This window comes from Telopea speciosissima, chromosome 10, assembly GCF_018873765.1.
Source record: "Telopea speciosissima isolate NSW1024214 ecotype Mountain lineage chromosome 10, Tspe_v1, whole genome shotgun sequence".
In the NCBI taxonomy this organism is placed as follows: Eukaryota; Viridiplantae; Streptophyta; class Magnoliopsida; order Proteales; family Proteaceae; genus Telopea; species Telopea speciosissima.
The window spans coordinates 23,848,468-23,920,556 of NC_057925.1; the positions used below are offsets into that span (position 1 = coordinate 23,848,468).

The following is a 72,089-nucleotide window of genomic DNA, read 5'->3' on the forward strand; positions in this document are numbered from 1 at the left end:
TCTCTTCTAATTAGTCTTTCCTCCCTTTGGCGCATGTTAAAGTTCTAATGGATGTTTATTTAGCTCTAGTATGATATAGTATAGGGAAAAAGTTCTCTGTTCGGGAGTGTGGCCTATGCCAGCACTCCAATGAGACTATCTCTCTCCTTCCCATGTGAAAAGACACCTCTGCCCCCTTGTTTTAAGGAGGAGAGAGATAGACACATGGGAGTGCTGGCGTAAGCCACACTCTCATACAGAAAAACTGCTTTCCTATAGTATATTATATGTTAACAAATCTCATTTCTTTAACTAATGTATCAACTTAATATTTTTTATTCTTTGACAAATAATCAACTTCTAATAAGTCTCATGAGTTAACGAAATGCACAAAAACACAACTAGGGAGAATTGTATCTAGTGACATTTACATATTGTTCTACCAAAAAAAATGCATATATGGTAAAATATGGAGATTGATACAAAATAAAATTTGGAAAAAGATACCCACGATATCACATGCCCTCTGACATTCCATATCATAGACCCCACATTATCTTTCCACATTAAATGCCCCTTGTATAATAATCATTTCCTGTGATGCCTATTTGTGGAAAATCACTCTGGCGTTATAAGAACCTCTTCCAAATAAAAAAATTCAGCATACCCAATTTGGATTATATATTAGGGAAAGAGAATGCTACCTGGGTGTGTGTATATGCTGTCTGTGCCTAGACATAGGGGCATGTGAAATGACTACTACACTTCTAAAAAACTATGCCTTTTTATAGGGGCATGATGGTCATTTTCACCCATTCTGGTGTCTGGGCATAGGGACAACACATTACACGTGCCTAGGTAGCATTCTTTCTCTCTATATATTATTAATAACTAGGTGTAAATTTTTAATTAATTTTGGAGAAGCATTCTCAATGGGGGAGTGTACGGGCCAAGCGAGTGGGGCAGCCAACGACAACGCGTTGGGCATCTAGGGGTAGGATTTCTGCCTTTCATGGGAGTGGGACAGTCATTTCACACCCCCATTGTGTCTGGGTGTGGCTTGCACCCCATAGAGAATATTTTTGCCATTAATTTATTGGAGGTTGTTGCCTTGTTTTGAATTTTTTTTTTTGGAAAAAAAACTCTATCCGGACACCCTCCTCCCCATGTGAAAGGACACATCTATCCCCATGTTTTGAGGATGAGAGATAAACACATCACACATGGGAGTGCTGGCGTAGGCCACAACCCCGGATAGAAAACTGTTTCCCATATCTTTTTAAGGAGAGATAAAACTCTATTTCTACTCTCTCACCAAAAAATAAAAAAATTTTCTACTCCACGTAAATTTCTGCAACCTGAGGGGCACATTATTCAAAAGATTCATCTGATGCATGTAAAAAGCCCCCCTTTTCTTTCAAAAGTTCGTAAATGATAACAGAAGATTATCGGAAAACAGCAAAGCCTGAAAAACCAAAGAGCAAACAACAGAAAACCTCGAAACCCCGAAGCCCGTGAATACGTTCTTCCAGAAACGAAAGAGAAATAAGATGATCCATGGAAGAAAAATAATATAATCGAACGATCCTCAATCCACGAAACAAAACTCCTTCTATCGTTCCATCATTCGATTTCACCTGAAAATCGTTTCTTCGATCGATTTCATGACTCTTCGACGGATATGTCGCCGGCTTTGGTAGATCCTCAAATTCCGACGACCACACCACGAATGCAATCAACAAACCCTAACGCTTCCAAAGGTCAGATCTCTTCCCCCTTCCTCTTCGGTTTCAGCGGTTTTTCTTCGAACAATTTGCAACGGAAGTCATCGGTCACCGATTCTGAGACAATGAACGCATCGAAACTTGGTCATGGAGCGGCTTCCAGAAGTGGGAATGCAAATGAGGCCAATATTGATATCAGTTTTGCTTCCCCTGCTGTGTCTCGTGTCGCTTCGGGGAAGCCATCGGTGACACCGTCATCGGGTCTTTCGAAGCCTCGGTTTGTGAAGGTGAGGAAACACTTGGCTGCGCAGCAGGTGAGGGCGCCACCTGTTTCGGAGGCTCGGGCTGATTCGAGTTTCAATCCATTCCGTCCAGTTTCGGCTGGTTTGGATCAAACTGAAATGCGGGACCTGCGTGATAAGTGGCAGAGCTGGAATTCCATCTCCCCAGGTTCTGCTCAGAAAAGTGAAGGCTCGAATGCTTTTGCCGCTGCAAGTTCTACTGATATCAAGTTTGGCAAATCCGGCGATGCGGCTTTTGTGTTTGGAGCAAATCGTACTTCGGTCCCGAATTCAAATGTGGAAAAGAGCGGGCTTGGTGGCAGTGTCGGCAAATCATCTCCGGACGAGAGGAGGAAGTTGAACATTGTAAGTGAATCGGAGAAAAAGGATTCTAGAGATTCCACTTTTAGTCTTAGCGCAGGTGGGAGAGGAAGTTCAAGTTCAGGTGTGTTAATATTCGGAAGCAATAGTGGCAAAAGTTCTGATTTCGATAGTGACAATATAGAAGGCTCTCGGAATGTCATGGATGCAGAGAAGCCTAAAGAGGCCAATGTTAGCTCTAAGGGTTCAGGGGAGAGCAATTTTGTATTTGGAGGAAGTGACGATGGGGAAAGCATGACATCCAAAATTCCAGAGCAAATGAAGAAATTGCACATGGAGGACTCTGGGAAGGTCGATGGTGCGGAGAATCCTACAAATGCTGATTCTAACCCTAAACTTAAAGATGAGAACACTTTTTTTGGCCGTGGCAAGGTCACTGCAGGTTTTCCTGATAGAAGCACGTCAGCAACTATACCTCCTGATGAGATGAAGAAGTTGAACATGCAAGGCATTGGGAATGATAAGAACTCTGTCCTCTATGGTAGTGGCACGGGCACTACAGGTTTTCCTGATGGAAGCACCTCAGCAACTATGCTTCCTGATGAGCTGAAGAAGCTGAACATACAAGGCTCTGGGAATGATGATAGTGTTGTGAAGCCAAAAGGGACTAATCTCAGAAACAGTAACATTTTTGTTTTTAGGAGTAGTGAAAAGTATGCTGGTAGTAGTGGAGAAAGTGTGCTGGCTGAGGAGATGAGGAAGTCTAACATTGGAGATGGGATGGGAGATTCCACCGGTCAAATGAATACAAGCTCATCTTCTCGAATATTTGTAAAGGAGACACAGCATGTTCCTGCTGTTGAGAACCCAATTCCCACGCCGTTCCCATTTCATACTGGATTGCGGGGAAAAAATTTAGGAGCTGGACAAGTTCCTTCATACCAACCAAACGATGAGAATGTTACCCGACTGGGTGGAGCTGGTGTGTCATCATCTTCATTTTCATCAACTAGCTCTGGCGACCAATCAGTAGGGAATGGTTTTGAAATGCCTTCCACAAATAAAGCTGAGAATAAAGCTGAGAATAAGAGTGGATTCAGTTTTACAAGCACAAGAGATGGGTCAGGAACACCATATACGCATTTGAGAACACCAAAACAGCATTCTTTTGCTTCTTCAAGCGACAATCTATTTGCTGATGTAAATCAGAAGTTGGAATTCAATGCAAAAAGAGGTGCAGTTAATGATCAACGGTTAAAGCAAAGAAAGGGAAAGTTGAGGCAATCTGCCCCACTTAACCATTTGGCTGGGCAAAAACATGTTTCTAGGGAGAATAGTTTCCAAGAAAATTCAGAATCTCCTAGATCTTATTCACCCATGGATTTTTCTCCTTATCAAGAACCTTTAGCAGGTGATGAAGGTTCGAGAGAAAATTCCATGGCGTCAGATGAGTCCTTCCACATTGACAATAGCCCTATGTCAACTGATGCACATCAAACAGTCTCTACCGATGCAACAGCTGAGGTGTTGACTGCTGAAACACAACACTTACATATTAATGTTGGATTGAATGACGAAGATTTCAACAGCAGTATTGAGCAAAATGTTGGTGTTGATCATTCTTTAGATGAGTGCCTATCTGGTGCAGAAACTGAGGGTTTTAGGCCCAAAACGGAGAATGTAGACGTGGATAGCGATGCTAGTGCTGCTACAACAACAACGGAAACTAGCTTTGGCTCAAACATGGAGAAACAAGAGAGTAATGTAAGGATACATTTTACTATTGCTTCAAATTCAGAAGATGCTGGTGAAACTAGTTTCACCTTTTCTGCACCATCATCTACACAAGGTCATTTATCAGCGGCAAAACGTCATTACAGAAAAAATCGATCGAGGATTGGTCTGGATTCATTTAACTTTACACAAAATTCAAAACTTCAGACGGCATCTACGCCATTGTCGTTTTTTCCGTTTGGTAGTAGTCCTTTATTTTCAGGTGCTAGCCGGAGTCAGAAAGGAGATTCATCCACTTCTGAAAGCAAAGTGGAGATTAGATCTGAAACATATAAAGAACCAGATATCAAGCAAGGATCAATTTCCATAGCAGCACTCCCTACTCAAGAGTTTTGTGAAAAGTGGCGGCTGAGGTGTTTCTTTTGTTTAATAAACTTTTAACTAGATTTGTGCCTAAAATCTAAAGGGAATGTTACTCTTATATATGACTTCTTTTATTTTAGATTTTGACTGGTTACTGTGTAAGAAATTTAGTACGTGGCTGTGATATTCCTGTGAAGATAAATGTTTCATTAGCCATGTTTTTGAAAGCACTATATTTGATTTGCATCAGGGGCAACCAGGCTTATGCGAATGGTCAATTATCTAAAGCTGAGGATTATTACACACGTGGTGTAAATTGTAATTCTTCAAATGAGACATCTAGAAGCTGCCTCAAGGATTTGGTTCTGTGCTATAGCAATCGTGCAGCAACAAGAATGGCTCTTGGGAGGATGAGAGAGGCACTAGAGGACTGTAAGACAGCTGCCGCAATAGATCCCAAATTTCTCAAGGTTCAAGTTAGAGCTGCAAAGTAAGGTTTTCCTTGGGTTATAGGTTATTATGCTTTTTGGACATCAATACTTTTTTCAATTTAGAAGGATTGACCATGCATGTTTTAGAGATTCATACATTTTATTGGGTTCCTTTTTTTTGATGAGGACAAACATGTATTGTTCATTCTTCCAATGTCTACAGCTCTCTAGACACACAGTTCTTGTTAGGATGACATAATGCTAAATAACCTTCTGTTTGTAATCTGTAATTAAATTATTTTTTGCATAACTCTTCCTTAATTTTTGTTCGCTTCCGTTTCACCTAAAAGCTCTAGCTGTTAGGGATGGGCAGCGTCGATGTATGCATCAACACTCCCCGCACGTGCAGGCCAAGATCCCATGGTCTTTGCACGTGGAGCTCACACAACATCGAGGGAGAAGAAATGTCGGGAAAACTCTTCCGATGCTCTTCCCAGGAGTTGAACACTTGACCTCCCTTCTTTGATACCATGTTCGATTGGGGGAAAAGATTGACTGCCTATTGACAGCCCTACTACTTTATTTAGAATAAGTAAATGATAGGTGCAAGTACAAGGATGTTCCTATGGACAGATTTACCCTTATACCCATATTACAATACTCCCCCTCAAGTTGGTGCATAGATATCACGCATGCCCAACTTGTACACAATTGGATGAAACAACTTACTGCTTAACCTTTTAGTAAAAATATCAGCTAACTGATCACCAGACTTAACAAAAGGAATATAGATTACCCTTGTTCCAACTTCTCCTAAATCTCCACATGCTTGGTTTGATTGTGTTGAACTAGGCTGTGAGCAATGCTGATGGCGGACTTACTATCACAGTAGAGCATTATCAGTAAGGGAATAGGGAGATCCAGACCTTTCCAAAGACTTTGGAGCCACATCAACTCGCAAGTGCCATGGGACATGGCACGAAATTCAGTGATGCAAATTCATCACCGAAATAGGCTTGTTTTATTAGGAATAAGTCTAGGGTTGGGTTCAATACATTTTGGGCCTTTAATCCCATGGGTTTTCTATATAATAAACCACTTTTATGGGCCTAAAATATGGCTAATTAGGTTGCATGCAGGATTCCTTATTTTATTTTTATGTAATTAGTGGCCATGTGACCACTTAAGTGATCATGTGACTTGGTTAAGTGGTCATGTGACTATTTAAGTTGGGCTGGATTAGGACTCTATAAGTCCAGCCATGTTTGGAGTCTAGTCCTTTGTTATTTCACTTTCCTTGTCAGTTTAGGTTACCTAATAGGTTATGGATTGAGTTAGGCCTTTCCTTTTAAGTATAGGAGTCTATTTTTGAGTCTTTTATATAAGGTTGTAAGGGGGGGGGGCAAGTATTGTACACAAATTTTGATATTAATGAAAAGCTTTTGCTGCTCTTCTAATGGCGATTCTTGCGCTTAGCGACACCATTCTGAGTTGGGGTATCCACACAACTAGTTTGGTGGAGAATTCCCTAGGTGGCAAGGTAAGACTGAAATGAACCATCCATATATTCCTTAGCATTGTCTTTGCTGAGGATGTGAATATTAGAGTTGAACTAGGTGCGAACCATGCTATGAAAGAGCTGAAAACAACAGAAGACTTCACTCTTGTGATGTATCATATAAACCCAAGTGACCTGTGTATGACAATCAATAAAAATAACAAACCAATGATATCCTGACATAGAAGTACAACGGGTAGGGCCCATACATCAGAATGAATTATTAAGAAAGGAGAAGTACTTCTATTATTTAAACTATGATAAATAGAACGAGTTTGCTTGGCCAAAACACAAACATCACAAAAGAAATCCTTCGGGTTACATTTCTGAAACAAATGAGGAAAAGCTTTAAGTAAAGTTCTAATAGGGATGGCCTAAACGCCTATGCCAAAGTAATAAATCAGATGATGGAGTTGTAGTAGAACCGGTCTGATGAGCTTGACAAGTAGAAGAGATGTCATTGTCAAGCATATAGAGACCACCATGTAATATACCACAGCCAATTGTTTTCTCTGCCTCCAGATCCTGAAAAATGTAGTGAGAAGGGAAAAAAGTCACTTTACTATTCAGATCAGTAGTGAGACGACTAATGGAAAGAAGGTTAGCAAAGAAATCAGGAACTTGCCAGAAATAAGCTAAGGATAAAGTGAGAGAACAAGTGATAGAATCCTTCCCAGAAAAGAGGTGAGGGAACCATTAGCAACCCGAACCTTGTCTTTACTTGTATAAGGACAATACTGAAAAAAGAAACTAGAAGTAGCCAGTCATGTGATCAGTGGTACCGGAGTCAAATGATCCAAGGATGAGAGACAACCAATGCACAATGACCACCAAAATAAATACCTGAATTGGAAAGATTATGTGTTAGAGGTTATCAGATTAGATGTAGAGGCTGAAGTGGAAGCGGAAGTAGGTGCAAAGGATGATGGAGGCTCCAATATAGTCATCAAGCGCCGGAGCATAGCAAGGTCATCCTGAGATAGAGAAGAACCGATACTGGCAGGGGCAGACTCAGATGCCTTTGTGTGATAAGCATGGGACTGGGAGGATTTACCACGACTGCGGCCTTGTGAGTTGGAGGAATTAGGCCGGCCCTGAAGCTTCCAATAGAATTTCTTGGTGTGTCTTTCCTCACCATAGTAGTCACACTTGACAGGCTCCCGTTCAGAGGGAGGACGATCACTGGGACGAATAGAACCACCTCTAGGCTGTGTAGTACTATAGTAGACCTAGAAAGTAGAGCAGATCGTTCCTGAGAGATGGGCTGGAACTTAGCAGTACGACGATTGTCCTCCAACTGAATCAAAGAATAGGACTGCTCTAAGGTAGGGAAAGGATTTCTACTAAGCACTTGGACATGAATCTGATCATACTCAACATTCATGCCTGCCAAAAAATCGTACACCTGGAACTTATCTTCCTGCTTCTTGAAATTAGTGGCATCAACAGTGCAAGTGGCCTGAAAGGTATCATAGAAATCTAACTTCTGCCACGGACTTTGCAAATCAGAATAATATTGTGATAGAGTTAGATCCTTTTGCTTGATCTCATGGAGTTTCTTTCGGTGTTCATACTTCATAGACCTGTGCATCCTTCCCGACCTGGGAATATGTGTCTTGAGCAGCTTTCCAAATCTTGGTAGCATTATCCAAGAGAAGAAAACCCTTAGCAATTTGGGGTTGCATAGAGTTGATGAGAAAGGACATCACCAAGGAGTTATCAGAACTCCACTTCTTCTGTGTTGCACCAGCAATAGTGGGTTTCTCAATTTTGCCTGTAATATAGCTAACATACCCGTATGCATCGATAGATATGTAACAAGAACACAACCACATCAAATAATTGCACCCATCTAGTCGAACAGAGCTCATAGGGAAAGAGGGAAAATCATTGAGTTCCCCGACTCGTTCCCTCAGTTCCAATTGATGCAGTGGTAAAATCTAACCTTGTCACCAATCAAATGGTTCACACGGGTTGAAGAAGGAAGACCAACGGTCTAAAACATACCACAATCTAGAGAAGCAGCATCCACGTTCATAGGAATCATCACCATCACAAACCAACAACAGGGAACAAAACCCTGAGAAGTCGATCAGGGAAAGAAAACCCTGAAAAGTCGACCAGGGAAAAACCCTGAATAGATAAAAAATGAAGGTTGAAGGGGGTCTCTCTGATCATATTAGGGTGAATTTGAGAGACCGAAAGAAGAGAGGAGAGAGGAGAGGTTCTTGGTTGTGGAGGAGACTACCACCGAGAGTGGGTGGTAGGTGAAAATGAGAGAAAGAAGAGGTCGTAGGCAGGTGGAGGCGGCAGTAGGGAGAAAATGAGGGAGAGAGGGCTTCAGCTAGGGCTAGGATCCCAAGGTGGATCTCAACTCTGATACCATGTTCGCTACTGTTTTATTGGGAAAACCTTCCCTACCTCCATGATTGTTTTGATGATAACAAACGTGTTGGCACAAGTCATTGTGTATAAATATGTTAGCAGGTTTGATAATGGAACCAAGAAGATCAAGCCAAGAAATTGAATGACATAAAGCACAAGGATGTTCAAGACAAAGCTTGAAAGATTAAGGTTTTGACGACACCTTACTATTCTCACTAAAGAATAATTGAAGAATGAAGATTGAAGATTGAAGAACATCACTTAAAGAATTCAAAATGAAGACCTTCATAAAGATGCTCGTGTGCACACTTACAAATACACAGTTACACACACACTTGCATACTTGTATTTGCATTTGCATAATATTAATGAAATTGCATTTGCATCATATAGAGACCTTAGGAGGTTGTAATTGAACTCACATGACCTTAAGAAATGTTGGAGCAAAACCCCGCGAATCCCCACAGTCAAAACTGTCAGAATCAAGCAATACAGGGGAACGGGACTGTAATCCGGTCGACTGGTTCTCAGGACCCATTTCATCCGGATGCTGGCAGCAACATCATGGGAACGTACCCGTAACTTGGTCCGGTCGACTGGACTGTGACCGGATGACTTTTTGCCCTCTAACGGCTAGTTTCCAACGGATCTATTTCTCCAATGGCTATGATCCGATCGACCGGATCATTCTTCAGGTCGACCGGATGGGCAAAAAGTAGATCCGTTAGAGCTCATTTTGCACATGTTTTTAGTGCATTAAATGACCCTATAAATAGAGGACTTGTGAGAGCTTTTCATCAATCCAATACAGTCCAAAATAGTACTTCTGTGAGTGGTGAAAAGTTATTCTAAAGTCCTATTGATTGAAGTCGAGTTATCTCCAATAAAATCATTGTAGTTTGACTTAAACACTCAAGATCTTACAAGCTTTCATTCTAAAGAGAAGTTCTAAGGAAGGTCAAAGCATTGAACATTATTGCATATCATTCATCACTTGCAAGGAGTACATGTTACACTCCTTGCCTAGGTAATTCTTACCTTTTCTTTATTGTATTATTTATGCTTTTAAGTTAAGAAAGCAGTAGTGTATTAATCTAGACTGTATTTAGATTAATACATGAGATTCTCTTATTCTGTGAAAAATAGTTAGGAGCCTCTTATCCTGTGAAAAAGATTGTAAATGTGTTTTTCCGACCTATTGTACTGAAAGGAAGAAGCTAGTGAAATTCTCTCAAGGTTGAGAGGAGTGGATGTAGGCTTGATTAGCCGAACCACTATAAATCTTGTGTGTTATTCTTTTTGAGTATTTATTTTTATATATTTAGTCTTAATCAAAGAAAATTTAAAAAGGCTAATATTTCACTAGTGATAACCTATTCATCCCCCTCTAGGTTATTTCAAATGTTTCACCTAAAAGCTTGGCAGCGTCAATTTATTCATAAATTTTTTTGTTTATTTAGTTATCACATTTAACATTTAGGCTTGTTGTATCCGCAAACACTACTTACTATAAATTATGGATGCTGTTTTAACTATCGAAATGCCACTTTATCTCTTCTAACAGAATAACCATTCATTTTTCCCCCTCCAGTTGTCATCTTGCTTTGGGGGAGATTGAAGAGGCAGCAAAATATTTCAAGGTTTGCTTGCAATCAGGAACTGGTGTTTGCTTGGACCGGAAACTTGTAATTGAAGCTTCTGATGGTCTGCAAAAAGCTCAGGTATTTTGTTTCTTTTTTGGTATGCATGGCTTTAATTTAGTCAATATTATTTTAATATAGTCTTACAATTCCTTCTTTAATTTCTTTGCATTTTAGTAACTATTCTTTCCCTGATTAGCAATTTAGTGATGAAGAAGAATAAGATCAGGAAAAAGTTATGTATTATATATATATATGTGTGTGTGGAAAAAGTTATGTATTATATATATATATATATATATGTGTGTGTGTGTGTGTGGGGGGGGGGTCGGCTACATGCATCCAAACAAAACAAAGTAGGGAAAACAGAGTTCTAACCAAACAAAGGGAAAGAAAAGAAGGGAAAAGAAGGATGGGGAAAGAGATGAGAAATGAAAAATAGGAAATAAGTAGAAAAATGAAGGATGAAAAACAAATGAAAAATAGGAAATAAATAGAAAAATGAAAGATGAAAGGTGAAAGATGGTAGGACATTAGACCTTTGGTGGCATGTTTATCCTTTCCCTTAAACCTGAATCTGAGCAGGATCCAATGCCTTACTTGCTATACAAAATTAACTTGTCTCCACTTGTTTGTTGGTGTGCTTTAAATGTTCTTCATATTACGTGTTTCTAGTTGTGCTTTTTATTTGTTCATATTTTATTTCTCAAATGATGCGGAAACTTAGTATATGAGTTCCTTTTCTGAATGGCAGCAAGTGGCTCAGCATATTGATCGCTCTATTAAACTCTTGTGTCAAAGAACATCAAGTGATGCGGAAAAGGTGTTGCAAATTGTTGCAGAGGGTCTCTTGATAAGTCCATACTCTGAAAAATTAGTTGAAATAAAGGCGGAGGCTCACTTCATGGTCTGTGCTTTAATTTATTACTATTAGTCTGTCCCTATGACTTAATCTCTGTTTCCTATACAAATTATTCGTTACTTTGAAATTTGATAACCTGCCATTTATTCACTTTTCCCTTTTAATTTACTGACCTGAAAATTGGTCTTAACATTGATATACTCACTTGTGGAATTAACAGCTACGGAAGTTTGAAGCGGTGATTCAGCTTTATGAGCAAACTCTTGATTCTGCAGAAAGGAATTCTTTGACAGTTAGTTCCGATTGCCAGTTAGAAAACATGAGTGGCAGTTCTAAAGGCAATAAAAGTTCTGCTGAGAGACTATGGCAATTGCACCTCACCTCGAAATCATACTTTTATCTAGGAAAGCTTGAGGAGGCTCTCGATTTACTTGAGAAACAAGAGATTTTGGGAACAACTGTGGAAAAGTAATACTCAAGTCTTACTTCATATTGTTAACCGATAGTTTCTTATTGTCAACATTAATTAGGATGGTTTTCATGATATGGGGCTTCTAATGATAAAGAACTACCCAGGGACAGAAGCAAGACTGTGCAATCATTAATGACCTTTGCTGCTACTTTGCGTGAGCTATTACGACACAAGGTAGGCCCATCCATTCCATAGAAAGTTTACTTTTTACCTTTATTTGTATCATTCTTCTGCAAGTCAGAGTGTCAGGCTACAATGGTCAAAGAATATCACAGCAATTATTTTAATTTTATTAGTCTTTCTGTTGTTCAGTAATTTATCCCATGCTTTTTGTAACTGCAGGCTGCTGGGAATGAAGCATTCCAGTCAGGAAGGCATTCAGAAGCAGTTGAACATTATTCTGCTGCTTTATTATGCAATGTTGAGTCACGTCCTTTTGCTGCAATCTGTATTTGTAATCGTGCTGCTGCATACCAAGCTTTGGGCCAATTAACTGATGCAATTGCAGACTGCAGCCTAGCAATTGCTCTTGATGGAAATTACCCTAAGGTTTGGCATTTAGATGAGATATTCTTTTTGTTATTTTGTGGATATCAGAAGATGAGATATTCCATAAAGATTTGGATACCTTTTCTTTTTATGGAGTTGGGTGGCGGTGGGGGTTAAGTATTCAAATAATGTTAATTTTCTGGGTGACAAAAGCCAAAATGAATTTAGTGCAAGTGATTCAAGGAAGCACATCAGCAATCCTATTAAAAAACATATTTATAAATAAGACATAAGCCTGAAGATAATGTAATCTTATCCTTAAAAGTGTGGAAAAATAATCTTCTTACGATCCTAGCAGCCACTTGGCTTTGTATGTGTAAGAATGTAAGGTATTTGTTGAAGAAGCAAGGACAAAATGATAGACTTTACCTTGTCGTCCATAGCCAAAGTTGAAAAAGTAAAATGGGCTAAACCAAGATCAGTCATGAATTTCTATGACGTGGGGACAGCATCACTGGCTCTTGGCCTAAAACTTCTAAATTGAGGTTTAATGTGATATGTGCATGATCAATCTTATATTTAAAGGGCTTTCACTATTTCTTCACCTTAAGAAAAGACGAATTTGAGTGTTTTAGCCAAATTGTCACATCATACTCATGGATCAAATCATGTTAGAGGGAGTTAAAGCAGCAGCTTTTTGGGGGCAAAAGCAGGTTCAATTTTGAGAAATTTCTAGAGGAGCTGAATTGTGCTACTCATTGGATTATTTGGAGCAGTTTTGTGGGTGATAGTTTTTTTAAGTTTCATTCATCCAGGGGATACTGTGTGGTGTTTCATATTGCTTGTCTAATATCTTGATAATAGAAACAAATTAGTTTTTGTTGTCTAATATACTCTCAGCTTTCCCCTAAGTCGAACTTGCCATCATGTTATGTTTGGTGTACAGCTTTGATTCCCTTGATATTGAAGTACTTATTAGTTATTACCCTTATTTGATAGTTTTTCCTTGTAAACGTGAGATATTTTGATTTAGGTTTTGCATTTTTGGTTGAAGGACAAGATATTTCATTCTTACAGCTTTAGCAATTTCGGCAGCATGGCAGTGATTCTTCTGTAACTTGGAGGATTATGGATATCTTTGGTACATGAACACAATCAGTAGATAAGCTGCAGTTAGTGTAAAGCAGTGTCTTTTCACTTTCAATAAGATTTTGTGGTTAGCAATTAGCATATTATAATATATTTGTCGTACCATGCTTCTGGTGTTTAGGACATATCCTATGATTTATCTTTTGCACCATTTCATCCCCCCCTTTGGGTCCACTTATCGGTTGCTCGGAGGTTAATTTGTTTCTGGTGCAAAAGGTAAGCAGGCTAATTAGCTTTAGGGACTCCAGAGGCATTGTTCATAGTGATGCCTGTATCTGTTGTAGAAGTTACAAAGATTGGCTTCTTGGGATAGATATATTGCTGACTGAAATGGAGACTTCTGCCTAATTTTGCTTTTCATTCCTTTCCTAGCCTACGTAGGGAATGCTGGTTTAGAAGGTATTAGTAGCACTGATAAGAGTGGCAATCTTAAGGTACTTCATAGAATTGGGGTCACTGCAGTCAAAGAAGCTCTGAGAAAGAGGAACCCACTAGTATCTCGATTGAGGTTTGGAAATACATGGAAGAAAGATTTCTTATCCTGGTTATCCTAGTTCAACAAGACTGACAGATAAATTGCTGGATGGACAGAAGGAAACCATCTTTGGAGTGCCATATATTGGAGTGTCTTATATATCCGAAGATCTTGACGACCAAACTGTAGCAAATGATCAAATGGTATTACTTAAGTCAAATATGTATAGTCACTTCAGATTTTAAGCTTAGTATGGTATTTTGTCTCTCTTTCATAAAGTAAGGATAACTAAAATTCTTAATTGTTTATCATTCCTAAAGAAGTTCTCAAAATTGTACCCTGTCATACAGGGGCCTATTTTTCTTTAGGGAGTATTTCCTGTCCCGCAGCATAGACTACACCAGCAGGAAACACCCAATCACTGCCCCCGGAAAGGAATCACTCCAAGAGGCAGAGAAGTCATTTCAGGGAAGGGGAGGAAAGAGATAGACACAGGGGTCCGGGAGTGTAGGGTACGCTCCTGGACAGAAAACATTGTCCCTTTTCTTTAATTTAGAAATCCAGCAGAGTTGTAAAGTATTTAAATAGAACGGGGATTCTTTGCTGTATAAGCTGTCAAGAAACAAAAATCAGTTGAAAGTAGAGAGAGGGTGGGGAAGGAGGGAGCCAGGGAGTAAGTCATAGTACGTTAGAAGAATGTGCAGACATTTCATAGACTTATCAGTCTGTAGTAGAAATGCAGGATTATGGTCTACTTGGTTCTGCAACACAAGCTATGAAGCTCAGTTTTGACTTTGAATGCCCTCATAAACAGTTCCCAGAACTAGTCTATGATCAATGAATCTAACACTATGTAAATTGGAAGGAAAATTTTGTAAGACAAACAAGAATTCTTTATGGAGCAGAATGGTGGAAATCAGTAGACATCATCATGTGAGACCCAACTAAGATGAGGGTGTTGAAATGGATGAGTGGACGAACTAAATTTACATAATCAGAAATGCTGCAAATGCAATCAAGATTGTGTCAAAATAGGTGATAGGATGAAAGAAAGTAGCCCCTATGTTTCAGCCATTTGATGAAGACTAATGATTGCAGCATTTGGGAGGGAAAAGGTATGAGTAGGAGACTAACAGAGCTAGGGAAAGCCCAAAATTGGCCCACTAGTATGACACTGTTTGATTCCTGTCTAGGATCTCCTCACTCTTTCTATATTATCTATTTATCCTACTCTCTCATTTTCCCTAACTTTAGTTCAGCTCTTATAACCTTCCAGTGCACTCCTTGTTTCTGTTTTACTAAGAACCATGTAACTCTGCTATGAAGCCCTTGTTTATCCTCTTCATTTTCAAATAGATAATTGAGGAAACAGCTGATGAACAAGACTAGGGCATCCCAGTGCTCGAGGCTCCCGCTACTGCAGGGTCTGGGAGGGGCAAATGCAAACTATCACAATAATATTGCTCTTGGACCAGATGTAGAGCGTATCGTCCCAGATCTGGAGTTACAAACCATGCCTAGTATGTAACATGTGACTTTAACAAACCCCTGCCTTAAGTATGTGAAAGGACTAAGCCAGTCTGTAACATTAAAGACCAAATCCATCCAGCAAAACTGGTTTCAGAAGTCATACCATTTGAAGCTGGCACTTGTGGGGTTTTCAGAAGTCATACCATTTGAATGCTGACACTTGTGGGGGAATGCAATAATACTACTTGGGGGTTACACAATCAGCAGGAAGATGAAAACGAACGCCCTTGGAGACCAAATAATGTAATTCTAGATGGCTAGAATACCAACTAGAACCAATAACCAGGATCTGCTAAGGGTTGGAGGAATCGGCTAGGTCAAAATAGGTGAGATTCTGAAATTAAGGTTAGGTAGATGGAATCTAGGGTTTGATAATAGGGTTAGGTTAAGTTGGTGAAGGGAAGTCTTCTAGTGAAGGTCCTGAGCAAGGTTCTTGTTGAAATCCTTGAATAATGGCTTGAATCAGAGCGACTACAGCCGATCTTTATTTATAATAAGAGAAAGAATGTTCTAGAATGGGTACAAGGACAATATTACCGCTATGACATTTTTACCGTTGAAACCTATATTACAACACTCCCCCTCAAGTTGGTACATACATGTCAAACATGCCCAACTTGCTAACAATAGAACAAAACAATTTACTGCTAATACCCTTAGTAAGAATATCAGCCAGTTGATCACTAGACTGAACAAGCGGAATACAAATGACTCCTTGCTCCAGCTTCTCCTTGATAAAATGCCGAGCAATCTCAACATGCTTGGTGCGATTATGTTGGACTGGGTTATGAGCAATGCTAATTGCAGATTTACTGTCGCAGTAGAGTCGCATAGGAAGCATAGTTGTCAAGGTGTCTAGGCGAACCAAGGCGAGTGAGGGGGTCAAAAACCAAGGCGACACCAACAAGGCGACAAGGCGTCGCCTAGGTGACCATGGCGACACCAGAATTTAAGGCGTGACAGGCGACGCCTGGACGCCTAGGCGATGCCTTGACAACTATGATAGGAAGATCAACTGACATCCCAAGATCTTGAAGAAGTCCCTTGAGCCAGAGTAGTTCACAGATACCTTGTGCCATGGCTCTAAACTCAGCTTCAACACTTGACCAAGCAACCACTACCTGCTTCTTGCATCTCCAAGTAGTTAAGTTCCCTCCAACATAGGTGCAATAGCCAGATGTTGATCTTTTCTCATCAGGGCTGCCTGCCCAATCGGCATCAGTATATGCTTCTACCTGGAGGTGGTTGTGTGATGAGTATAGGATTCCTTTACCAGAGAAAGACTTCAGGTACCTTAGGATACGATATGCAGCCTCCAAGTGTGAAGAGTGAGGATCATGCATAAACTGGCTGACTACACTTACTGCAAATGCAATATCTGGTCGGGTATGGGATAAATATATCAATCTCCCAACCAGTCTCTGATAACTTCCCTTATCCACAGGGTCACCCTCTTACTCTTTAGGTGTGTGTTAGGCTCCAATGGTGTAGCGGCAGGTTTACTCCTAAGCATCCTAGTATCACTCAACAAATCAAGAGTGTATTTTCTCTGGGAAAGAGATATACCCTTAGCTGAATAGGCAACTTCTATTCCCAAGAAATACAGTAATCTGCCTAAGTCTTCAACCTCAATTCTGTGCCCAAGTAGGTCTTCAACTTCTGAATCTCTTGTGCATCACTTCCAGTAATCATTATATCATCTACATAGACGATCGGAATAGTGATATGCTGTCTCACTTTTTTGACAAACAGTGTATGGTCAGCATTGCTTTTTTTATAGCCATTGGTAACCATGGCTTTATGAAAACGTCCAAACCAGGCTCGGGGTGATTGCTTTAAGCCATATAAAGCCGCCTTCAATTTGCACACCTTTCCCTGAGTTTTTGGTGAAGCAAATCTTGGAGGTATCTCCATATAGACATCCTCTTCCAATTCTCCATGTAAGAACACATTCTTGACATCAAGTTGTTGAAGACTCCAGCCCTGGTTTACAGCACAAGAAATAATCACCCGAACAATGTTCATCTTTGCTATAGGAGCAAAGGTTTCTTGCTAGTCTATCCCATGGGTTTGGATTAACCCTTTGGCAACCAATCTCGCTTTGTATCTATCCACTGTCCCATCCGGCTTGTGCTTTACTACAAAGGCCCATTTACAACCAATGGGTTTCTTTCCTTGTGGAAGAGCTTCCAGATCCTAGGTTCTATTTTTCTCCCGGGCATGCATTTCTTCATCCATTGCCGCCTTCCATTTCTGTTCAGCTATCGCTTCCTGCCAGTTGTTAGGAATAGAGATGGAAGATAAAGAGGAAACAAAGGCATGGAATAAAGGAGTTAAAGAATTATAAGAGACAAAATTCGAAATTGGATGTCGCTTGGGTTTTCTGATTGCAATAGGAAGATCAAGACTTGGGTCAGAGATAGGCTTACCAGATGGATGACTAGAACTTGGAGCAGGTATTGATTGTGTAGGTGCAGTGGTGGTGGTCTCTTTGTGTCCAGCTTCATGAGGAGGGAAGAAGACTCCTTGAGGAAAAAATGTTCCACCACGAACAAAGGTCTGCACCTGATTCGATTCTTTCCTTTGATCTCCAGACTCCCCCTGAATTATAGGCTGTCCATTCTGTCCTAGTGCTTGCTCTTGACTGGTAATCCCATCTTCCAACTCAATAGTTTCATCTTCAATGGTGGGTACATGTACATCTGATGGAGCTACCAGAGGTACATCTTCATTAATTGAATCCTCCCCCTGAAGAGGTATCGATGGTGCGAAGTACGATTCAGACTCCTGACATACCACATCCATTGTGACAAAAAACTTCCATGTGGGAGGATGATAACATTTATACCCTTTTTGTGTGGCTGAATATCCAAGAAATATGCATCGAAGCCCCTTTGGATCAAACTTCCCATAAGGATGATTTCGAGCAAACACCACACAGCCAAATATCTTGGGTGGAACAATAAATGTGGAAGATCCCAACAGAACATCCAGTGGACAGCGGTCTTGGAGCACCCGTGAAGGTAGTCGATTAATCAGGTAGGTGGCTACAAGAATGGCATCTCCCCAAAAACGAGGAGGGACATTCATGGCAAACATAAGGGAGCGGGCCACCTCCAACAAATGTTTGTTCTTGCGTTCAGCCACTCCATTTTGAGCTGGAGTATCAACCTAAGAAGTCTGGTGAAAAATACCATGAGTGTCTAAATATGCCCGAAAAGCTCCATCAATGTACTCCTTGCCATTGTCAAACCATAAATTTTTTACTTTTGCATCAAATTGAGTTTGTACCATTTTGTGAAACAATAAAAAACAAGCAAACACATCATTCTTGTTATGCATCAAATACACCCAAGTAGTACAACTATAGCAATCAATAAATGTGACAAACCATCTAAACCAGATATAGACACACAACAAGCAGGGCCCCATACATCAGAATGAATTAATCCAAAAGGTGTCACACTACGATGATCAGAAATAGGATAAACATTCCGAGTTTGCTTAGCAAGAGTGCAAGCGTCACATGAAAAATTATTCGGGTTACACTGTTTAAATAAACTGGGAAATAAAGTAGATCAGATACTCAAAGGTCGATACCCCAAACGACAATGCCACTTATTTAATTCAAGCAATCCAGAAGTAGAATCAGAAGATAAGACCTGTGATGTCAATGCTGCCGGCGAACTACAAGCACGTACAAACCACCAACCACCTTACCACATGCAATCGTACGACCCGTTTCCAAGTCCTGGAACAAACAGTGAGTGGGAAAAAATATTACTTTACAGTTCAAGTCCCTAGTGATACTTTTAATGCACAACAAATTAGTAGAAAACTTAGGAACATGGAGAATAGGAGAAAGACAAAGAGAAGAAGTGCACTTGACGGATCCCTTGCCCGAGATTGGGGAAAGAGATCCATTATCAACACGGACTTTATGATGACCAGTAACAGAAAATAATTCAGAAAAAGGGAAGAACCTGTCATATGGTCAGTGGCACTTGAGTCAATGACCCAAGATTCGGGTATGACAGAGGTATTATTCCCACCAAAAATACCTATAGAGGAAGTGGTAGGAGGATCGGATGGCAAAGAAATACCTGATGCAGCTAAAGAAGGAGACCCGAGGAAGATGTATCCAGCCGCGACATCATATTCCGAAGATTCTGAAGTTCTTCCACAACCTGAGACAAAGACGGATCAGAGGGCTGGTCATCAGTGGTTGCCTGATTTGCCCGGGCAGGAGTGGATTGATTGGAACCACCTTTTCCACGTCTGCGAGTGTCTGCAGGGCGACCATGTAGCTTCCAGCATCAATCCTTAGTGTGCCATTCCTTTCCACAGTGATCACACTTAATAGGAGGACAGTCACCAGATGGACGATCCCCACTGGAAGAGTGAAGAATTCCCACGGGCAGGAGTACCAAGGCCAAAAATAAGAGCAGAATGTTCCTGAGTAACAGGAGTAATCATGGCAGTCCGGCAGCTATCTTCGGCTGCAAGAATAGCATATGCTTGCTCAAGAGTGGGAAGAGGATCCCGATTCAGAATATTGGAGCGAATCTGATCAAACTCGAGATAAAGGCCAGCCTAAAAATCAAACACCCGTAATCCGTCTTCCCATTTCCAGAAGGCAATGGCATCAACAGTATAGGTAGCGGTGAAGGTGCCCAAGAAATCAAGTTGCTACCACATCGTGCACATCTTGTTATAGTACTAAGAAAGAGATAATTCCAAATGCTTTGTCGAGTGGATTTTCTGGTGAAGTTCATAACATTGGGCTGCATTCCCAACCTGTGAATGTGTCTTGGGCTGTCTTCCAGATCTTGGCTGCCGAATCCAGAAGAAGATAACGACCAGCAATCTCTTGCTCCATGGAATTCACCAAATATGACATAACCAAGAAGTTTAAATTCATCCACCGATTTTGTTCAGGACAAGCATCAATAGGCTTGATAGAGGTTCCATTGATGTAGCCAGAGAGACCATGAGAACCGATAGCAAACAAGTAGGAATGAGACCACAGCGGATAATTGGCCCCATTTAATATTATGGGACTGGCGGGAAAAGGAACAAAATCACGCTGCGATATGCCGTCATGGCTAGAGGAGGCAGACGTGATCTCAGAGTGGTCAGGCATGGTGGCTGGTCACAGAGAAACTCTCGATAACAGAGAGAAAAAAAATCAGACAAGATTTATGGCATTGGGAAAAAAATATGGCAGAGAAAAAGGCTTATGGTAGGAGTCAACTCACCACCAAGGGAAGGGAAAAAAATAGCACAAGGGTTCGGGAAGGCCTCCCACGAGAGAAAAAGGGAAAAGAAAGGCCGCGGGGGGTGGCGGTGGTGTGGGGAGGTGACAGAAGGGTGGTGGAGGGCTGGCGGAGTGGTGGCGGTGGTGCTGGTTGCTGGCGGAAGAGGTGGTTGCTGGAGGAGGTGGTGGCTACTGGCAGTAGGTTAGTGGCGGAGGCAGTGGTGCTGCTAGGTCACAAACACCGAGAGAAGAAGAAAGAGAAAAAAGGAAAAAGAATATTAGGTCCCATATTTTTGGATTTTTGGCTCTGATGCCATGTTGAAATCCTTGAATAATGGCTTGTATCAGAGTGACTACAGCCGATCTTTATTTATAATAAGAGAAAGAATGTTCTGGAAGGGGTACAAGAATAATATTACCCGTATGACATTTTTACCCTTGAAACCCATATTACAACAGTTCTAAAACTATGGTTTCTACCAGCCAGAAACTGAGATATGGCCGAAATTGGTTGAAACCTGTGAATTTTTCCCAGCCAACTCGAGCTGGGGGTTTCGTGGCCCAGAAATGCTTTTTTTGATCTGATTTTATACAGCCTATTTTTGACATTCTAAACACAATGCATGAACTATTTTCACAAAAAATGGTACTTGTGGTTTTTGACCCAAGTTTACTAGTGTAAGCATAGTGTACTAAGAATCATAGTTGTCAAGATAGACACTTATTGTTGTAATATGGGTACAAGGGTATAATAGTCCAATAGGGTTAAGTCAGTGTTGCCCTAAGGGTATTATTGTATCTTGTACTGCATCATAATATTATAAATTGAGAGGGCCTGTGTCTCATTGACACAAGTTCAATTCCCCAAATATTTCACCATGGTATCAGAGCAAGGAGAAGAATCATCCTTGGGAATTTCGCCCTCCCTATGAATCTCTAAAAATTCCGCCGCCACCTCCTCTTTCCCTCTCTTGTTTATTTCTCGCCTAACACCACCACCACCACCGTCGTTGCTGTCCCTCCACCTTCTCTCTCTTGCGGTAGCCCCACACCAACCCCACCTCTCTTCCGCCGTCTCTAATGTCAGCGTGACCGTTACTATCCTTCGTTCCATTCCAATTCTGTCAAACTTGATGGCAGTGACTATCTAATGTGGTCAAGGTCCCGCTCTTTAGCTGTTGCGCTCCATCCAAATATGTGAAATGGTAGCCCCAAAAGCCAACAAGATTCTGCCGTCTCTCTTCCCCATCTCCTAATGTTGCGTTCCATCCAAATATGTGAAATGGTAGCCCCGAAAGCCAACAAGCCAATTCTATCACATTGCGAGTTACCCCAAAAAGATTTGATGATCCACTTCCACTCTCTCTGAAAAGGCAGAATCCTTCTTCTAGGCCAGCATTTGATGAGGATTCCATACCAAATAGTAGCCAAAAAAGAGCATTCAAAGAACAAATGATCAATAGTTTCTAAGCCGTTCCAACAGAGGCAGCGAGCTGGAGAGACACTTAGATGCCGGTGAATGAGGAAAGCCTGAGTTGGGAGACAGTTTGTAAGAGTACGCCAAACACAAAAGCTATGTCTTGGGATTTGTCTTTTGAACTAGGATGTAAATAGATCGGATTCGGCTCAGATACAGATCGGATGTGATCATAGTTGTCATGGCGTCTCTGCGACCCAAGGCGTTGGACGGGGTCCAATTCTAAGGTCACCAATTAAACGGGCAAGGCGTCCAAGGCGCCCGCTTAGGCGACCAAGGTGCCTGGACGCCTAGGCGTCATCTTGACAACTATGGATGTGATCAGATCCGGATATTTCCCTGGCCGAATATTGTTAACAGATTTAGAATTAGAGTAAGGCTTGGATGATTAATGATTACCCCAAGCTCTTTATTTATATCTTTGACAATGAGGACAAAAGTACAAATAAGCAATGTGGGACTAAAGCCCACATAATAGAAACATAAAAACACAAGAAAAGGGTCCAAAATACCCCTACGGTTCTAACACTCCCCCTCAAGTTAGAGCAAATATGTCAATCATGCCCAACTTGACTAGATTAGGATGGAACAATTTCCAGACAATCCCTTGGTGAAAATATCAGCAACCTGATTAGTAGATTTCACAAAGAGAACACAATCAATCTGTCTTCCAACTTTTCCTTGATAAAATGTCTGTCCACTTCAACATGCTTGGTGCGATCATTTGTACTGGATTGTGAGCAATGCTGATTGTAGTTTTGTTGTCATAGTACAACATCATAGGAAGATGAATAGGAACACCAAGGTCTTGTAGTAAGCCTTTCAGCCAAAGTACCTCATAAATGCCCTGTGCCATTGCACGAAACTCTGCTTCAGCACTAGAACGAGCCACCACATTCTGCTTCTTGCTACTCCAAGTGACAAGATTGCCCCCTACGAAAGAACAATACCTAGAGATAGATTTTCGATCAGCAGAACCAGCCCAGTCAGCATCGGTATATGCCTCTATCCGTAGGTGATCATGAGGAGACAGAATCCGAAGAACAACGTCCATATGAGAAGAATAGGGGTTATGCATAAACTAATTCACAGTACTCACAGCAACAACAATGTCTGGACGTGTGTGTGAGAGATAAATCAGCTTCCCAACTAGTCTTTGGTACTGGCTTTTATCAACAGGTTCACCCTCCTTTTCTTTGAGACGAACAGTAGCCTCCATAGGAGTATCTGAAGGGTGACATTCTAACAAACCAGTTCAGACAACAAGTCTAGGACATACTTCCTTTGGGAGAGAAAGATGCCTTTAGAAGACCTGGCAACCTCAATCCCTAGAAAGTACCGTAGTTTCCCTAAATCTTTAATCTCAAACTCCTGCCCAAGAAACTTCTTCAACCTGTTGATCTCATCACCATCATTGCCAGTAACCACAATGTCATCCATATAGACTATAAGAACAGTGATGGTTTTTCCAGCCCTCTTTATAAAGAGAGTGTGATCAACATTACTCTGTTTATAGCCCACAAAAATCATGGCCTTGTGAAACCGATCAAACCAAGCTCTAGGTGATTGCTTCAGCCTGTAAAGTGCTCGCTTCAACTTGCACACTTTACCATTGATTACTGTCACAAGAAAACCCTGGTGGAATATCCATTTACACCTCCTCACCAAGTTTTCCATTTAGAAAGGTATTCTTCACATCCAGCTGTTGTAGATCCCATCCAAGGTTGACTGCACAAGATAGCAAAACCCGAACTGTATTCAACTTTGCAACAGGAGCAAACGTCTCCTGGTAGTCAATCCCATATGTCTAAGTGAAGCCTCTTACAACCAGACGTGCCTTATACCGATCCACAGTACCATCAACCTTCTATTTGACCACAAACACCCATTTACGTCCCACTGGTTTTTTCCCTGGAGGAAGATCAACAAGATCCCAAGTATTATTTTTTTCCAAGGCTTTCATTTCTTCCAACATAGCTGCCTTCCACTTTCCATCTGCATAAGCCTCCTGCCAATTTTTAGGAATAGAAACAGAAGAAAGAGAAGACACAAATGCATGAAAAGACGGAGAAAGAGAACTATAAGAAATAAAGCGAGAAATGGGATGCAAGGTGTTAGTCCTAGTACCTTTGCGAAGAGCAATAGGTAGTTCGGAAGGAGAAGTCTCATCAAGAGGAGAAGGGCGAGGATCTGGATCCTGAGCCGGCAATTGGATAGGTATGGGTGCCACAGTGGATTGATGCTACCCTCTTTTGGAGCATCTCTTTTGGTAGGTGATAACATTCGAGTTGTCAATTCTCTTTTGAAATTCAATGATGGTCTTTTGGATTGGAGTCAACTCCCCCTGACTAGGAACTCCCCCCGACTAGGAACATGACCATCATTATTTTCTACAAGCTCCTCTTGTAAAGGAATCCCTATGGAAGAAGGGGCAGCAGCTAAAGCAGGCTCTGAAGTTGGCTGGACAGCAGCCAAAGGAGAAGGGCAGCAGCCAAAGTAAGCTCCAAAGTAGGCTGCATAGCAGCCATAGGCTCCAAAGTAGGAGGAGCCTCAAGGGGAGGAAGCACAAACACATCTTCACTAGAATCAGAATTCTCCCCCTGAAGATGTGGAGATGGATACTAGGAAAGACATTCGTGAAAAACAACATCCATACTGACCAGAGTACGACGAGAAAGGGGATGGTAACACTTATAACCTTTCTGGGTTGGAGAGTAACCCAAGAAAATACACCGCAACCCACGAGGGTAAAGTTAACCATGAGATTTAGTGTCTCTGGCATAGCACACACATCGAAATCACCTTGGGAGGAACCATAAAGGTGGAATTCCCATGTAAAAGTTTAGTCGGACTACGGGAGTCAAGAACACGAGAAGGTAACCTATTAATAGATAGGTTCCAGTGAGGATAGCATCCCCCCAATATTGGGAGGGGACATGGCGCGAAAACATCAACGCCCTGATTACTTCCAACAAATGTCGGTTCTTCCTTTCAGCCACACCATTTTAGGATGGGGTATCAACACAACTAGTCTGGTGAATAATCCCATTATTAGCTAAATACTTCTGAAATTGGTGTTCCTTATACTCGGTGCCATTATCACTTCTCAAAACCTTGAGATTAGCCTGGAATTGAGTTTGGACCATTCTATGGAAATACTGAAAACAGGAAAAAACTCGACTCTTAGTGTGCATAAGATAAACTCATGTATGCCTAGAATGACAATCAATAAAAGAAACAAACCAACAATGACCAGAAAGGGAAGTTTTACGACTAGGGCCCCAAACATCCAAATGCACCAATTGAAAAAGTGAAGAACTCCTTTTATTTGAAACCAAATAAGTAGAACGTGTTTGTTTGGCCAGAACACAAGCCTCACAAAAAAAATCGGTCTTATCACATGATTTGACCAAAGTAGGAAATAAAGATGCTAATATTCCTGATGGAGGGTGACCTAATCTAGAGTGCCACTTGTAAATTTCAGAAGAGACTAAGGAGTTCTGATGTGGAGATGGTAATTGGGGTGGAGTGAGACGACCATCATAAAGCAGGTACAAGCCACCATGCATTTTACCCAATTCAATCATCTTCCCAGAGGCTAGATCCTGAAACACATAATGGGAAGGAAAAAAAGTCACTTTATAGTTAAGATCACGAGTAAGACTACTAATAGAAAGAAGGTTAGTAGTAAAATTAGGAATATGCAAAACCGTAGACAAAGTAAGGGAGGAAGTGCAGTTGATGATTCCTTTTCCAGATATGGAGGAAAGGGAACCATCAACTACTTTGACCTTGTCTTTCCCAGAAGTGGGAGAATATCAATGGAACAGGCTAGAGGAACCGGTCATGTGATCCGTAGGCCCACAATCTATGATCCAAGGATGGGAAGCTACAGAAGCACAATGACCACCAAATGGAATACCTGACTGGGCAAAGTGTGAACCTGAAGGAGCAGAAGAGGTGGCAGGAGCTGATGTAGTAGAGGTAGCAGCAGTGGAAGGCCTTAGCAGTCGTAGGAAAGCCTGTAGATCATCCTGGGATAGGCTAGTGTCAGTAGCCGAGGCTGTAGGAACAGATTCAGAGTGGTTTGCCTTATTTTTTGTCTTTTTCTTGGCAGCCCGTTTAGCCTCAAAGTCAGCTGGCTTCATGTGAAGTTTCTAGCACTTCTCTTTGGTGTGGTAAGGCTTGTGACAATGCTCACAAGTAACAGTCCCTGTAGTAGAATCACCAAGAGAAACATGTCTGACAGGGGCAGGGGTAGCCTGGGCAGTAGACTGGAGGGCTGATCTGTCAATAACAGGAGGGTGGAGCATAGCAGCCCGACGGTTCTCTTCAGAGGAGACCAAAGCATAGGATTGTTCAAGTGTGGGAAAAGGGGAATGACCCAATACCTGAACACGAATTTGGTCATACTCCATATTCAAACCAGCCAAAAGATCATAGACCCTGGTTTTGTCCAAATGCTTCTTATATGCAGTGATATCAGCAGCTGTAGTGGGATGGTAATCAGAAACATGGTCCAGTTGCTGCCAGAGACTGTGCAAAGTAGCATAGTATTTGGAGACAGATAACTCTCTCTGAGTAGTATTATTGGCATTCGTCCGAAGTTCATACACCTGTGCATCATTACCAAGCTGTCCATATGTCTCCTTGCAAGCAGACCAAATTTGATGGGCTGTATCAAGGAGAAGAAAACCATCGGCACGGTCTGAGTGCATTGAGCCAATCAAATAGGACATAAGTTCACCATTGTTGGAGATCCACCTGGTCAGAGAAGGGCCAGCTCCAGTAAGCCCACGGCCAGCAATGGCAAAGTAGGCAGAGTGAGACCATATCAGTAATTTCTCCCATCTAGTTTGATAGGATTAGGGAGAAGATCACGGGTATCATTCCTATTGTACCAATTATCAGTAGAAGTACCAGTAGAAACTTCAGATTCAGCCATAAGTGCAGTAGGAAAAACCAAATCGCAGAGAAGGGCTGTAGTAACAAGAAACATAAGAAATCCTCCAAATTAAAGGCTGAAAATTGGAGGAGAATCTCCTTTCAATGTCACAAGATGTGTCTCCAAAAATAGCAGCAGCCGACAAGTGTAGCCCCTAGATCAATTTTTTCAGGGTTTTGAAAAATAATCCTATTAAGCTGAAGTCGATATAGGGAAGAATAGGCCCAAAAACTGAATTGTTGAGGCTCAAATTTGGGGTAGATATGTCTTTGTAAGTGGAGAACCAACCTTCAAAAAATCAACACCAACAGAGGCTCAAAAACCTGAGATCGATTTTTTCAGGGTTTTGAAAAAAACCCTTATTTTGTTGAGATCGATGTAGGGAGAGAAACCTGCAAAAAAACACTGGATTGAGCTGAAGTGTGGGTCTAGAAGAGACTAAGCACCCCTCCAAATATCAGCATCAACAGAGGACAGCAGCCCCTAGATCGATATTTGTCAAGGTTTTTTCCAAAACCCTATTTTTGGAGAAATCGAACTAAGGGGTCTTCAAGGCAGATCTGAGATAAAAAAAACTTCAACAAAGGAACCTGCTGCAGTTCTTGATCTTCAATAAGGGAGATTGGTTCCTTACAGTTGAGGTGGAATCAATCAAATATGGGAAGCTTCAAATATCGCAGCCAAGGTGGTGTTGATATCAAAAAACTTATTTAACCATAGAATGAGGTGAGAAAGGGCTGCAGATCTATGGATCACCTCATCAGTGCTGCCCTATTGAAGAATAGAAAACAAAAGAAGAAAAGAGAGAAGAGAGAGAGAGAGAGAGAGAGAGAGAGAGAGAGAGAAGGAACTGAAAATAGAAGGTAGAGGACCCTAATTCAAAACCTGCTCTAATGCCATGTTAACAGATTTAGAATTAGAGTAAGGCTTGGGTGATTAATGACCACCCCAAGCTCTTTATTTATATCTTTGAGAATAGAGGACAAAAGTACAAATAAGCAATGTGGGACTAAAGCCCACATAATAGAAACATAAGAAACACAAGAAAAGGGTCCAAAATACCCCTACGGTTCTAACAAATACAGATACCTCTGAATGGATTCGGATGCGGATTGAATTCGGATTTTTGACCATCCGTTTACATCTTTGCCTTGTGTAACCTGGACCTTCCTCCCCCTAGCGGATACAATTCACTCTCAATCCATATCGCTTAGATCGTGATTCTCTTTTCCTCGTATTCTAGAACCTGTTGAATCTTCAAAAAACCTCAAGATCACTATTTATTTAATTTTTTATTATTAAATATTCGGATTATTTTCCGGACGGATTTTTTATCGGAGTATTCAGATTTTTCCGAATATCTCTAAACGAATACAGATGTCCCTAAACGGATACGGATGCGGATCGAATTCGGATTTTCGGATATCCATTTACATACCTACTTTGAACCAAACAGCCTTGAACCAAGCAGTACTGCAGTAGAAGGACCTCTAGATGTTATGAGATTCCAAGCTGATTTTGAGCTGAAAATACGTGAAGCCAAAGGAGTCCAAGAAACCAAGTCTCCAGATCTCGTTGCCCTTTTGATCAAAGGAGGGAGCGAATTCCAAATAAATGCAAGCTGAGGTGGAAGAGGAGGGGCCTAAGATCCGGATGAGATGATCTGCAACTGAGGAAAGTCTATGAAGATCAGCCCTATAAATTATCTCTTGAGATCACTAAGGGAAGGAAGATGCCCAAGGGATGCCAATGATCAAGCCAAAGTCTGGTGCAGGATCCATCAACAACCTTGGTAGTAACAGCGTCAAGGACTAAGTTTCTACATTTGAGAATGTTTTTTTCCAGACCCAAGAAGCATTCGGAGAGCTGGAAACGAATCAAATGGAATCTCTTTGAAGGAGCCCTGAATAAATCCAATCGACCCAGATACTGTTGTGCTTGGCTGCAATTTTCCAGATGAGTTTAAGATTCCCAACCATGTTGACTTATTTGATTCTTGTTAACCCAAGATCCCCTTCTTTCTTGGGTAGGCATACTAAGGACCAACTGACAGGGCAAAGGAATCTAGATGATTCGATGCCTTTCCATGAAAGCTTTAATAGCCTTGATGATGGAATGGGGAAGAGTGAAGGTGCCGGACCAATAGATGTAGGAGGATGCATGACTGAACGGATCAATTCTAGGCGGCCAGCAAAGGAGAGAAGTTTTCTTTTCCAAAGCTGGAGCTTTTTGCAAAGGAGCTTGAGGATTGGGGTGCAGTGGTGAGCCGAGAGCCTGGCAGGGATAAGGGGGAGACCCAAGTATCTCACAGGAAGCTGCCCTAGAGGAAACCCAGTTTTCTCTTGTAAAAGGAGCTTATTTTGCTCAGCAATACCAGCCATAAACAGAAGGGATTTATACGAGTTAGTCTTGAGGCCCGACATACTTTCAAAAAGAGATGGGCAGCCCATAGTAGTCACAGTTGAGTCGGTTTTGGAGAATATCATGAGATCATCAGCAAAGGCAAGGTGGGTGAGAGATGCTTGCATTTGGACATAGGGGTACTAAGCCGCTGATCAGTTTTGCATTGGATCTCTCTTGAAAGCACTTCCAAAGCAAGGGTAAAAATGAAAGGGGACAAAGGACAGCCTTGCCTGATTCCAACAGTGGAAGAGAAGAACCCAGACGGGCTACCGTTGACCAGCAGCGAGAAATGAGTAGAGATACAGTGGTAAACCCAGTTAACAAACATTGGAGAGAACCCCATCATATTCATGACCTTGACAATATAATCCCATTGTAGAGAGTACGTTGATGGTATTATAATCTCTGGAAATGATAGTTCCAGAATTGATACTGTAGAGAGTTATTTGTATCAACACTTTCAGATGAAGGACTTGGGCAATCTCAGATATTTTCTTGGCATCGAAGTTCTTCGACATACGAACGGTATTAGCCTTTCACAACCATAGTTGTCATGGCGTCGCCATGGCGCCGCCATGGCGTCCTGGCGTTGGGAGAGGGGGCATATCGAGCTACGCCATGGTGGATGTCAATATATCGCTCGATATGGCTTCCATGGCGACGCCATGGCGTCGCCATGGACGCCATACCACGATATGTTGGCATATCGGTCGATATTTGTACATATAAAAGTTAGATTAAAATTTTTTTTTTAAACCATTTAATAGCTTAGATGCTTTGCTCCAAATCACATACACTAAAGAAAGACTATTGCTATCAAGCTTGATAAAAGAGTTAGCCTATCATTTGATTTTTACTATTGCTTTCAATTATTTGATAGGTTAATCTATATTTTCAATTTTTCATACTTTCATATACACTAATGGATATTAGTTACACTTTCATGAATTAAACCATAGTGGCATAGTATATTAGTAGTAGTGTAGTACACTTTCATGTTGATTTTTGATGTTATAGGACATATATTATAGCATACTAAATGACATTAAAAATACAGAAAATAAAAAATTAAACATGGTCGACATGCTCGCCATGGCACGCCATGGCGGGCGACATGTCGATATATCGACGTGACACCCTTCCACCGACTTGGATCGCCGTGACGCCGTGACAACTATGTTCACAAAGATATTTGTTAGACTTGTTATCAGAAACTGGTATGCTTGCCTCTCAACTAGTAGACACTCGTATGGATCCCCATCAGAAGTTTAATACTACAGATAAAGAGCTTGCTGATGTGCACAAATACAGAATACTAGTGGGCCAACTGATTTATTTAACTTTCACTCGCCCTCATCAGAATGTTGATCTGGTAGGATATTTTAATACGGATTAGCTGGTGCAGATGGTGACCAAAGATCTACCACTGGTTTTATATCTTTGTCAGAGTTTATCTGGCGTAGCAAGAAGCAGACCACAGTGGCTAGATCTAGTGCTGAAGCAGACTATAGAGCTATGGCCCATACTACTGCTGAATTGATGTGGTTACGATATCTTCTTCAAGAGATTAGGTTTCCTCCTACTCATCCCATGACTATGTATTGTGATAATCAAGCTGCTATCTACATTGCTAGTAATCCAGTGTTCCATGAACGAACCAACCACATTGAAGTTGATTGTCACTTTGTGCGAGATGCTGTCATGAATAAATTAATTGACCGTTTGTGACGTCTACTAATCAGCTTGGTGATATGTTTACAAAGCCCCTCTTTGGACCTATGTTTCGCAGAAATTGTGACAACCTGAGCATGGGAGATTTGTATGCTCCAGCTTGAGGGGGAGTGTTAAATAAAGTACACTCGATAGGGGGGAGTTTTCCCTCTATCGAGGGTTGATTAACACTACCGAGTCCTAGTCTTGACTCTTGAGTCCTAGTTGTGTTATGATTGTGTTGAGTTCTAGTTGTGTTATATTAGCTTTTGTCTAAGTCTATTAGGTGTCTGTTTAAGTCAATTAGATCTGGTGTTTGATTTCTTTAATATAAGGAGTCTATCCTTTGAAATTTCAACACTATATAAATGAAGTCATTAAGGGGGGGCGCAATTTGTATCGATTCTTCTCTGGATTGTCCCTGTTCTTCTCCTTTCTTCTCTTCTCATATTATCTGTTTTTGGTTTCTTTATTTGACTACTGTTAAAGTATTTATTTATTAGTGGATTGTTAGGAGTTAGGGGTTGAGAAGCTCACTCCAATGCAAATTTAAGACTGGGTTAGGTTCAGAGAAGCCAACCCCTCGTTGTTAAATTATTTTGAGTAATATTTTCCACCTACCTTGCATCCATCTCTAATTGTTTTTCTGATAATTTCTTATTCAATACTAGTCTAATGAACAAACTTTTTTGTTTCTATTGAAAGACTCCCATTGGTTTTGTAAATGACAGTGCCTCATCCTATTTTCGTGCAGCTATCTTTATGATGAAGCAATTTGTACAACTTTCTTGATGATTGTTTAAGTATCTTTCACTGCCTATCAGACGAAAATGAAAGATTCTACAGGTACCCATAAGTGGAAAAGAAAAGCTAAGATTTGATTGTATTGTGGCAGGCAATTTCTAGAAGAGCCACATTACATGAGATGATTAGAGACTATGGACAAGCAGTTAATGATCTTGAGAGATACATTTCTCTTCTTGAGAAGCAATCAGAGGATAAGACTGGAGCAGCAGGTAAATCAACTAGCAGTGCGAATGATTTAAGACAAACTTGTATGCGACTTTCCACAATGGAGGAAGAGGCCAGGAAAGGAATTCCCTTAGATATGTACCTCATCTTGTAAGTTTTCCTCTTACACTGGGACCTAATTTCTCTGATTTGCATTTACTACAACTATTTAACGTATTTTTTCCTTCAATAATTTAAAAAATGATCACAGAAACTGGTATTGTATTAAGGTTATTGATAGGATAAGTCGGATTTGAACATATTTTTTTGTTAGCATGCTTTTCCTGTGTAAGTCCTGTCTCCCTCTTAGGTCTTGACACTGTGCTCTTTACTTGCCAAATGAAAAAATGTGCAAGACATAGTCAGAAAAATATCTTGGTTACCTCAGCCAAACTATGGATGACTAGCAGGATTTTGTTATTGTGAATTATCTTTCCTGGTTGATTTGAGTTGGCTGATTATGCATTGAACAACCTGGTTTGTGTACTATGATTTGATTATAGGTTCTATTGATTTAACTGAGGATAAGAACAATCCTCTTCTGGAAGTTTGAGATGCGTAGAAAATTGTAATTTCAATTGAGGAACTAAGAAGTACGTAAAAAATATGCGGACTTGTGGTGATAGCTGGAAGGATTAAGGCTGACTGAAAGGTGATGTCCTCTCTGAATCGGCAGTAATATTGATCATGCATGTCTTTGCCACATTACATGGTATTAGAATGCACCTTGGATTGCGACATCCATGGTTTTGGAACCCATCTTTGAGTGACTGACAAATGCCATACAGGTCCTCTATGGACAGTGAAACATGCAACAAACTCTCCTTCTTTGTTTGAGAATGTATATAATGATCAACTACACCCATATCCCCCTGCAGGAAAAGTTGAACTTTTAACAGAATGTGGAAATTGGTAAATAGACTCCTTGAAGCCTGTATCTGTTCTAGGATCCTAACTTCTGATGTGGTTTGGAAGGGTAGAGGTTTTTGGGGATATTGAAAAGGTCTTGCATCATCCATCTCTCTGTTTAAGTTGGCTTGAAAACTTGGAGCTTCAGTTGAGTATTTTCATTTGCTGGCCGGAGTTTAGACATGATTACACTTTTATAGAAATCTTGGTGAGATAAAATTTCATCTTGGATAGGACAGTTGGTCGTGGGTAACAAGATGTCAGAAGGACATGACTGATCTGGTGCCAAGTACACTCTCAGTCCTTGGATAATGAGTCCAATAAATGACAGCAGTGATCAATCCGTCATCTTCGTTAAGGGGATCTAAGTACTTATTTGGCTGTCTTCTCCAAATTCATAATTTCTTAGTCACATCACACATGTTTTCTTTGGCTTGTAGTTAGGCAGAGAAATAATTCAAATACCCTCTTCCCTCTCATCAATCTTGATAACACGTGTTAGGGCAGTAACAACCTCCTCCATTGAGTCATGAAGGGCAGTAACAACCTCCTCCATTGAGTCATGAAATCATCTCTTTCTTCTTTTTGGTATCTGAGATCTTCGCCTCTTATTATTCTTCTATTTAAGGCATCCTAGGAGTGTGCTCTTTAGGCTCACATCATTCTCTGTACTCCACTTAAGTAGGCTGCCATAGACTTACTGCCTTTATGGGATTTGATAACTGGTAAGACTTAACTACTTGAAAGAGTAAGAGGAGATAATAGGCATATAGTGATTCTGCTGCTGCATCACCAGTAATCAAGGTAAGTAGACATGTTACAGCATGTATCTAAATGCACCTCATAATAGTCGCATATTGGTTGGTGCAACAATGCATTAATGCCATGTTCTTGTTTTCCTTCCCTTCCCGCCTTCTCTTTTTGGAGAACAAATGTAGATAGAAGCAATGGAATCACATATTCATATCATTAATAGTTCCTTTATCCCTAAAACTTTTCCACTTCATGCTTATTCTCTAGGGTGTTGGGATCAATCCACTAGTGAGTAGCACATTGTGATCTTTTTCTTTTCCTCCCCAGTTTGGTTGGAGTTGTTCTTTCAGGTTTCCTAAACTGTATGACTTGTAAATCTGGCACACCAAGTGTTTAATGTAGGATTTTGCTTGATTATGAATGGCTTGATCTTAAAAGGTTTATTATCTGGATAATAGTGTGGAGCATGTCATGATGCTTTCATACGAGCCATGGTTTCTGAGACCCATTGTGTAATTTTTACCATCCACTATTGTCTTCAGTGTAAAGGATAAATAAATTAATAAAGTAAAAGACAGAATTGAAGTCCTAAGTTCACTTGCTAATCAAACAAATCTCAATCAGAGGAGTTGAACCAACTGCCACAGCATCAGATATCAAGAAAGCCTACCGTAAAGCAGCACTTAGACATCATCCAGACAAGGTCTTTAGCCTCTCATATCTACTAGGTAAATTTATTATTGACATTGGAATTGTTATATACTTACCTAACAAATTGTGTCGGTGTAGGCTGGTCAATTCTTTGCAAGAACAGAGAATGGAGATGATGGTCGGTGGAAAGAAATTGCTGAAGAGGTTCATAAGGATGCTGACAGGCTTTTTAAAATGATTGGAGAGGCATATGCTATACTTTCAGACCCCACTAAGGTTTGTGAATACCTAACTCATATGTGCCTGTGGACTACCATGCCAGCGCAAGTTCTGAAGGACTTTGTGCATCTATTATCTTGCTCTTGTCAAATCCCCCTTGTCCCTTATTAATTGCCTCTGCTTTTGCTAGCCTTTTTAGTTTTTACTGCATCACGTGTATGACCGGGAATTAAAATTGAGTGAAGTGCTTCCGATCAAGAAGTGAGCTGATATGTCCTAATCGTCTACCTATGATCCCATCAGAATTTTCCCTACCCCCCTGGTTTCTTCATTTGGGGTGATTCAAGCCATTTTAAAAAAAAAATAATTAAACATATGTTTTGCAGCGTTCTCGTTATGATCTTGAAGAGGAACTTAGGAATTCCCAAAAGAAAGCCGGTGGAAATGGCACAAGAACTGCAGATGTTCACAACCATCCATCTGAAAGAAATGCCAGCAGGCGCCAGTGGTCGGAAGCCTGGAAATCATATGGGAACTCAAATCATCGTTGGTCAGAGGCATCTCGATCAAACAGGTACTCTTGACAATCACCGGTGAAGTATGTTGGTAATCACAAGGCCTTGGATCAGGTTGTCAACTCAATCCTAGATACTTGAAGATATGCCAAATTAGCTACGTCATATGCCAGCTTATTTCTCCAATGGAGTTTCAGAAAATGGAAAGTGAGTGACTACATCAGTCCATGGAAGAGTGAATTAGCTGTAGGTGGAGATTTTGCAAATGTTTAAAGAGCTCAAAGAGTTTTGAGCATTGGAGGCTTCAAAAAGTTGTTGATCCTCCAAACATCAGAGGAGGGATAAGGTTTCCTGTCTTCTGTGTTATACATATGTACCGGCAATCTGTACAGCATACAAGAGAAATTTTGCCATTAAAAGGAAAAGGATGAAACCCTCAGCCATTTCCAAGTTCTGGCTGGATGCTGACAAGATTGGTAGGGAGTGGAGTCCTGCTATACTTGGGGAAGGAAGGTCCACTAGTATAGTTATTTATAAATTACGTCATCTTATATTTTTATCACTTGTTTTTTGGGTTTTGAAACATTTATTTGGGTGTCAAATCCTGACTTGCTTTGGTAAGCAAGGAGGATATCTAAAGTATTGTGGTCATGAAGCAATTGTTGACCTATTTGGATTGTGGGATATTGTTATTTATTGAGTGGAAAACACATTAAAAATAAGAAAGCAAAGAGAAACCATTTTAAGCTTGAAAGCAGGGCTTTTTTTTATATATATTTTTTTATGGATTGGGGAATGATGGGGGTTTGGTTAGTGAAGCTGACATTGCATTACAGCCCAACTGGCTTTTTTAAGATAAGAAGTTACTGTATCGTTTGGATCTATGAAAATTGTTAAAAAAAAAAGGGAAGCAGTTTTCTGTATGGGAGTGTGGCCTATGCCAACACTCCCATGTGTCTATCTCTTTCCTCCTTAAAACAAGGGGGCAGAGGTGTCTTTTTCACATGGGGAGGAGAGAGATAGACTCATGGGAGTGCTGGCGTAGGCCACACTCTCGGACAGAGAATTTTTTCCCAAAAAAAAATTAGGGAGAGGGTTCTCTACACTGCGCTGCAGTTTTTGGCCAACAAGGGAACCCCTTTTGGAATCTCACAAAAGGGGAGGGGCATTTATGACATCATCCCCTCACCTGAACAGTGATCTCTGAGGGAATGTGCAATTTTACTTTTGAGCTAACATTGTACCAAATTTTTTTCCAAAAAATTATACTAAGTGTAGGGTGTCAAATATTCGTATCGGTCAGTCAGCATCTCAGAAGGGTGGTTTTAAAAGATCTTTCTGAGGGATGTAAGATACGTTATAAAGATACGCATGGATTAGCTTAGGATACATGTAAAATGCTATTTTAAAGCATTATACTTCATAAAGAAGCAATGGCCATGGAGCATATTTAATGATTTATGGGACATTAAAACTTTGCTGAATTTGTTTCCCTCTTTTTGTATTTGTAAGAAAGATAGGGCCCTACAGTGAGGGTAAGGTGGTGGCGGCCTGTGCGAGAGTTTACGAGGAGAGCACAATTTCCATGATTGAAATGCGAGCGTTTCGGGATGGATTGTGGCTATGTCGAGAGCTTGGGCTGTCGAGGGTGCATATTGAGTCAGATTCAGCCTCTACCATCCATAGCATTATGCAGAGGAAGTGTAGGATTTGGAAAGTGTGGTACTGGTTCCAGGAAATCCTAAAATGGGTCGAGGAAATGCGTCCAATGGTAGCACATAAGTATAGGGAGGAAAATAAGGCAGCGGATTGGCTTGCAAATTACGCCTGCGATTCTAGGTGTGACACGGACTTTGGTCGGGATAGGGGCATACCAGTTGAGCTTCAACGAATAGTTAGGGAAGAGCCCATAGGCTTACCAGTCTAACGATTGTAATTGTTTAAGGGGCAGGGCGAGAGGTATTGCAGAGTGGAGTGTTTCTTTGTTATGGGTTTGGGGTAAGGCGGGCATGTCCCCCCCAGTGTATTAAACTTTGTTTGGCATGATTTAATAAAATTTTAGGGGCCGGCCCGGGTCCAGAGAATGTTCGGAAAAAAAAACAAAAAAAAAAAAAGAAGAAAAAAAAAAGAAAAGAAGAAGAAGAAAGATAGGGCCCTTATCCAACTTGCTAATGATATGGCCATCAAAGCTAGAAGGGATAGAACCTCCTCTTTTGTAACTGACTTCTCTCATATATAATTTCGTACCTTTATAAAAAAAAATAAAAATTATTAGGTAGGCCATATTAGGGCTGCAATAGGGTCAGGTTGGGCCGGGCTTTATAGAACCCTAACCCAACCCTAAGTCCCTTTAGCTAGGCCCAGGCCCAACTAGACCTTGACTCAGGGCCAGAAAAATCCAACCTTGACCCGCCCTCAGGATTGGGCCGGGCTGACCCTGATTGGCCTTGATCATGGGGATGGGAAAGAAATGCATGGGCTGGAATGGGCCGGGGAGAAAATTATCAATTTTACGTAAAATAACACCATAGTAAAATGTATTATATCACATATTGCCTTCATATATAATATATTATATAACAAAATGTGGGTGACGTTTAAAGTTTATAATATATATATTATATCAATATATATATATTGATAGTATAACTAAAAACAGGGTCGGGCCGGGCCACGTTAAGTCCGAGGCCTCAACCCTAACCCGACCCGACCCTGACGCAGGGCTAGAAATTTCCAGCCCTGACCTGCCCTCAGGGCCAAATATCTCAGCCTAGGCCCTGTTTGGGTTCAGGGTGGGCCAGGGCGGGTTTGGGCCGACAGGGCCAAACTTGCACCCCTAGGCCATATTATGTCAAGTGGTTGGACCCAATACTTCTCACGTGGACTATTAGTTAGGGTTTCTACCAAAAAAAGAAAAATAGTTAGGGTTTATACCACAAAAAAAAAATAGTTTGGGTTCAAATTTCATGTAATTATGCCCCATGTTATCTTGATTATGAGCTGATTTTGAACTTATAAATGTTGACCATGTGTCACTATAAGACTTTGTAGGTTAATTACATTTTGAAAATACAAATGATGGCTAAAAACACAAGGGAATGATGTCAATACCTGGGTGGCAAATGATTGTGTTCTGCCGTGAAAATTGACATATAAATATATTGAAGTTTTCTTGGATGAACAAAAAGGGCATACCTAGTGCATGAGGCTCCCGCCACTGTGTGGACTAGGGAGGGTCATAATGTACATAGCCTTACCCCCACTTTGTAGAGAAGTTGTTTTTCAATTCGAACCCACATCCACTAGGTTACAATGGAGCAACTTTACAGTGGCTGGACAGACTATAGAAACCTTTACCTAACAATAAGATAATAATGGGGTGGGGGGAGTAACATCACGGTTGGTTACGGTTTCTCCAGTATGTTGTTGTTGCCATTAGGTAATCTCTCTCTCTGTGTCTCTGCTATACTGCATCCCAGCATCTGCGTTCCCTTCGTTTTTCTTTCTTCTTTTATAGCAAATCATGTCTCCACATCTCTAAAACAATCTTTCATATTTGGTTGTAGACTTGTAGATTGAGACACTTTATTGTATCAAGGTGTATTTGAACGTCACGACATGTCAGTCAATACAACTGAATACTACCCCAAGACGTTTTTTTTTTTCTTTCACACTTCTATATTGAATGGTACATGTTGTTGCCGAGATCCGTGAGGTGAACTTGCAGACTGGAAAGTCAAGAGACAAAACTGAAGAGCTAACCAAAGTGAGCTCCAGGGGGACTCTCCGATGCCTAAGTCAAATCTCAGAGAAACATTAGTTATGGAGTAAAGATAGAAAGAATAGTAGGCCTTACAATAGTATGGTTTCACCTTGTGTAGTTCGGTACTGAGATCCTATTTATGTATGTCACCATGGAGGAATGTTCAGAGTCCACGTAAGCCTTAGGTCCAAGTGGTCCTGGGCTTACGTCAGACACGCCCTTCTTGAGTGGGAACTTTTTAACCGATTTGCAACTGGCGTTGTGGTGGATATTAGGTTGAGTGTCCATGTGGGATGTTCTGGTTACAAGTTCGGTTTGGGGAATCTTGGCCTTAACACCCTCCTTGTGCTCTTGAACCGATCACAAGTGGGGTTGCCTAGGTGGCTTCAAGCTTGGGCTCCCGACACATGTAGTCCAGCTATTGGAGAGCTGATCTTGTATATATTATAAGTTGCCACTTGTTCGAGTCTTGTAAAGAGTCGATGAAATAAAGTAGAAGTTGATGAAATAAAATAAGGCATCTTTTGAGAGACAAGTGGCGCCTAGTCATAAGCAAACCGGCTATATGTATATCATAAGTCCCCTACTATGAGTCTTATAAAGAGTCGATGGAGTAAAATATTGCTGGTTCGTTAGCTTGCTGGATTAGTGTTTGAGCTCGTTATGCTTGAATCGCAAGCTAGGAATATTATTCGAGCTGTAGAGATGGGGGTTGAGTCGGACTTGGTTAATTTTCGGATTGAAGGACTAATCTGTATCAATTTACTTGCCGTCTTCACCTCACACCTGTCCTCTGGCCGTATATCTGACATAATCTCCATGATTCATTTACCCGTTCATCTTTCTGGACCGTTGGATTTTGAATTTTGAAATATTGCGGTAGAGACATCCTATGATGGCGCCATGTGGTTAGGTTGCAGCTAGTAAGATTTTTGGAGGTTGCGGTTGAGAAACGAACAATCCCATCCTGAATTAATGGAGATGGTTTTCAAATGTCGAATGATTCACACGTGAGTTGTATCTGTTGGCTTGTGCTGTTGTTCGGAGGATTGGTGGTCTTAATCGTTGATGTTTGAGAATTTGAGTCGTTGGATCTTGGGGATAAAAAAATGTGGAAACGTATATAAACATGCGGAGCTTCATTCCCAGACTCGGATTTGTTTCTTCATCTTCACGTTTCCAACTATGAGAGTACTTGCTCTGTTTCTCTTGGCCTCCGTAGAGTTTTGGTAAGTTCTACTTATTCTCTTTCTTCAATTGATTTGATTCTTCTCATTTCCTTTAAGCTTTCTTCTCTTCATTCTCTCTTTTTCTTTTTAAGAATGTCTAAGCGGATTGTCTTGAAGGATGGGCATCTAATGCAAGTGGTAAGGGTCTCGCTTCTATTGAATCTGACCGTGGTTCCAGGGGAAGTAGCAATGGTGAAGTTTCTGGTTCTTCTCCAAGTCTGGACAGTCCTGTTTCTACTAAGGGGAGGGGAGAATCTTTATGTCATACCCCCATCTCAATAAAGAATGAAGTACAATAAAATGGTATGACTAGGACAACACGTGTCATCCCATAATGCCACCAGGATCACAAATGCAGTGTCTCGAATCACAGTCAAAACTAATATAGACATCACATAATTCTCAGAGTGTGAAAAACAAAAAATATTACATTTCCAAAATGGGATCAATGTTGCGTAAGCGTTTAACAGTAGTTACAACATGTTCAATCGGATAAATGATACATAATAAAGTTTAACAGTTATCCCGACTGACCATAGCATAATTATACAAAATACATGTATAACAATGAATGTTTATACAAGGCACAAGGCCCCAAAAGAATAAAAAATGGATTAAATCCTAACTCAAGGTGCCTCGCACAGTCATCACAAGGACATCCATCGTCGTGCTTTTCTATCACAGCTTCTGGGTCCTCAGTACTGATAGAATCATAGTCCGAAGAGTGGACCTCAAGACTTGGAAAATAACAATCATCTGAATCAACATCTAAAAAGCGTGTACATAAGGGGGTCAGCTCCACTGAGCCCAGTGAGATGGGGATGCACATACACATAGTTCACAAATAGTCCATGGTGCATGTAATTATTAATATAATTGCACCTAACACACAGTTCTAAGTCAATAGACATATACTACTGTAACAACTTGGGAGATACCATGAGTCATTTATCTTATCACCACAGTGAAACCTCAATTTTTACCTTGGGGCCCGTGCCAGTAGAAGCCCCAGGCCACCCAGAGGCAGACCCTGTTAACAGTGGTCATCCCTGACCTGGCCTCATATCACTTCTCGGGCACACAAGGAGCCTTGGTTACCTAATACCTAAACCCCTGTTGGTAAGAATCGTAGCATAGGGAACGGAATCCTAACCGTAGTTATACTATATGATTTCTATCACATCGAGAGGTATTCCGGGTGCATCGACATCTCATTCCATCTAGCACCCGAGTATCAGCACAACACAACGCATACAAATCAACATGACATGGAATGGCTATTCATACATTCTTGGGGTTTCGATGTCGGCACTCCCCGGCATCGTAATCTAATATAAATAATGAAACACAATCAACAATAATACTTATAATAACTCAACAATCAAGTTGTAGAATGCAAGTATGCAACATACTTGATAATGATGCAATTTAATGTAGCAATGTGTATATATATATATATAGGTATATTCAATCCCAAGAAATTACCCAAACCTACTCACCAATAGTTCGTGTATCATTTATAGTGTTCGTTATTAATCGACGTGATATACGTTTCTCCATAGTAGGTTGGTAGCTTAGAAGTGCGTGAACATACATATTAGGAAATGTAGGAATAAAATACAATAAAAGGGATGACTAGGATGACACCCGTCATGCCATTATACTAGCTACCAGGATCACAGATACATGTCCCAATCCACAGTCAAGCAATATTAAGCACTGTAATATAAGAGTGCGAAGACAAAAGGAATAACCATTCCAAGTTAGATCAGTAAATAAACGGAAGCATTTAATAATAGCAGTTACAATATGTTCAACCGGCTAAGTGATACAAAATATAGTTTAGTATTGCTATCGACTGAGCATGACGTAACTACTCAAAATATTCGTATAACAGAGAATGTTTATACATGGCTCAAGGTCTAAAAGTAAATCAAAAGGAATAAGTTCCAAGCGTCACTATGGCCCGTAGGCACAGTCATCGCATGGACATCCATCACCATGCTCCTTAGTCACGGTCTCTGGATCCTCGGCACCTATATCATCATAGCTTGAGGTTTGAACCTCGAGACCAGGGAGATAGCCGTCATCTACATCAAAGTCTAAAAAGTGTGTACACAGGGGGTTAGCTCCACTGAGCCAGTGAGGGGATGAGGGAAATGCGCAAACACACACATCACAAATAGTCCACGATGCATGTATGTTATAATTGATTTTCCACCTACACACGCAGCCTAAGTTAATGGTGTATGTTACTATGACAACTCAGGTAAACTCTATGGGTCACTTATGTTATCGCCATGATAAAATCTCAATTGTCACAAGGGGCCCGCTCCAGTCGAAGCCCCAATACCACCCAGAGGCAGACCCCGATGATTAGTAGTCATCCCTAACCTGGCCTCTCTCCCCCACAGGCATCAAGGAACCCTGATCATCCAACACCTAAACTCCTATTGGTAAGGGTCGTAGCAAAAGAAAAATAATACCTAGCCACAGATATACTACATGAAATTCCTATCGTCTCGAGAGGTATTCTGGGTGCATCAACGTTCCATTCCATCTAGAACCCAGGTACTAGCACGACACGACACATACAGGTCAATATGGCAAGCAACAACATTTTACAAGTAATTCTGGGGTTCCGGTATCGGTATACCGGCACCGTGACCCGATATAAGATAAAGTGAGTCGTAGTCATCAATCAAAATATTTGACAATCAAGATAATAATATGCATTTACGCAGCATGCTTAATTAATGATACAAAGCATGATACATGTAGGATAAATAATAAACAATCCCAAATAGAACCCAAAACCCAGTCACCAATAGTATACGAGTAGTTTGGTGTGTCTATTAGTGTTTACCTCAATACACACTTCCCTGTATGAGCTAGAAGGTCTAGGGATGCATGAACAACTTATTAGAAGATGTAGGAGGGGTCCCAAGGGGGTCCCCAAGAGTTACTATTAAAAAAATACCAAACACAGCATGAACAAACTCAGGAACGAAGGCAACAGAGAGAATCCGTTCCTGGGTCCGCCCAGGCTGTGGAGCTAAAATATAATGGATGGATTCACGGACAGAGTCTACTTTCTGGATCAGTTCGTACATCCTTTTGTAATCCTGAGAAATACCAAAGGGAACGGAACCACAGACGGAGGCAACTTGGTGAGTCCTTCCATGAGTCCGTTTGGATAATCAACCCTGAAGCATGGAACAGATCCACGGATGGAGGCCCGAGTTGGATCCATTCGTTGCTCCGTTTGAGGTCCAGTCCAAAATTTGAAAGTTTTCAACTCCCAACCTCTTTCCTTGAGATCCAACAACCTCAAAAGCTAGGAGAGGGCTTCCTAAACCTTGCCAAGGTCATAGGGTACCCAACCATTCATTGCTTCTAGGGTTTATAAGGGTTTAAACTCCACAATGGGTCAATCCTAGGGTTTAGGGTTAAAGGAAGTTATGAACAGCAACAATGTTGCAAGAGGGTTTCTTGAGGTTCAATATTAATGTCCAAGCCCCAAAGATAGAGCCCAAACACTCTACCAAGCACATGACTTGGATTTCAAGGGGAACCTTAGGTCAAGGTCAATCAATGGGAGGATTCTCCACATTTGAAATTTAAAGAGAGGGAAGGAGGGAGAGGGTAACTCACCTACAATAGTGAGCCAATATTGGAAGAACTCTAGCACAAAACTCCCCACCAATCACCTTCTTCTTCTCCTTCCTCCTCTTCTTCTCTCACTCTCTTAACTCCCACGGTTTAGGTAGGTTAGGGTAGCAAATGGCCAATGAATGGCTGAGTTGTGCTTTTATAGAAAGTAGTCCACTAAGGGCTTGTTTGGCTTGACTCTTAATTCATGTAAGTACATTTTTATAACACATTAAAAGGCTTGTGGGTCCACTCCATGGCCCAACAATGTAAGTGAAGGCCATGGGTGGGATCCACCATGCTCAGGGCATTGTTACGATGTCTAGGACACGGGGACATGGGCCCCACACAAGAAAACACACATAAGCTTGAGATAACATGAATGGATCATCGAACGGATTCAGTCTTGTGAGTCCATTCGTGACTCCGTTTCTATTGTAAAGGCTGAAAACTCAACAAAAGTTGTTGGGCTTTGACCCACACTTCAAGGTCACCAAGGGGAGGATAAAAAAGTGCACTTAGGGTTAGAAACTTACCCCTTACTTATCATGGTGTGTTCCCCATGATTCTGAAGAGTTTCTCCACACCGATACTGAGTTCATCACTAAGCAAAGTGTCCAAATGGGGTGATACAGGGTATGCCCTCCGGTACTCCTCGCTCTTAGGGCTGGTACTAGGAGGGTAGTCGATAAAGTCGCCATTAATGAATTTTCCCCACTGCCGGTTGAGGAACCTTTTTAAGACAGGCAAGCCTGTGAAGTGGTCAATGATCTTATGACTGAGCTTGACCACCATGGAGAATAGCTCACCGACATATGTGGCAGCACCATCCACACGTCACAAGGATAACAATAAAATATTAGGGTCTCGGGTGCAGGTATGACATTTGATGAGCATATTTATGTGTGAAATCTTAGGGCATAAAGCATACATTTTACCACATTGGACAGAGTTACTCGGTGCTTTCTTGTGCTTTTCAGGTTTTAGGTGAATTCTTGTGAAAATGGAGGAGATGATGCTAAGAAAATATTTTTAAGCTGTTTAAAGGTGTTAATGACTTGGATGCGTAGCCCATCGAGTCAGCTTCGCAACGGTTCAAACGACACTTGATTCCGAGTTGAAATGAAGAAGTTACGGCCGTTTCCGTAACGAAGCACAAAAATGGTCTATAGGGGTTTATTTGTAATTATAGACACTAGGCCGGGGACAAAGTGAAGCAAAAGTTCAATTCCAGGGGTCTTAACGCAATTATTAGAAGTTATATTTCCTGTACCCGAAAGATTCCATTTGGAGGGCTCTGGACAGTCCAACTTCAACTTGAGATATCTTGGGCTCCCGAACTCCAAATTGGACGAAATTTGGGTCTATTTTGGGTGATTTTTCGCAAGGAACACAATGGTGAGGCCTATATAAGCACCCCATGCTCCACGTTTTCTGAAGGATAGAATGGGTATTTTATTTATTCTTGAAGGAATCCTAGTCATCACCTTTACTCTCTCTCTCCTCCAACTTCTCAAGGGCACTTCTGGAATTCTACTTGGGATAGATTTATTTTGAAAGATATTTTCTCATCTATGGAAGGTTGAAAAATCAAAGATGCTTTGATTTTATTGCTTGGAGAAGATATCTACAAAGAAAAGGAAGCACACGTTAGAATTAGAAATTTACTTTTCTAAAAATAGCAGGTCTATGTAAACAATCTTCTCTTCTTCTTCTTTCTATTTTTTTCTTTTTTCTTAGGATTCAAGGCATTGTAAAAGAGGAAGGAGAAGAGAATATTCTCTTTTCTTAGGGAATATTTCTCCTACACTTCCCTCTTCTCTCTTCTCCTCTCTTCCCCCTATAAATACCCCTTGCCCTTTGGGTTGTAAGAAGTTAGTTTTTTAGTTCAATTTTTAGTTAGTTTCTAGTTCAATTTTAATTCAGTTTTTTAGTGTAATTTTTTACTTCATTCACTTAATGAAATTTTCTCTTCTTTTCCTATTTTTAGCTTAAGTTCTTAGTTTTGATTTCAAGTTCTTAGTTTTGATTTCATAAGTCTAGTTTAATGGTTATAATAGTTTTAGTTTAAAGCTTCCTAGTCTAAGTTCCTATGTTGATGACAAGACATGGAGATTTAGAAGAGGAAGCCATGGTGAGTTTATTTAAGTATTCAAGCACATCAAGGTATCTCATTCTCCCTCTCCTCTATCTTCTTCTTCTTCTTCCTTTATTTCTTTTATTTTTTTTTTTATATGGTTGTGGTTTGTGGATGCACTTTTATTCCCTTATTCATTTTTATGTGGTTATTATGTATGGCTGTATTTTTATTCCTTTCAATTTACGTTAGTCTGATAGGTTAGATGCTCATGTGTTAGGACGCCAATTTAATCCCTTAATTTTGTTAGATGCTTATGGGTTAGGATGCATTAATTTTCATTAATTTAATTAGTTTAATTTAACACTTTAATTTGGTTCACTTTGTATTACTTTTAAGTTAGTTAAATAAAGTGGCGTATATCTCCTCGTGTTCGACCCGTAGCTACGATTGACCCGTACGCTTGCGGTATTATTTTAACTCAAACAACATTCCCCCCACCTAATAAAAAATTTCATCCCCAAAATTTGTCATACCTTGTAAGTAACCCAGGGAAGGATACTTCGCCCGCATCTCCACTTCTGCTTCCCAAGATGCTTCTTCCTCTGGTTGGTTGCACCACTTCACCTTCATATAATGGATAGGTCGGTTGCGAAGGTGAACAATATTACTATCCAGAATCTTCTCGGGTTGCTCCTTGTAGGACATCAGCTACGAGCTCCAGTGGTTCCTGTGATAGAACATGGCTCAGGCCGTGAATGTATTTCCTCAACATGGACATGTGGAAGACATCATGCACACCATACAAGGATGGAGGAAATGCCAACCGATAAGCCACCGACCCAATCTTTGCAAGGATCTCATAAGGTCCAATAAATCTCAGACTCAACTTGCCTTTTTTGCTGAACCGCATCACCTCTTTGGTAGGTGACACCTTAAGAAATACGTTGTCACCAACAGTAAACTCCAGATCCTTTCGACGTTGATCCGCATAATCCTTCTACCTAGATTGGGCTGCCTTAATTTGCTAACGAATCAAATCCACCTTCTCACTCGTTGCTTGGATCAACTCGGGGCCAAGGATACAACGTTCACACACCTCATGTCAGTAAAGAGGTGTTCAACACTTCTTCCCATATTGAGCTTCAAATGGTGCCATCCCTATAGTGGTTTGGTAACTGTTGTTATAGGCAAACTCAATGAGTGAGATATGCTCATCTCAGCTGCCTTACATGTCAATGACATTGGCTCAAAGCATATCTTCCAACGTCTATATAGTTCTCTCTGACTGTCCGTCAGTCTGAGGGTGGAAAGCTGTACTAAAACTCAACAATGTACCCATAGCCTTCTGGAATTCACCCCAGAACTTAGATGTAACCAAGGATCACAATCGGAGATAATTGATCATGTCATTAACCGATCAAAAATAAAATCCTAAATTAATCTGGCAAGTAGCAAGTAAGGGGTTGATCTATAGGGAACTGGAAGGCTAAATTACTGAAATGATAAGTTGGAAGTGATGAAAATTAAATTGCAATAAATCTGATTTTTAAACTAAGAACAAAAGAAACAAATAGAAACTAACAACGATGGTGAAGTTATGAGGTGGAGGCTATCTTTAGGGTTCGAATCCCCAATGGGATTGTTATTCAATTCAGTTGCATGCTTCGGTTTATTATAACCACAGGCCTAATAATACCACAGAATGTAGGTTCCTCATAGGTATGGACTATCTTGACGAGTACTATCGTCTTTGACTTGTAGGGCTTGGCACGCTTAGTTCGTTCAGCTATAATCCATCATCGGTACAACCACATAAGAACAAAATACTATTGCTTGAATGAAAAATAATGAATCACAGAAATAACATTCATCAACTAAATATATCAATCAAAATCATCTAAATAGGGATGGGGTCTCAATATCAAGCAATTAAGAATGCAAACCATAATTTTAAATAACAAATACCATTACTTCATTTACATCTAAAGATAGAAAGAACTTAGCCGATCATGGTGTTAAGAGACAAAGTGTTGATTAAAATCTTTATAGCTTGAACACGCAGGTGAGGATGAACTTGGAGAGCAATGGAGATGGAGAACGAACCACGGCCAGCCACTTCGAATATCTTCAACACCCCGCCAAGCACAATCGATCACTAAGAGAGATAGAGAGAGAGGGAGAGCACGATTAGAGAGTGGAATTGTGGGAGATTGAAAAAATAAAAAAATAATATAAATACAAATGAGAGAGAAGTGAGATAAGAGGTAAGAGGGAGAGAGACCCAGAGAATTGAGAGAGAGAGAGAGATGGAGATAGGATCATGGAGTGATGAGAGGGGATTTACAAGTTGAACATTCAAAGGCATACATTGTCACCTTATAGACCTCAAACCAATGGTACAGTGAAAGCTGCCAACAAGAACATCAAGAGAATAATATAAAAGATGGCTGACAAGCACAATGATTGGGCCGACAGCGTATGCCAATCACATCCATACCTTGACGGTTGATGGAAGACCATGGTATGAAAATATTGTGGATTTTATCAAGGAGGGACAATATCCTAAAGATGCAACTACCAAGGAAAAACGTTTCTTGAGAAGATACGCTACACAATTTGTCTTACTGGAAGACATTCTCTACAAAAGGTCGTACAATGGGGTGCAGCTATTATGTGTGGATGAAGAACAATCCAAACTAGACATGGATCAAATTCACCAAGACATATGTGGGCCTCACATGAATGCAAGAATGATGGCCAAAAAGATCCTTAGACTAGGGTATTACTGGAATACCATGGAAGCCGACTGTGCGCAGTATGTCTAGAAGTGTCACAAGTGTCAGATATTTGGCAATCTTATACATACACCACCGTTGAAGTTGCATACTCTGAGTTTTCCTTGGCCATTCACCACTTAGGGCATTAATGTCATAGGCCAAGTGATCTCTAAGTCCTCTAATGGTCATGAGTACATTCTAGTAGCCATTGACTACTTTACCATGTGGATAGAAGCATAATCTTATGTCAAATTAACAGCAGCCAAGGTGGCCAAATTCATAAACTATAATATCATGTGTCGATATGGGGTCCCACAAGAACTCATATCAGATCAAAGATCCCACTTCAAAGGAGAAGTGAAGAAATTGTGCAATAAGACGAACATTTAAAGATACACATCCTCACCATATAGACCTCAAACCAATGGTGCAGTGGAAGCCACCAATAAGAACATCAAGAAAATAACACATAAGATGGCTGATAAGCACAATGATTGGGCCGACAAGCAGCCTTATGCACTCTGGGCATACATAACATCCATTCAAACTTTGACTGGGGCAACGCCTTACTCAATGGTCTATGGAATGGAAGTAGTCCTTCCAGTTGAATTAGAAATACCATCTCTACGGGTTATGATGGACAGCAACATTCCAGAAGAAGAATGGATTAAAACATGATTCCAAGAACTGAACCTCATTGACGAGAAAAGGATGCGTGCCATCGCCAATATGAAGAAATACCAACAAAGGATTATCCAATCCTTCAACAAGAAAGTTGTGCCATGCCAACTATTTATTGGTGACTTGGTGCTTAGAACAACGAGCACCCATACACGATCCATGAGGCAAGTTCAAACCCAATTGGAGCGGCCCTTACATGATTATTGAAATACTACCCGATCAAGCAGTGCGAGTAGTGGATCTATATGGGATCGAGCCCCCTTAGTTAACAAACACGGACCAGCTCAAGAAGTACTACGTCTAAAGTTTCCTAAACAATGGAATTACGTTCGACCTGATCCCTTGAAAACCCAAGGGTACATAGGCATCTTGGTGAAATAACATCAGGACCGATCACTTCAAAAAATAACAAAAAAAAAAAACCATAAAAGTTCAATCACAAATTCAAAGTCCATCCATAAAAAACAAACCACTACTCTTGGCAATCAAAACATCCTAAGTCTTCCACTTTCTTCTGCAACTTTGCAATTCTTGCTTTTAAAATCACTGGGTCATCTGTGTCTTCTCCATCATCTTCCTCCACTTCCCTGGAACACTTGGAACTTGAAGAGCTTGAAGTATCCTTCTGTTCCCATGTCAACCTCCTCCTTACAATCTTCTCTTTCTTTTTTCCTTGAGTTTTCACCCACTCTTCATACTCCTCTGTCATTCCACCATCATCGACAGCATCCACGTTCTTTAGTATTGTCTTGGATCGACACAAGCTAGCGATCTTTGCCGTGAAATCCTTATTCAGTTGTTCAGGTGGATGAAAATTCACCAACTCCCTAGGTACATCCTGAGTCAGTCCGTACTGTCGACGCAGTCAATTGGGTATATAGAAAGAGGTGTGACCTAACCCCATCAGGCGTACATAATTACACCCAGAAGAATTCAACACTAGGGTATCTACTGGCCACACGGAGCATCTCCAACGAATGTCATCAGAAGAGATATGGGAAAGAACATGCTCCCAAGTGTCCCAATGGTGATACATCATCACTACCAAATGAAGATGATAGTACTTGATTTTGAAGTCCCTTTTCATTGGCTTCACAAATTGCAATCTCTCACAAAGCTAAATCTACCATAAAAGTTCTAGAAACATGGCAAGAAAAAAGAAAAAGAAAAAATAATATGTATACCTGCAATAAGTAAGGGCTACCACAGAAATCCTCACTATGGGGAGTATAACCCCCACTTAGAATGTCCAGCCCTCTTATTGTTTCAGCCAAAATGGTAGGAATGATATTACTACCTCGCTGGATTTGGTTGACAACCTCCATCAACACAGGGGAAGCCCCACGACACTAGAACGAAGAAGGAATTGAGCAATGACATAGAATAAGAAGGCCCTTTTCCTACACTCCATGAAACCATGGTCACCTCTACGTTTACTCTCAAAGAGGCGAATAATCGGCAAAACATCAATACAGTTACCATACATAAAGTGGCGAAGACGTTGTTTTTCCAAGCCAAAGAAGGACATAATGTCTTTAGAGTAATCGTCCTTCAAACTTAGGCGTATCATAGCACTATGACGAGGAGAGAGGAAACATGCACGGAACTCTTCGTAAGTAGGACATACCTCAGCCATGTTGAACCGAAACACATGAACTTCCAGGATTCAATAGCGAGAAACACCTCGAAGCAAGTCCCGAGCCAACACGATGTTCCTCATACCCATCAAAGGTTCGAGATGCACTCTCCTCAAGGCTTCATGGTCATCTTTCAGCTTGGATTCCATCAATGGACCCAAAGCCCTGTCCATATCTTGAGTAAAAGAAAATACAGCAGGAAGACGAAAGAAGAGAAACCTTGAGAACACACTTCAAGAATTAAGGAACTCACCAAATTTGAGAATAGGGGGTTTACTCCACCTCCTAGGACCCTTTATATAGCCTTAAGGACGAACAAAGGCACAAAAAAGGAAGAAAGACCAAAAAATCTTGCAACTAGGCTTTTCAAAAAGGAAACAATTCAAAATTAGAAACTCAGGATCGACAGTGAAAGACCTCGAGTCGATAGCGAACCATGGCACCATCGACATCGACGCACTGTCGAGGAATCAATCCCAATGTTGATGACAGATGGCTCATAGTTGGGCAGTGCACTTCTACTGTCTATGTTCAATCGACAATAAAAAATAAAACCTCAAAAATTAGGCAGCAGATTTCGATGTTGAGGGATACATTCCCACTATCGATCGACAGTAGCTCGATGTCGAATGTTGTAATTTCACGATCAAGTCAAGTCTTGCATTTTTTTAGCAGTCCGTACTATAACAGTGTGTCCCTACCGGCCCGACATTTCAACCTATGTCCTAGGGTCACGATGGACCATCCCACACCACATTCACATTCATACATTACAGTCGGACCTATCCAATCACACATTTGATCAAAATATCTTGAATTTGAATCAAAATTAACTTGGATTAAAATCATCCAAAAAATATTTACAGGGCTTGAAGGTCGAAACCGTACTTGTTCATTGTTCATACATTTTCAAAAAAAAGAGAGAAAATAATGGGCACAACTACTGTCCTCCTTCCTCGTCCTCGTCCTCACCATCCTCATCATCTTCATCGTCCTCACCGTCCTCGTCTTCCTCTTGTTCTTTGTCAACTTGCACACCTTGGCCATTAACTTTGTTGTCAATTGAGATAGACGGGGGCTTGGGCACATACGCCTCTATAGCAGGGGCAGACTGGGCAGCTGTTAGGGTATCATCTCTTTCTTTCTAGAGTAGGTTGGTTGTCGCCTCATACCCCAGGATGTCATCCTCCTATATTGCATGCCATGCATTAGCATCGTTATGCATCTCTGTGTTTTACTAACCATGCAAGCAACACAAACGAACAAGTCACTCACCAGCTGGAGTATCCGCTTGCTCTGTGAAATGGCAAGTTCCTTCAGGCTAGCGACCATCCCCAATAGGTCGTCGCACCTATAACCAGGGACCAACACCTCTAATTGATGGTCAACTACAAAACAAAGAAAGCAAAAAATTCAGACCAAGTCAAGTACTTACAAAGTCATAGCCGCACGGATAGCCGACAACAGTCGATAAAGGTCGAGGGATGGGCACCTCCTTACCTGAGCAGACAAGCGATCACCCTGGCACTGGGAAGAAGGCATCTGGCACCTTGTGCAAACACGAAGGCGCCGATCTAGCCCCAGTCTAGCTAGCAGAAGGAGGCTCCGTCATAGGAGTGAACTCATACGAGGTCATCTCCTGGGTTGAACCAGCAGCAGCAGTGGTAGCCTCCCCAGCCTCATAGGGCTCAAAACCAGTAGAGCTTGCACATACCAAAGCCACATCAGTAATCCAAGATGCAAATTAGGGAACTGAAAGAACAAAACAAAAGGGAACAAGGATTTACCCCGCAGACCGGAGGAAGTGAGCTGGACGCACATCAACTCCTTCGTTTTGTACCCGTAGTAGCGTCCCCACGAGTTCGCCTCGACGAAAGGCCGAAAGTCGACACCCTTCAGGAACCGGTTCATCTCTCTCTTGAAGAGTCTCTCCGGCTCCAACATGAAGCGAGGAGATCGCATAGGAATGCAAGGCCTCTTTACACCTGGCCATTGCCTATAGGCCTTATCTCCCAGGTACCAGACATACCCAGAAGGCCTGGAAAAGACTATGCATCGAGGCACAAGTCTCCTAGCAGCCTCTAGATGAGCCTGCACACCCAGCTAGATAGATCTGAAGGATTACCACACCACCTGCCAGTACAAATATATTCAACACCAAATATAAGACAAACAAAAGATTGGAAAGCAAAGATAACACGAGATCTACCTCTTGCGGGGAGAGGCTATTCAACATCTCCTTGATGATGGTCATCTCACCCACGGGCAGATGGAAATTGTGACTGGTGGGCCACCACCTCTCTGCTAGGGCCTGCGTCAGAGACATATCGAAAGACCTGGTCTGCAAAAGAGCCAAGTCCTTGAAGTTGGCAGCCACGACCCGCCAACGGACAGCACCGCATAGCTGGCTATACCAGCTAAAAACTGTAGTACGTGACCCATACTTGTGGTAGGTCACTGGGTTCTGCAAAATACAAAAGCAGGGATCCAATTCAGAGCAAAATACTTTCATAATCAACACAGAATGAAAGACATGCGAGCATTGGTTCCAAAATGGGCAGACCCCATACATGAACCTAAGCCAAGAAGCAGAATTAAACCCCCAGTGAGTCAAAATATCGTCAAAGCAATAGTTCTAAGAATCCAAGAGCAGGGAACCCTGGAAAACAGAGGGATCGGCATGTGATTTGGGTTCCTAAGCATCAAACATGGGTCATACCCATGACACGAACCTCTGAGTATCACGTGCAAGATTCATATAAGACGTCAAAGCATGAAATTCAAAACAATGGACTCATGTTATCCCTAGTGGACGCCCAAAAAATCCCGAACACAGTCAATCATAAACAAGCATCACAACAAGCAGGCATGGCTAACAAGCATTGAAAAACAAAATGGAACACAGATTCAACCAAACAGTATACCGGGAATACATACAAGGGAATTGAATCAACCAAATTCTTACCCTAGGTGGTTTCCACGCATTGTTACAGATGTGCATGGGGGTATCACAAAGGAGATGGCCCTCAAACCACGAAGCCCTGGATGTTTCCTCGCAATCGCTTAATACGTCCTTGTCTGGATCGATTTTCGGAGGATGAGCAGAGTCATCACCCTCTTGTATAACGATGCCCTGACTCCTCTATCTCTTGGGAAGAGGCGTATCCTCAGGCAACATAGGCCTCTTGACCCTGTCTTGGCTGGAGATAGCGAAGAAAAATTAATGGAACCCTCAAACAGACATAGATACGGCATATCCACCTTCTTTTGAGCCGGGATCTTCCTTCCCTAGCATGGCTCACTCCACATGCTCCACCTGTGTCATCCAACAAATCATATGTTGAAAGATCGCTTCACTGGCTGGTAATTGATAGGATGAATCTTCTCTGCTCCGGGCCCCTCTGAGGCTAAGAATCACCTACCCCCAGTAGGTAGTGGAATGAATTGCTTTTGGCAATGCCCCTACTTTCATAATTATAATTAATATATTTATATGATAAACGATCATATCTGTAGTGTTTTTAAAATTTTTCTTTTTGATTCGATAATGTCTCCACCGTAGAATCGTTTTCTTTTTCGGAATGAATTAATTGGTCTTTTTCATATGAACCCAATTTTTTTGAATCTTTATTTTGAGCCCAAAAGACTCTCCTAAAAAATCCACACGGATAGAATAAGAGAGGAGAATGAGACAAGCAATCCGATTCCAAATATGTAAAGTTTCACCCATAAATGGTTTCACATATCACAAATGCCCAAAAACTTGCAAGGAAGCCCTAAGAACTTGGAGTGAACAATGATGGAAGTGAAAACGAAGTGTGACTCTTTGTATTCAAAACAACATTTTGCGTCCAGAATAGACATCGAACCGCCCCTCCCTTGACACTGACGCACTGTCGAATAAAGCACTTTGATGTTGACGCAGGCTTTCACTATGGACGAAGCCATTTTCACTATCAATTTCCACACTTTGCCGCCAAATTCAAATTACGAGTAGGTGGGTCCACCCCCATGGCGACTTGGCATCTCTAGCATGCCAATGCGCACCTTACACGTGAACCACGCCCGCAATCAAGCAAGATTTCCAATCTACAATCATGCCCTCACAATTGGCAATTGCCAACTTGAGATCTCAACCAGCGTACCATGCACGCTCTGCACTGATGAAATTCCCAGTCTGCCCTTACCATGGCCAAAACTGCGCAGCCACCTGCGGTAAATTATGAAATTACCCCTTCACTGTGAATTTATCCCCAGGAGTGCTTGTACAAGTTAGGTAATAATTTTTCAGTTCATGTGTATAGTGCCCTTTTTTTGGTCCCGTACTTGAAAAATCTAAACGTTTAAAATGCGTACTGTCCATTTTCGTTTTTTGCCGTTCTTGGCGTATTTGATCGGATTTTTTACCGTCCCGTTCAAGTTTTGATCCGTTTAAAACACTCCCACCCCGAATATTATTTTTTTGTCGTTCCCGTTTTAACTAACAATGGCTTTAACTACCGCTTGGACTTCTTCCTTTACTTATTGTCTTTTTTACTTCATTTTACTCCTACTACTTCCTTTTACTTCTCTTATTTCTATTACTACCGTAGCCTCTATCGGATCCATGTAACCGACTCCATTTAGTTGGGATAAGGTTGTGGTTGTTTTTTTATTTAATTTTATCCATCCAAGCCCGATCTTGTAAAACCTGGATTTTGGTAATTTTTTTACCGATCCAAGCCGAGTCTGACCTATTCGGTTTGGTATCGTCCATGACCATCCTTGATTTTGAACCTTGCTCCCAAGAGAGTGCGGCCCGCTTAACCTCCGATGCTCCGTGAAAGAAAGCATCAGTCGTTCTTTTGCTCTCTTCCCCCGAGTGTTTCGCAATAGTCTCACATGTCCGGCCTTCGAATACCCTGATTTTGAACCTTGCTCCCTTGCTCCGCGAAAGAGAGCATCAATCCTTCTTTCGTTCTCTTCTCCCCAGTCTTTCGCAATAGTATGACATGTTCAGCCTTCGAATTCATTCGGTGGACGAAAACCACCAGATTTGTGTCACCTCCAGTTCCGCTTAAAAAATTCCCATTAACGAAAAGAGAGGCATCGTCCATCTCTTCCGTGCCTCCCAGTCTACAACCCTACTAAACACATAGAGGATCTTCTCTTCGCCGTTGCTGTCCCTAACCATCTCTCCCGAGATATTGGAATTTTTCCAAATAATAGATGTGGAATTTAGTCCCATATCGGTTACGGAGAAGTGTTTCCTTTGGTTTATATATGATTGTGTGCTATTATCACATGTTATATTTGGAAAGGGTAGTACGGTGCACTTGCGAGCGAGGACGGTGACCGTCCGAGCGCATACGAGTGCGTGAGGCGCAATGTGGCGCTTTGATGGCGCACTTTGCACTTTGCACGTGCGCATTGTCGCCGTATGTCGCCTTAATCTTTTCGATATCAACAGTCTATGATCCAGTACAATGGTTAGGTTCCAACCATTGGATCGTGTCTGATCAAAGGGATCTGACCGTTGGATAGGATGCTGGTCAAAAGGGAGGTGCAACCCTTGGCACATTCACTGACCCCATCCGTATTGCCATGAAAGCTCAATGGTCATGACCCATCAGAACAACCATATGAACCTATGGGTGTGACCCATCCGAACAGGCCCTGTGGGCCTATAAATGGGCCACGAAGTCTCTCAGTCTGAGATAACAAAAACTTCTCTCAAGAGGTTATTGATTCTGCAACCAGTAATCTGGTTTAGCCTGATTTATCTTGGGAGGCAGGTTTGCTACAACCCTTTGTAGGAATAGGAGGGTGCAAATACTGTCTTAAGGACAGAACAACCTCGTTCGACTCAGGCCATCTTTCTGTCCTCTTCTTTTTTATTCCAGTAATTCTAACACCAGATGATTTCATATCCTTCTGCTATTCCTTCATCGATCACATCTCCGAGGTTACCATCATCAGGTTTGCTTCATTCGCCGTGCCAAAAACCCCAGAACTTGTTGTAGATGGATCAGATTATTTGTTCAAGATTGATCGTAACAATTTTTTATTAGTTTAATTGCAGGAATGATAATATTGAGGATTAGGGCTGCAATAGGGTCGGGTTGGGCCGGGCTTTATAGAACCCTAGCCCAACCCTAAGTCCCCTTAGCTGGGCCCAGGCCCGACCCGACCCTGACTCAGGGTCAGAAAAATCCAACCTTGACCCGCCCTCAGGGTCTGGTCGGGCCGACTCTGATTGGCCCCGATCATGGGGAGGGGGAAAGAAATGCATGGGCTAGAATGGGCTGGGAAGAACATTATTAATTTTACATAAAATAACAATATAATAAATTATATTATAACACTTATTGTCTTCATATATAATATATTATATAAAAACATGTGGGTGAAATTTGAAGTTTATAATGTATAAATTATATCAATATATATTTTATAGTATAACTGCAATCAGGGTCGGGCCAGGCCGGGCCGGGCCAAGCTTAGCTCGAAGCCTCAACCTTAACCCGACCCGACCCTAACTCAGGGTCAGAAATTTCCAGCCCTGACCTGCCTTCAGGGCCAAATATCTCAGCCCAGACCCTGTTCGGGCTCAGGGCGGGCCAGGGCGGGTTTGGGTCGATAGGGCCAAACTTGCACCCCTATTGAGGATCGATACAGTGTGTTGATTAAGTTTAATAAGGAGGATAAAGCAGAGTGGTTTTATTGGAAATTCAACGGGAGGCGGTTCTCGTCCACTAAGGTTTCTGTTCTTGCTTTTATATATAAATTTGTGGGGTTTCAAATAAGTGGGTTTGGTTGGAGGTTTAGTGGGTTTTCTCCTATGGTTGTGTTGCAGGCTGAGGTTTGTCAACTATTATTCGTGAGTCCCAACGTAGAATATATGTTGGAGAGTGTGAGTAGTCTGCTTCTAGGTTATACAGAATTACCTACTTGCCCTACTTGCCTTGGTGAGTTCTCCAGCTTATGGAATTATATGCTTATTTTTCTCTCTGGCAGCCTTTTTGTCTGTTTGGTTGGGATAAAGAAATTATTGTCTTTGTAAGCTTTTCTTTTCTATTGTCTAGAAAGGCTGGGTGAAAACATCAGTGGGATCTTGGCGACACCTTCCATCCACTTATCCCAATACACATACAACTCAAAATCGGCATATTCATCTTTCCTGGTTAGTAAGGCTTGTGCTGCTATGAAGTGTTTCTGTTTTGATTTTTATTTCTTACTACTAATGCATATACCTCTTGAATTCACTTCAATGTTTAATTTGGCTATGCTTCTTGGCTTCTAGAAGCTAGCTTCTAATGACGGAGGTTGAAAGGCCATGCCCCATATTATTATTTCATTTGGTCTTTACCACCTGAAGCTAGAGAAACTCGACTAGTACCCCTCCCCCCTCGAATATTATGATGTTGCTGGAGGTAAATCAGAGAATCCCCAGAAGTAGAAGCACCAGGGTCCCATCCCAACATGTGCTACTTCTGGAAGCAAGGTCTTGCTGTGTCACTTCGTAGATATCATAAGCAATAGGTACCTTGGCTATAGTGTGCCCTTTTTTTTTTTGTCTTTTGATTGATTTGAAAGAATTTTGTTCTGATAACCATGCATTGTAGGATTTTGTTGAATGTTACCCCCTCTACACATAAAATGTTGTTTTCATAGATTTCAAAGATTTTTATTCTGTAAGTCACACCAAATAAAAAAACCTAGGAATGTGAATAAAGCTTTGCTCCATCACTTCCAAAGTTTAAGTAAGTGGAATTGGTTATAATTCCAATCTGAATAGGTCAAAATTGGCTTGGATCGGCCAATTCTTCCCCAACTGATCCACTTTTTTTGCAACGGCTTACAAATCAATTTATGAATAAAAATAAAAGGGGAAAGGTTTCGTACACGGTCGTGTAAACCGTGTACGAAACTTTTCCCTCCTTTACTTTTTTATTTTATTTTATGAAAACCCCCCTCCTCTTTCCTCTCCGTTTCCTTCTACCATTCTTCTCCTCCTCCGGCTCCAGCTCCCTCTTCCCTTCCCTCCCTCTCTCTCTCTCTTCCACATACGGCTCCTACCCTCCCGCCCCCTCATCTTCCACAACCCTCCATGCCAGCATCCCCCATTACCTCCTGCCCTCCTGCTCCCTCTTTTCCCCTGCAACTTACAGTTTTGAAATTTTAAAGCCAAGTGCCAGTGCTGTATCTATTGAAGATTTGGAAGATCCGTATGCTGGTATAGTCCACTTCAAATGTAAGAAGTAAGAGGGCAATGGACGAGTACACATCGGAGATATTTATGGGCGGGAAGAGCACCATCGTTCTCCACAACACGTGTGAAGACTCCTTGTTGGCTGCTCCTATCATCTTGGACTTGGTTCTCCTGGCCGAGCTCAGTTCTCGGATCCAACTCAAAGCAGAGGGAGAGGTATTTCCACTTACTCTAATCACTTCAAGGTTCAAATTTGAAACTGGAAATTGGTCAATTTGGGCTCACTCTCTGTTTCTTATGGTATTTGCAGGGCAAGTTCCACTCTTTCCACCCTGTGGCCACTATTCTGAGCTACCTCACCAAGGCTCCACTGGTAAGCAAGCAAGCTTAATGAGAGCAAGTTTCATTTGAACATTATTATGAATTTAAAATGGTTTGATGGGTGTCTCTGAAACAGGTCCCCCCTGGTACCCCAGTGGTAAATGCACTGTCGAAGCAGAGGGCAATGCTTGAGAACATATTGAGGGCTTGTATTGGTTCGGCTCCAGAGAACAACATGATCTTGGAATACAAGTGAAGTGAGAAGACCATTGAAGACCATCAGAACTCAAAAGCCCCCCCTTGTTTTGTCTGTTTCACTCTTTTTTTTTTTTTTTTGTTCATTTTCAGCTTAAAGAAATGTTTGAGGAGAAAATTCAATGTATGAGGAAGATGGGTGTTTCCTGTTTGGTCTTTGATTTCCTTCATCTTCCTGTTTTTAAAATCAGATGCTGGTATACTCCACTTCAAATGTAAGACGATAATGAAAGATAACTAATTTCATGGGGAATGTGTTTCTTCTACTGTATTAGGTATGGAACACCAGATTAAAAGGTGTTACTCATCTTTTTGTTATGGATGTTATGCCTTGATTAGAATCACTATGCACTATAGGCATTCTTATTCTAAATACTTCCTATTATCTTCTTACATTTGAAGTGGAGTATACCAGCATACGGATCTTCCAAATCTTCAATAGATACAGCACTGGCACTTAGCTTTAAAATTTCAAAACTGTAAGTTGCAGGGGAAAAGAGGGAGCAGGAGGTGCTGGGGGGATGCTGGCATGGAGGGTTGTGGAAGATGAGGGGGCGGGAGGGCAGGAGCCGTATGTGGAAGAGAGAGAGAGAGGGAGGGAAGGGAAGAGGGAGCCGGAGGAGGAGGGGGATGGGAGCCGGTGATGGAGAAAAATGGTAGAAGGAAACGGAGAGGAAAGAGGACGGGGGGTTTTCATAAAATAAAAAAAAGTAAAGGGGGGAAAAGTTTCAATACACGACCGTATACAAAACCTTTCCCCAAAATAAAAAATAAAAAATTCTCATTTTTTTGATCCCTGGCCCTGAAACTCTCTTCGCCGTCACCTTCTTTGACTCTCCCTCCCCCTTCCTCTCGACATACCTTGTTAGGGTTAGGGTTTAAGCACAAGGTTGCTTAAAGCATTACACCCTGAGTATCTAGTTTGGAATACCCAGACTGCTACCTCCAGCTAGTATATATAGAGAAACTAGGGTTTAGGTCAGATGGGCTAATTACTAGATTGCCCCTCACAGCCTGGACATAAACACAAGTAGGATTATATTAGAACATATGAAGGGATATTACATAAATACCCTTACAATCTCCTCCTATGTTCTACATATATCCATTACACATGTATATGAACCATTGTTCAATCAGCAATTGAATCAATATAAATTGAATATATTGAATATCAATAATCCAATAAATCAAATAAGAAATAAGTAAACTTCAAGAAATAAAACTAGGTTTTAGATCAAAACTAAACCCAACAATAAATCAAGTTCCACATGCAAGTGGCTAAACAAAAGAAATAATCAAAAGAAAAAGTCCTTGCAATCCATGTGACTTTACTCATCAAGTAAGTCATCCTCATCGAGATCCGATTCAACCGTTTCTCTTCCATCTTCGTCATTCTCTCGTAATTTGTCAAATATAAATTTCATAAGATATTATGAATTCAATCATTTGCACAATAGTATCTAGTTAAACAATAAGAACTTAGTATATTTCATATATGGCTGAAGATAAATCAAAAAACAATAAGCATCATCATCAAGTTTCTTTACAAGAACTCGATCCTATATAGTCTCTATCATAATGACCATACCATGTTTCCATTTGGAATACTGTGTTCGTCATATCAGTCATAGATTTATGTTGTTTCATCAAATTTGGAATGGTACACCATACTATGAAAGACATGTCATCAAATTTGGAATGATATAAAGACTAGCACAATATCATTGAAACATATCAGACATTTTTCATATTTCTTTGTGGAATAACAAAGTAAGGAGACTTCATATGAAAATTTGCTACACTATCAAGTTTGGAATGGTTTCACAAACCCCCATACTTAGTAATCTAACTAAGTTATCTGAAACATGTAAACTGTCCCGAATGCTTACCAAGGCTAGATGAGATTCGAATAATTCAAAATAATACTGGGTTAGGTTAATACCTGACTAAATGGTCTTTAACCCCATCTCCCCTGTAGTTTTGAATGTTCGATCTTTGTTCAATCCCTTTGTAAGGGCATCTGTCGTATTATCCTTCGATCTCACATCAATCAAAGTGATAATCCCTTGTTCTGTTCTATAATTCAGCATGACCTGTTTTTGCCTGATGTGTCTCCTCTTACCATTAAAGAGTGAGTTATTCACAATCGTCTTTGTTGCTTGATTATCACAGAATATAGATATAGAGTTTAACTTAAAACTCTTCAATAGAATATCCATGATCAGATCCTTTATCCACTCTACTTCATCTCCCGCAGAAGCTAGAGCATAAAGTTCCGATTCCATAGATGAAAGAGCAATACTAGTCTGTCTCTTAGATTTGCATGCTACAGCTGCTCCTCCTAGTGTAAATACATAACCGCTGGTGGATCTGCTGTTTTTCAAATCTGAGCACCAAGATGCATCACAATATCCTTCCAAAGTTAGAGGATGTCCAGTATAACATAAAGCATAACCTTGAGTACCCTTAAGGTATCTCATCAGCCTCGATAGGGCATCCCAATGCTCTTTTCCAGGATTACTAGTGAAACGACTCAGCATGCCTACCGTAAAGGCTATGTCTAGCCTAGTGCAACTCATTGCATACATGAGACTACCAATCAGTTTAGAATAATCTAACTGATTCACGGTGTCACCTGTGTTAGGTTTCAACCGTTTGTTATAGTCATAGGGTGTCTCAATCGATTTACAATCACTGTATTCCCAACTAGAAAGTAGCTTTTCAATGTAATGAGTCTGACTAAGGGTGATCCCTTGCTTACTGAAGCTTACTCTCATCCCAAGAATGGTGTCTACCAAACCAAGATCTTTCATGTCGAATTCTTTGGACAAGGTTTCTTTAATGTCACTCACTACAGAGAGATCAGAACAAAAAATCAACATGTTGTCAACATACAAGCAAATAATCGCGACCTTATTTGACTCAGACAAAAAATAAAGGCACTTATCCGAGTTGCTGGTTTGAAAATCAAGGCTCTTTATTGTCTTGTCAAACTTCTCATGCCACAATTTAGGTGCTTGTTTAAAACCATAGATAGATTTGTTTAATTTACAAACTCTTTTTTTAGAACCTTCCATGACAAACCCTTCAGGTTGGTTCATGTAGATTTCTTCTGTTAGGTCTCCATTAAGGAAAGCTGTTTTTACATCCATTTGATGCACAACATAGTGCTCAATAGATGCTATGGTAAGAAGAATCCTTATTGTTGCCAAATGACAAATCGGGGAGTAGATGTCAAAATAATCTATCCCTCTCACCTGTTTATAGCCATTAGCTACTAATCGTGCTTTTATACCTAGCTATAGACCCATCCGGATTAAGTTTCTTCTTCAGTACCCACTTACACCCTATTGTCTTGGCCCCTCTAGGCAGATCAACAAGGTGCCAGGTCTCATTTTGCATTAAAGAGTTCATTTCCTCATCAATGGCTTCTTTCCATAATAGTGAGTCCCTAGATCTCATCGCTTCCTTATAGGTGGATGGATCAGCCTCTAAAGGATAGGTCACAAAATCCTCACCAAAATTCTTGGGTACTCGATCTCTAGAAGATACTCTTCTAGATTCTGATTCAAGGAGCATTGTGGGAGTAGTGTCAGAAACAATTGGTTCAGATTCCAAAGGTGATTCTCAGAACCACTTCGACCAAACCAGGCAAGGTCAGGCCTTTATCTCTAAGGAATTTATCCTCAAAGAATATAGCATCCCTAGATTCTATCACCACATTGGTTGATAGATCCAAAAATCGGTCTGCAGCACTGTCTTCTGCACAACCTAGATATACACAAGTGTTTGTTCTAGTTCCCACCTTAGGTCTCCTAGGGTCTTGTATCCTAACATAAGCTATACAGCCCCAAACCTTAAGAGTGTCATATCTACAGGGATGATTATGCCATAGTTCATAAGGTGTAGAAGTCAGTTTTGAATGTGGTAGTCTATTTAGAATGTGATTTGCAGTCAACACTGCTTCTCCCCAATAGCAAGAGGGCATGTCAGCTGTCAATAACATGGAGTTTAACATCTCTATTAACATCCTGTTCTTTCTTTCAGCTATGCCATTTGGTTGAGGTGAGTAAGGAGCAGTAGTTTCAAGGATTATGCCTGCAGAGGCATAGAATTCCTTGAACTCTGTCAATTTGTATTCTCCTCCCCTATCACTTCTAAATCTTTTAATTTTCAAGTTCAACTGATTTTCTACCCTATTGTTGAAAATTTTAAAATTTTCAAATGCTTCATCTTTAGATTTTAACAGGTATAAATAACAATATCTAGAGAAATCGTCTATAAATGTTATCAAATACTTCCGACCTCCTCTAGTTGTGTAGCTTTTAAAGTCACAAATGTCAGAATGTATAAGTTCAAGAAGTTGAGTGCTCCTAGAAACTAGTTTGAACGATTTTCTAGTTATTTTGGTTTGAGCACACACTTCACATCTGTTAAACCTAATTGAAATGTCTAATGGTAAATTATGAGTTTTAGCTAGTTTGAGCATTTTCCTATAGTTCACATGTCCTAACCTACAATGTAGTATTTTGGGATCAAGTGAATTATGGTTAACTTGATTTATTGTCTCATTAGCTAAACTCAACCTAAACATACCATTCAAATTATAAGCACATCCAAAATAAAAGGAGTTAACAGACAATGTTACTCTACCACTACTAAAAGTAATAGAGATGCCAGCATCAAACAAAATTTCAATGGAAATTAAATTCTTTTCAAAATCAGGAAAGATTTTAACATTTTTCAAAGTTAATATTTTACCTGATGATAGAACCAGGTTCGCTGTCCTCTGTTGAGCAACTTCCACGATGTCTTCATTTGCAACAGTGACAGTCTCTGCTACTTGAACAACATCAGTGAGCAGGTCCTTGCTATTGCAAACATGACAATTCGCTCCAGAGTCTAACCACCAATCTGAAGATGTACTGGCCAACCCCTTACCCTTGCCAACCATGACAACAAAGTTAGTAGGCTCAGTCTTGTCCACCAGCATGTGAACTTCCTTCTGTGGTGTGTCAGTGTTCCCTTTCTTAGGACCCCTACACTCAGATGCATAGTGACCCCACTTTTCACAGTTGCGGCACTTGCCCCTCTTTTTAAAATTAGTCTTTTTGGCCTCCAACTGTTGGGGTTCTTTCTTAGGTGGCTTGGACTGCCTAGGATATTTCTTGGGTTGTGAAACCAAATTGGCAGATGCCTGTTGTTTTTTCACCATCTTCAAGTTATTCCTGACTCTGTTCTCATCTTCGATTCTAATGAACCGTTTGAGATCATCCAGCCACACTTGTGTTTTGTTTCTGTGCATCTCAATTTTAAAGGAATGCCAAGTAGAGGGTAACTTAAAGATAATTGCACCCACTAAGAATGCATCAACAACAGGGATGTTTTCTTGATTCAATTTTGTTCTCAAGTTCTCAAAATCTGTTACTTGTGGAAGTATCTCCTTATCTTCTTGAAACTTGAAGTCCATAAACTTGTCAATCAAGTGAGTTTTTGATAGGTCCTCCTCCTTTTTGAATTGGGCTTATAGGTTTTCCCAAATCTCTTTTGCAGTCTCATATTTACTTTAGGTCTCTGCCAGCCTATCTGACAGGCAGTTCAATAGGTAGTCTTTACAAAAGTCCTCATCACTTATCCATTGGGCTTCAGTTAGGTCTGTACAATCAGAAAATTTATTTACTACAGTGTAGAAAATATTGAGGTACTTCAGTCCAAACTGAGTCCTCCTTTTCCAAGAACTGAACTCAGAGCCACTAAAGCTTTCCAATTTGATTATCTCAATTGGAACAGCGTGTTTCTCCATATTTATGTGATTTGTTTATATGCCTAAACAAAAATTCAAATAAAAAATAAATGCTCAAGGAACAGTCACACCTGAGATGGAGAACCCTGGATTTAGACGACGGAGGAAAGGATGGTGGCGGTGCAGCGACGTCGACAGTCGTGATGGACACCCTAGTACTGGTTGGCACGGGTCACTGGCTGCTGTTTGGTGACGGCTAGCACTGATCGCAACCTGTAGGTAGTGACCGATCTAAAAAACAAATCAAAAGTTAAAGCCTTTTGTCTTCTTCTACTTATCCTATGTTTGTTTTTTTTTTTTTTTGAATAATCAAATCAAGGAAGTAGAAAAGAGCTTTGAAAAATAGAAACTCCCTGCTAAAAGGTAAACTCCAAAACTTCTTTTGATTTAGTGTTTTTTTTTTTCTTTTTCAAACCAATCAAATCAAAAGGGATTAATTGCTTTTGTCTTTGTAATCAAACAACCAAATAAAAAAACCTTTGATAAAGGTTCTCTGCCAAGGTCTGCAAACGTTGCAGCTTTGTTTTAAAACCAAATCAAAACAAAACTTTGAGAAACGAAAGTCGTGATGCACGTTCGAACAAAATCGTGAAGACAGATCTCCAAGCTTGATTTATCGTTTGATAAAGAATTACCTCTCAAACTGGAACCGTGATGCAAGAGCTTTGATGGATGTCGTCTTTGATAAAACAGTAGCCGTGATCAGATTCTGTGATCACCAAAAGGTCGATCAAATAAAAACTCTAAAGTCGATCAGAAAACCAAAATTGAGACGAAGTCGAACGTGAATCCGAAATCCAAAGCCGATCTTGATCGCAAAGAAATGAAAATCCTAATGTTTTAAGATTGTTAGGGTTAGGGTTTAAGCACAAGGTTACTTAAAGCATTACACCCTGAGTATCTAATTTGGAATACCCAGACTGCTGCCTCCAGCTAGTATATATAGAGAAACTAGGGTTTAAGTCAGATGGGCTAATTACTAGATTGCCCCTCACAGCCTGGGCATAAACACAAGTAGGATTATATTAGAACATATGAAGGGATATTACATAAATACCCTTACATACCTTTCCCTCTCTGGCCCTCTTTGGTACTGCCTCCCGCTACACGACGTTCACGATCAGCATTCGGACGTTGTCCACACATTTCCGGTCCACCATTTCGAATGCCTCATCATTCTCTTCACGGTTTACTTCTCCTAAACCAACCAGTGGTGATGGTGATCGGATAGAGGAGCCGTTCTTCCCCTAAGCCGAACGGATTGAAGGACCAGCAACAACATTAGCAGCAGCTAGGGCTCCTTGGGCTTCCTCTGGTGACGGTTTTAAAGTTGAAGGTGAAAAAGAAGCCGATGAAGAAGATAAATTGGCCTTCAATCTAGCCTCGGCTATCTCGTTCTCGGTCTCGGCGAGTAAAGCAATTGCGGATTCAATAAGAGCCACACCACCTTCCTCAAGCATGATTGCAGCTAAATAACCATCATAGAAGGTCTCAACATCCACATCAGCTTTGTCGGATTCAACCACTATCACACTTTCCCCCTTGGGGAGCTTATCCCCTTCCGATTTCACCCAAGAAACGTTCTTCCCCCTAGTCATGCTGGACCTCAGAGCTGGCATGCATATCTCTTAGATCTTGGCCTAAATTAGAGTCCAATTTGAATGCCTGTGTATAAGGGTTATGAGAGGTAATGGGTTGGGTTCCAGTGGAACTTTAAAGACGATGGGAGGAAAAAAGTCCCAATGGTCAGTGTAGGGTGACATGTCTGAGTTTTGGCTGTGGAGGTGTTAAGAGAGTTGCAGATGATTAAGAAAGAGTTTTATTGAAGAAGAAAATGTGATTCTATTTAGAGGTTTTGTGATGCTTTTGGTTTTATTGTCTTGGGTTTCTTCCCCGAATGCATCGAAAACCGGCCAGAGGTTTCAACTTTCAAGTCTCTCTCCAACTGTGAGTAGGGCTCCACCACAGAATTTCTCCTCCTCCACGCCGGGTTTGGCCAAAGATCGGAGCTAATGCGAGAACTGCCACCAAAATTTATCTCTTTTCTTTTGTTGGCATCTTCTTCTCCCTTTTCGGCTTTACAACTCTCTCTCTCTCCTCCCTTCTCTGCAATTCTCCCTCTCTCTTCTGCTCCCTCTCCGGCTCTGGCTCTCTATCCCCCTCCTTTTCCCTTGGTTCTTCCAGAAGGCTTTTGTAGTCGTTACATGTTTTCATCATGTGGATCGATCAATTGGATCGGATCAAAGTGGCTGCTCCATTTGACATGCCTTGTATTGGGATCGGGATCAGCCGATTCCGCCAATCCGATTCTAATACCGATTCTTCAAACCTTGATCACTTCCCTTAACTTTTTTTTTTCTCTTCTTTCCTTGTCATGCATAATCTTTCTTCTTGGTTCTGGATAAACTCCAAGGTTGATTTTCTGTCAACATCGATAATGGCCATACCACCCCTCGAGGATCTCAAACTGGATTACAAACTTCTCCGAGAGGTGAGAATTCTGGTTACAAATCCAGTTCCAGGTCAGGATTCAGGAAAGCCACTGATTTTATATTTTTACCTTCCATTAGATTTCAGAAAAAGGTATTCTAAGGATGCTAAAGCATGGAGACTTAGACCAGCTAGGTTTTTTTGTTTGGAGGGGGGGAGTAAATAACAACTTCATTGATAAAAACAAGGCCAGAACAATAGAGTGCAACCCTCCTAATAAGTTCACGGCTAAAAACCTTAGAGGATATCCAGAAAACAAGCTAACGTACAACTGAAACTCAGAACCAGCTATTGATTAATTATTTGCTGTAATAAAATTAGAAAGACCAAAGTACCACTTAGGCTTCAATAGCATTCCTCCATGAGAAGTTGAGAACTGCTAATTCATTTGTGGACCTTGGCTTCCACTTGGATGAGCACTTCAGTTAAGAAACAAGGTTCCTTATTCTTCTATTTAATGAGCAAATATCTCCATGAACGATTATCGGAGATGAAACTGACTCTATAACTCTAACTGAATCACCTTTGATGCAGTTGCATTAGACATTGATCCCATACGCAAGCGTGGGAGGCCCACAAAGTGTTGGTGGCAGTCCAATGGGCTGAAAATAAGCTTTGGGTAGGTAAATTATAGTTTGGGCCTTTTATTTTATTGTGTTTTGTTGTAACGGGCCTAATTTATAACCCTATAAAGTGCGTGTTCGAGTTAGATTAGCAGTGTTTGGTATGCATTCTTGGAATATATACCAAACACAACCTAAGATACTTATTAGCAAGCATAGAGTACTGTTTTGAATCTAGTGAGTCAAATCAGTATAAGAGAAAATGATGAAGAGTCCTTTTATAAGTCAGTTTAGGAATTTCAAAAGGTCTTTATATATGTAATACACCCCATCAATTAAGCATGATTTGAGTAATGAATTTTGACTTTTCTTAGAAGTTTTGGAGCTGTTGAGCTCTGCAAACATGGGTGTAGTCTCTTCTTCTGGCGTACTATTTTCTTCTTCTTCTAATTCTGAAGTCTTCTGCAAATCTGGTGCTATCTCATTCAATTCCTTTCTTCTATTTCTTTTTTGTCCTCCTGGTTTCTAGTTCTGGGAAGATACCCTGTTCCTATCAAGTTTCAGCTTGCTTCTTTGATGCATATCTTCTATACTAGTTGATGTAATGGTCTGAAATTTAGTAGTTATATTTGGTCATCATTCTCTATTAGAATATGTTGTAACATGGGTTCAAGGGTAAGTATGTCATAGGGGTAATATTGTCCTTGTACCTCTTCCAGAATATTCTTTCTCTTATTATAAATAAAGGTTGGTTGTAGTCTCTCTGACTCAAGCCATTATTCAAGGATTTCAACATGATATCAAAGCCAAAAATCCGAGAATATGGGACCTATTAATCCTCTTTCCTTTTTTTCTTTTTTCTTTCTCTCCATCGTGATCTCGATCTAGCAGCACCACCGCCTCCACCACTCAGCTACTGCCAGCCCTCTGCCAGTCCCAAACAGGCCTCCGCCACCCCTCTTCACCACCTCCACTCTCCCGCGACTCCCCTCCTTTATTTCTTTCTCGCAGTTGTCGTCTCCACACCTTGCGACTTCTTTTTTTCTCCCCTTGGTGGTGAGTTGACTCCCACCAAGGCTTTATCTGTCCGATTTTTTTCCCCTATGCAGTAAATTTTTCGGCGATTTTTTCTCTGTTATTGCGCCTTTCCCTTTAACCAGCAACCATGCCTGACAACTCTGAGATCACGTCGACTTCCTCTGGCCTTGACGGCACGTCGCAGCTTGATTTTGTTCCGTTTCCAACCTGCTCTATTAAATTAACTGGGGCAATTACCTACTATGGTCTAATTCTTGCTTGTTTGCTATCGGTTCCCATGGTCTCTATGGCTACATCACTGGAACCCCTGTCAGGCCTACAGATGCTGGTCCTGCCCAAGATAGATGGATGAATTTCAATTTCTTGGTTGTGTCATAGTTGGTCAATTCCATGGACCAAGAGATTGCTGGTCGTTATCTTCTTCTTGATTCGGCGGCCAAGATATGGAAGACAGCCCACGACACATATTCTCAAGTTGGCAATGCCGCCCAGTGTTACGAGCTTCATCAGAAAATACACTCTACTAAGCAGTTGGAATTATCCCTGTCTCAATATTATAATAAGACGTGCACGATGTGGTAGCAACTTGATTTCTTGGGAACCTTCACTGCAACCTGCACGGTTGATGCTACCTCTTTCTGGAAATGGGAAGATGTATTGCGGGTGTTTGATTTTTTAGCTGGCCTTAATATTGAGTTTGATCAGATTCAAGCGAATATTCTGAATCGGGATCCCCTTCCTACACTTGAGCAAGCATATGCTATACTTGCAGCCGAGGATAGCCGCCGGACTGCTATGGTTACTCCTGTCACTCGGGAACGCTCGGCTCTTATTTTTGGGACTTTAGCTCCGTCCCGTGAGAATTCTTCTCGCCTTTCCAATGGTGATCGTACCGCTGGTGAACATCCTCCTATTAAGTATGATCATTGTGGGAAGGATTGGCATACCAAGGAGATATGCTAGAAGCTACATGTGAGTCCTGCCGATACCTGCGGGCGTGGGAGAGGTGGTTCCAATTGTTCCAATGCTGCCCGGGCTAATCAAGCCAATACTGATGAGCAGCCCTCTGATCCTTCTCTTTCCCAGGTTGTGGTAGATCTTCACTCTCCGGAATATGATGACGCGGTTGGATACATCTTCATCTGGGTCTCCTTCTTTGGCTGCATCGGCTATTTCCTTGCCACATGCACCTTCTACCCCTTCGTCGATAGGTATCTCATTTGGTGGGAATTGTACCTCAGTCACACCCGAATCTTAGGTCATCGACTCTGGTGCAACTGACCATATGACAGGTTCCTCTTTCCATTTTTCAGCAATATTTTCCTTTATCTGGTCATAATAATGTCTGTGTGGCTGATGGTTCTCTTTCCCCAATCTCGGGCAAGGGATCTGTTAAATGCACCTCTTCTCTTTGTCTTTCTTCTGTTCTCCATGTTCCCAAATTTTCTACTAATTTATTGTCCATTAGCAGTATCACTAGGGACTTGAATAGCAAAGTAATAGTTTTTCCCACTCATTGTTTGTTCCAGGACTTGGCAACGGGTCGTTTATTGCATGTGGTAAGGTGGTGGTGGCTTGTACGTGCTTGATACTTGATAGTTTGATGGCAGCATTGACATCACAGGCTTTATCTTCTGATTCTACTTCTACATTGCTTGAATTAAATAAGTGGCACTGCCGTTTGGGGCATCCACCTTTGCAAGTCTTATCTACTTTATTTTGCAGTTTATTTAAACAGTGTAACCCGAATATTTTTTCATGTGATGCTTGCACTCTTGCTAAACAAACTCGGAATGTTTATCCTATTTCTGATCATTGTAGTGCGACTCCTTTTGGATTAATTCATTCTGATGTATGGGCCCCTGCGCGTTGTGTGTCTATCTCTGGATTTAGATGGTTTGTCACATTTATTGATTGCTATAGCCGTACTACTTGGGTGTATTTGATGCATAGCAAGAGTGATGTGTTTGCTTGTTTTTGGTTGTTTCACAAAATGGTTGAAACTCAATTTGATGCTAAAGTAAAAATTTTACGATTTGACAGTGGCAAGGAATACATGGATGGAGCTTTTTGGACATATTTGGACAGTCATGAAATCATTCACCAAACTTCTTTCATTGATACTCCAACCCAGAATGGAGTGGCTGAACGCAAGAACTACCATTTGTTGGAGGTGGCCTGCTCCCTTATGTTTGCCATGAATGTTCCTCCCCGGTTTTGGGGAGATGCCATTCTTGTAGCCACCTATCTGATCAATCGGCTGCCTTACCGGGTCCTAACTGGTCGCTGCCCATTGGATGCTTTATTAGGTTCATCCACTTTCATTGTTCCACCAAAGATATTTGGATGTGTGGTATTTGCAAG

The 72,089-nt window shown here is 41.0% G+C and overlaps 2 protein-coding genes across 4 annotated transcripts; both read left to right on the forward strand.

The window, feature by feature from the left end:
• The first annotated feature begins 1,532 nt into the window (after positions 1-1,532).
• Positions 1,533-35,953, forward strand: LOC122642418. 3 transcript variants are annotated; one of them, XM_043835878.1, is made up of 12 exons: positions 1,536-2,628; positions 2,668-4,452; positions 4,653-4,892; positions 10,368-10,497; positions 11,171-11,323; positions 11,499-11,746; positions 11,855-11,924; positions 12,093-12,299; positions 32,081-32,307; positions 34,483-34,561; positions 34,648-34,785; positions 35,115-35,953. In XM_043835878.1, the coding sequence occupies exons 1-12, from the start codon at positions 1,661-1,663 to the stop codon at positions 35,310-35,312; spliced, it is 4,443 nt and encodes a 1,480-aa protein (XP_043691813.1). In that variant the 5' UTR covers positions 1,536-1,660; the 3' UTR covers positions 35,313-35,953. The 3 variants fall into 3 exon arrangements, with proteins under 3 accessions (XP_043691814.1, XP_043691812.1, XP_043691813.1); XM_043835877.1 differs by having other exon boundaries at positions 1,535-4,452; XM_043835879.1 differs by lacking the exons at positions 32,081-32,307; positions 34,483-34,561; positions 34,648-34,785; positions 35,115-35,953 and adding an exon at positions 31,707-31,809 and having other exon boundaries at positions 1,533-4,452.
• Positions 35,954-42,686: 6,733 nt separating this feature from the next.
• LOC122642715 (inositol-3-phosphate synthase-like) lies at positions 42,687-59,901 on the forward strand. Its single transcript, XM_043836279.1, has 5 exons — positions 42,687-42,691; positions 50,390-50,403; positions 59,309-59,468; positions 59,563-59,625; positions 59,710-59,901. Coding segments are annotated over exons 2-5 (345 nt in total). The 5' UTR covers positions 42,687-42,691; positions 50,390-50,401; the 3' UTR covers positions 59,830-59,901.
• The last annotated feature ends 12,188 nt before the right edge of the window (positions 59,902-72,089 follow it).

Bases quoted from the DNA above. Each gene is read 5' to 3' on its own strand.
- LOC122642418 (XM_043835877.1), top strand. From the start codon at position 1,661: ATGTCGCCGGCTTTGGTAGATCCTCAAATTCCGACGACCACACCACGA. The intron at 10,498-11,170 runs GTATTTTGTTTC...TCTGAATGGCAG, and splicing joins ATGGTCTGCAAAAAGCTCAG to CAAGTGGCTCAGCATATTGA. The intron at 32,308-34,482 runs GTAAGTTTTCCT...AATCTCAATCAG, and splicing joins TTAGATATGTACCTCATCTT to AGGAGTTGAACCAACTGCCA.
- LOC122642715 (XM_043836279.1), top strand. The intron at 59,469-59,562 runs GTATTTCCACTT...TGGTATTTGCAG, and splicing joins AACTCAAAGCAGAGGGAGAG to GGCAAGTTCCACTCTTTCCA. The intron at 59,626-59,709 runs GTAAGCAAGCAA...TCTCTGAAACAG, and splicing joins ACCTCACCAAGGCTCCACTG to GTCCCCCCTGGTACCCCAGT.